The following is a 72,089-nucleotide window of genomic DNA, read 5'->3' on the forward strand; positions in this document are numbered from 1 at the left end:
CCTGTTTGGAATATTTATGCGTGTGGGATTCCCTAAGGAGGTCGAGTCTTACAGGGGCACAAACTTCATGTCTGCATACATGAAGTCCATGTGGGATGAGTGTGGGGTGACCTACCGGTTTACCACCACTTATCATCCTCAATCGAATGGGTTTGTTGAGAGATTCAACCAGACCCTGAAAGGCATGATTGGTGGCCTGACTGATGCCATGAGGCGTAAGTGGGACGTCCTCTTACCCTGCCTGTTGTTTGCTTACAGAGAGGTGCCCCAGAAAGGGGTGGGGTTCAGCCCCTTTGTGTTTCTCTATGGTCACCCTGTCAGGGGACCCCTAAGAATTGTTAAGGAGGGCTGGGAGAAAGCTCCCAAGTCACCTCCCCAGGATGTGGTCAGCTACATGCTGGCCCTCCGCAACCAAACCCAACGCTTCTGGAAGCAGGCCCAGAGTAACCTCGAGGCCAGTCAAGAGGTGTTGAAGGAGTGGTATGACCAGAAGGCAACTCTGGTTGAGTTCTCAGCTGGAGACAAAGTTTGGGTGATGGAGCCAGTAGAGCCCAGGGCTCTCCAGGACCGCTGGACTGGTCCCTTTGAGATCAAGGAGCGTAAAGGGGAGGCCACTTACCTAGTGGACCTCAAGACCCCTAGGCACCCCCTAAGGGTCCTCCATCACAACCGGCTCAAACCTCACTTTGAAAGGTCTGAGGTCAGTATGCTCCTGGTCACGGATGAGGGCATGGAAGAGGAGAGTGAACCTCTCCACTACCTCCTCTCTGTCAAAGAAGGGGATGGGTCAGTGGGGAGTGTCATTCTCTCTGACTCCCTGACTCTAACCCAGAGAGGAGACTTCTATGAGCTGTTAGAGCAGTTCTCCCCCCTGTTCTCCCTTACTCCTGGACAGTCCCCCTGTGGCGAACAAAATTTACAGGTTGTTGGATAAGTTGAAGGCCAGCATCAAGGAGGAGGTCTCCAAGATGTTGACTTTAGGGGTTATTGAGAAATCCAGTAGTCCCTGGGCCAGCCCTGTGGTATTGGTTCCTAAGGCTGCTGCCCCAGGTGCGAAGCCAGAACTCCGGTCCTGTGTGGAGTACCGGGGTCTCAACTCAGTCACCCGGACTGATGCTCACCCCATCCCCGAGCTGATGAGCTCGTTGACAGACTAGCCGCTGCCAATTTCCTGAGTACATTCGATCTTACTTCAGGGTACTGGCATATCGGCCTGACTGATGGGGCTAAAGAAAGATCAGCATTTTCCACCCCTGATGGTCATTACAAATTCCGGGTAATGCCATTTGGGCTGAAAAATGCCCCCATAACCTTCCAACGGTTGGTTAACGGGGTCCTAGCTGGTAAAGATGTCTACTGTGCAGCTTACCTGGACGACATAGCTGTCTACAGTTCCAGCTGGGAGGAACACCTGCTCTACCTCAAGGAGGTGCTTCAGGCTCTGCAACAGGCAGGCCTGACTATCAAGGCTAGTAAGTGCCAGATTGGGCAGGGTTCCGTGGTGTACTTGGGACACCTAGTAGGTGGTGGCAAGGTGCAGCCACTCCAGGCCAAGATTGAGACTATCAAGGCCTGGCAACCACCTAGAACACAGACTGAGGTGAGAGCCTTTTTGGGCCTCACTGGATATTACCGCAGATTCGTCAAGGGCTATGGTACCATTGTGTCCCCCTTGACAGAACTCACTTCCAAGAAACAACCTATGTTGTTGAATTGGACAGAGGCTTGTCAGAAAGCCTTTGATTCTCTGAAGGAAGCCATGTGCACGGCCCCCGTGCTCAAGGCCCCTGACTACTCTCAGGAATTTATTGTGCAGACAGACGCTTCACAGCATGGCATAGGGGCTGTTCTAGCACAGCTAAATGAGGAGGGCTCAGACCAACCAGTAGTCTTTATTAGCAGAAGACTATTACCACGGGAACAGTGGTGGAGTGCTATTGAGAGAGAAGCATTTGCTGTGGTCTGGGCACTGAAGAAGCTAAGACCCTACCTGTTTGGGACTCACTTCCGGGTTCAGACAGACCACAGGCCCCTCAGATGGCTCCTGCAGATGAGGGGTGAGAATCCAAAACTCTTGAGGTGGTCCATTTCCCTACAGGGGATGGACTTTACAGTGGAGCATCGCCCAGGGGTTGACCATGCAAATGCTGATGGTCTCTCCAGATACTTCCGCCTTAGCGATGAGAGCTCCCAGGAGGTCGGTTAGCTCTCCCCACTTTCAGCTGGGGAGGACACATGTTAGACCTGACATGCCTTAGGGTGGTCACCCCTAACTTTTTGCTTGCCTCCCTCCACTTTTTGGACTCTGTTTTTGCTGGCTTTTAGATTCTGCGCACTTTACCACTGCTAACCAGTGCTAAAGTGCATATGCTCTCTCCCTTTAAACATGGTAACTTTGGATCATACCCAATTGGACTATTTAATCTACTTATAAGTCCCTAGTAATGTGCACTGTATGCGCCTAGGACCTGTAGATTAAATGCTACTAGTGGGCCTGCAGCACTGGTTGTGCTACCCACTCAAGTAGCCCCTTTACATTGTCCCAGGCCTGCCATTGCAAGGCCTGTGTGTGCAGTTTCACTGCCACTTCGACTTGGCATTTAAAAGTACTTGCCAAGCCTAAAGCTCCCCTTTTTCTACACATAAGTCACCTCTAATATGTGCCCTAGGTAACCCCTAGAGCAGGGTGCTGTGTGGGTAAAAGGCAGGACATGTACCTGGATAGTTTACATGTCCTGGTAGTGTAAAACTCCTAAATTCATTTTTACACTACTGTGAGGCCTGCTCCCTTCATAGGCTAACATTGGGGCTGCCCTCATACATTGTTGAAGTGGCAGCTGCTGATCTGAAGGGAGTAGGAAGGTCATATTTAATATGGCCAGAATGGTAATACAAAATCCTGCTGACTGGTGAAGTTGGATTTAATATTACTATTTTAGAAATGCCACTTTTAGAAAGTGAGCATTTCTCTGCACTTAAATCTTTCTGTGTCTTACAATCCACTTCTGGCTAGGTTTAGTTGACAGCTCCTTGTGAATTCACTCAGACACACCCAAAACACAGGGTACTCAGCCTCACTTGCATGCATCTGCATTTTGAATGGGTCTTCCTGGGCTGGGAGGGTGGAGGGCCTGCTCTGACACAAAGGACTGCCACACCCCCTACTGGGACCCTGGCAGACAGGATTGAAATGAAAGGGGACCTGGTGCACTTCTAAGCCACTCTTTGAAGTCTCCCCCACTTCAAAGGCACATTTGGGTATAAAACAGGGCCTCTGCCCTACCACCTCAGACACTTGCTGGAGAAGAAACCTGAACCAGAACCTACATCCTGCCAAGAAGAACTGCCTGGCTGCTCAAAGGACTCACCTGTCTGCTTTCTAAAAAGGACTGCTGCCTTGCTGTTGGCCTGCTGCCTTGCTAAACTCTTGTCTGGCTGTAAAAGTGCTCTCCAAGGGCTTGGATAGAGCTTGCCTCCTGTTTCCTGAAGTCTCAGGACCAAAAAGACTTATTTCTTTCAACTGGACGCCGTGTGCGCCGAAAAATTAGACGCACAGCTTGTTCCGCGGTGAGAAATTCACTGCACGCCGATCCGGAAAGACGCCGCTCGACGTGACGCCTACGGTGCGACTGGAATTTCGACGCACGGCCTCGCCTGGACAACGCCGCCCGACTTCCAGAGAGGAAATCGACACGACACCTGCCGTGAGGAAGAAAATTCCACGCACAGCTCCCCGGAACGACGCGCAGCTGGTTAACAAGTCTAGGATTCCACGCGCAGACCCTGGGACATCTGGTAATACCACGAACCATAGAAGGAGTCGGCCCGCATGCCGGAAAAAGACGCACGTCTTCCCCGAGTGAAAAAGAACGTCGCAAGTCCGTGTGTGAAGGGGCGAAACCGACGCACACACCATTTTTCTTCCCGCAGAATGATGCACGTCTCCCCGCGTGAAAACTAACGACGCAAGTCCGTGTGTGAAGGGGCGAAACCGACGCACACACCATTTTTCTTCCCGCAGAACGGCGCACGTCTCCCAGCGTGAAAAATAACGATGCAAGTCCGTGTGTGAAGGGGCGAAACCGACGCACACACCATTTTTCCACGCATCTCTTCCTCTGCGGCCCTCTGCAGAGATTTTCCACTCCAAACCAGGTACTTTGTGCTTGAAAGAGACTTTGGGCCATATTTATACTTTTTGACGCACAACTGCGCCAACGCAGTTGTGCGTCAAAAATTTTAACGCCGGCTAACGCCATTCCAAAGCGCCATGCGGGCGCCTTATTTATGGAATGACGTTAGCCGGCGCAGCTGACTGGTGTGCGTAAAAAAAAATGACCCACACCAGGCAGCGCCGGCGTAGGGGAAAATGGAGCTTGGGCGTCAAAAAATGGGGCAAGTCAGGTCTGAGGCAAAATATTGGCCTCATCCCGATTTGCGCCATTTTTTTTGACTCCCAACCCCCATTGAAATGACTCCTGTCTTAGCACAGACAGGAGTCATGCCCCCTTGCCCAATGGCCATGCCCAGGGGACTTATGTCCCCTGGGCATGGTCATTGGGCATAGTGGCATGTAGGGGGGCACAAATCAGGCTCTCCTATGCCACAAAAAAAAAAAAAATACTTACCTGAACTTACCTTTAGTTCCCTGGGATGGGTCCCTCCATCCTGGGGCGTCCTCCTGGGGTGGGCAAGGGTGGCAGGGGGTGTCCCTGGGGGCATGGGAGGGCACCTCTGGGCTCCTTCCGAGCCCACAGGTCCCTTAACGCCTGCCCTGACCAGGTGTTAAAAAATGACGCAAAAGCGGCTGGACGTAATTTTTTTTTACCCGCCCACTCCCGTGCGTCATTTTTGCATGGGAGTTTAAATAAGGCGCACATGCCTTGGAGTCATTTTTTAGACGGGAACGCCTACCTTGCATATCATTAACGCAAGGTAGGTGTCCACGCTTAAAAATGACGCAAACTCCAATATCTTTGGCGCTAGACAGGTCTAACGCCAAAGTATAAATATGGAGTTAGCTTTGCGTCGGATTTGCGTAAAAAAAAACGACTCAATTCCGGCGCAAACAGAGTATAGATATGCCCCTTTGTTTGCTTTTTAAAGACTTAAGACACTTTGGTGGTCATTCTGACCTCGGCGGTAAAAGGCGCCTACCGCTGGTCAGAAATCCTCCATAATTCCGCCGCGGTCGCGGTAACCCGCCACGGTCATTCTGACCCGCAGCAGCCAAACCTCCGAAAATCCGACAGCCACAACAGACCGCCAGACCAGCGGTCGGCGGAAAAGTGGAGGTGACCAAACCTCCACCGTCACGCCAACAGAAATACGCCCATGCCATTACGACCCACGAATCCACGCGGCGGTCATTCAAACGCGGTTTTCCATTGGCGGTACACACCGCCGCGGTCAGAATACACACAAACGAACAAAACTCAGCCACATTGGCCGATTTGAATTCCACACACCTGATACACATACACACACCACTCCCACACACACACACAATACAATATAAAACACACACCCACATCACCCACAAACCCCTACGACAAAAAATTCCGAAAGAAGCACTGAGAGACACATCAGCGATCACAGAATACCATCACACAGAGGCACACTACACCATCACCCACACAATATCCACACACAAAACAACACACACCACCACACTCAACACATTTAACTACACATACTCCACCCCACACATCATACACACCACTCCATGGCACCCCAAAGACAACCCCGCTTCTCAGACGAAGAACTCAGGGTCATGGTGGAGGAAATCGTTCGGGTAGAGCCCCAGCTCTTCGGCACACAGGTCCAATACACCAGCATTGCCCGGAGGACGGAGCTATGGCAGAGGATTGTCGACAGGGTCAACGCTGTGGGACAGCACCCCAGAAATCGGGAAGACATCAGGAAGCGATGGAACGACCTACGGGGGAAGGTGCGTTCCATGGTATCCAGGCACAACATCGCCGTGCAGAAGACTGGCGGAGGACCCCCACCTCAACCCCCACAATTTACAACATGGGAGGAGGAAGTCTTGAACATCCTGCATCCTGACGGCCTCGCAGGAGTCGGCGGAAGAATGGACACTGGTAAGTTGAAGCTTCACTACTGCTTCCCCCCCACCTGCATGCCAAATCATACCCCAACCCTCACCCCCATCCTCGAACCCCACCCTCACCCCCACCCCCATCCTCACCCCCACCCTCACCCTCACCCCCACCACCATCCTCACCCCCACCCCCAGCACACCTATTCCCTGCCAATGTCTCACCATCACAACCCACACATCCCAAAACCTAGGCCTGCATGCGTCCACTAAGCATGGACACCCATCACCAAAGAATGCCCAATGCATATACACATCCCCCCCACAAGCCACCCTCACCAAAGCCCCCACACACGAATGCCAGCACTTGGGGACAAGGGAACCCACAGATACACCCATATGGCACACATTGAAACTATAACCATACCTCTATACCCCTGCAGGACCCGACCGCCAACACACCGCCACGGAGGGCCCAGAATTCTCCACACCCCCCACCCAAGAGGCCGTCAGCGATGACAGCAGCTCTGTCGACCTGGACACCGATGACCAGCCCGGACCATCGGGGACCTCTGGACAGTCGGTTCCCCTCAGACAGCCACAGGCCACTACAGACCCAAACCCCTCTGGGAACACCAGCACAGCTCCCACCCAGCAGGCCCATGCCTCTGTCTCCAGGGCGCGTCAATCTGCGGTGTGTCTACCACTACAGGGCACCCAGGATAACCCACCACCCCAACAACAACAGGGACCTGGGGGCAGTGGTAGTGGGCACACCGGCCAGGGGGCAGAGGCCCAGGGAAACAGGGCAACTCGGAGGGCAGCTGTGCGACAGGGGGGGGACGGGCCCAGGGAACCCACTCTCCACGAGGCCCTCACCACCATCATGGGAGCATACAACCGCTCCCAGGAGACGATGGCGACGGTACTGGCCCGGTTCCAGGAGATCCAGGTACTGCAGGAGGAACACTATCGGGGGTACAGGGAGGACATCAGAGCCCTCACCTCCACCCTGGTTACCATGGTCGGGCTGCTGCAGGACCTCATCAACACCAGGACGGACACTCAACAACAACAAAGGGCCCCTGCCACTAGCCTGGACCAAGAACAGCCAACCACCTCCGCCGGCGCTAGTGGTCAGGAGGCCCCCGCACAACAGCAGCCCACCAGACCCCCACCTCCTGCAGGAGAAGAACCACCCCGCAAGAGGGCCCTGAGATCTCGCAAGAAGACAGAGTAGGATGTCAAGACCCCCGCCAGCAAAAGATACCACCTGATGTCATCCCACTGTCCCACATTGTCACCCTGTCCATCCTTGAACTGCCCATGCTCCATCTCTCCACAGGCCTCTGGACAATGCACCTGTGTGACTGTTACTCTGGACTCTGCCATGGACATTCCTTCACCATAGCCCCCACCCACTTGAAACCACCCATCCCATTTTGAGCACTGAAATAAACACCCATTTAGCACAAAACTATCTGGAGTCTGGCTGTGATTTCAAAATATTGTAATTGACATGACAGTGCAAATATGTCCTTGTACATAGTGAAGTTAACAAACAGCTGCCACAAAGCTGTAGTCCATGGGGAAACGAAGCACAGGACTCGTAGTGGGGACCCCAGATCTGAAATAGGGAGGGAAAAGCCACAACTCAGTCATCATACACTGGGGCAAATAGACAGGCAGCAGAGATGCAGGAGAGTAGTTCACATTCACTAAATTATGTTTGAATTGTTACCTGTGTCCTATTGGAAGTACTGTTCAATGATTCTGTCCCTGTTGTCTGTTTCAGCCCCGTCGTCTTCCTCCTCGTCATTTTCCACAGGTTCCACAGCTGCCACTACACCACCGTCTCGACCATCCTCCTGCAGGAAAGGCACCTGGCGGCGCAAAGCCAGGTTGTGAAGCATGCAGCAGGCCACGATGATGTGACACACCTTCTTAGGTGAGTACATTAGGGATCCACCTGTCATATGCAGGCACCTAAACCTGGCCTTTAGGAGGCCAAAGGTGCGTTCGATCACCCTCCTAGTACGCCCATGGGCCTCATTGTACCGTTCCTCTGCCCTGGTCCGGGGATTCCTTACTGGGGTCAGTAGCCACGACAGGTTGGGGTACCCAGAGTCCCCCAATAGCCATACACGGTTTCTCTCTAGCTGTTCCATCACGTAAGGGATGCTGCTATTCCTCAGGATGTAGGCGTCATGCACTGACCCAGGGAACTTGGCATTTACATGCGAGATGTACTGGTCAGCCAAACACACCACCTGGATGTTCATGGAATGGTAACTTTTTCTGTTCCTGTACACCTGCTCCCTGTCTCTTGGGGGAACCAAAGCCACATGGGTCCCATCAATGGCACCAATGACGTTGGGAATATGTCCAAGGGCGTAGAAATCACCCTTCACTGTAGCCAATTCGCCCACCTCAGGGAAAATGATGTAGCTCCTCACGTATTTCATCAGGGCAGACAACACTCTGGATAACACCTTCGAAAACATGGGCTGAGACATCCCAGAAGCAATTCCCACTGTTGTCTGAAATGACCCACTTGCCAGGAAATGGAGTACTGACAGGACCTGCACCAGAGGGGGAATCCCTGTGGGTTGGCGGATGGGGGACATCAGGTCGGGCTCCAGCTGGGCACACAGTTCATGTATAGTGGCACGGTCAAGCCGGTAGGTCAGGATAATGTGGCGTTCTTCCATTGTCGACAGGTCCACCAGCGGTCGGTACACGCGAGGATTCATCCGTCTCCTCGCCAAACCCAGCGGACGGTGCCTAGGAAGGACAACATGGAGCACACTGTCAAGCAACCCACAGGTACGTACTCACAGCTTGCACAGTAAACGATTCTCTATGCAGTGAATGGCGTGTCTGAGTGGCTATGCAAGGCCTAGGCCTGTGTGACACAGTTGAAATTGAGCCATGTGGACCCTCGAAATGGCGGCTGCCTGACCTGTGAAGTGTGACAATGGGATGTGAGGTCAATGCGCTGGCGTGGCACACCGCGGCGGTCGGCGGGCGAAGACCGCGGCGCGAAGCCGCATTGGTTAACATTGAAGCCTATGGGTTTCAGGAGCCAATGGCGAAGGGCGCCGGCGGTGGCGGTACGCCCCGCCGCGGTACGCACCGCCGCGGACGTGACCGCCATTTCCTATCTACTTATCCACTTGCGACTTGAACTTTCACAGGAGAGGACCTATACTGCAAGTGTTGCTGTGACCTCGGTCTGGAAGGGACAATGGCTGCTGCGACTGGGGAAAGGGCCCCTGCCTTCACTGGAGAGGAGTTGGAGAAACTTGTGGATGGGGTCCTCCCCCAGTATGCGCTACTCTACGGTCCTCCAGACCAACAAGTGAGTTTAATTCAATATGGATTTGGGGCCACTGGCTGGCTTGGGGGCCTGGCCGGGGGCCTGGCGGGGATGGGGGGCATGTTGGGGCTGGCGGGGGGCCTGGTGGGGGGCCTGGCGGGGATGGGGGGCATGTTGGGGCTGGCGGGGGGCCTGGCGGGGGGCCTGGCGGGGATGGGGGGCATGTTGGGGCTGGCGGGGGGCCTGGCGGGGGGCCTGGCGGGGATGGGGGGCATGTTGGGGCTGGCGGGGGGCCTGGCGGGGGGCCTGGCGGGGATGGGGGGCATGTTGGGCCTGGCGGGGGGCCTGGCGGGGGCCTGGCGGGGATGGGGGGCATGTTGGGCCTGGCGGGGGGCCTGGCGGGGATGGGGGGCATGTTGGGCCTGGCGGGGGGCCTGGCGGGGATGGGGGCCATGTTGGGCCTGGCGGGGGGCCTGGCGGGGGGCCTGGCGGGGATGGGGGGCATGTTGGGCCTGGCGGGGGGCCTGGCGGTGGGCCTGGCGGGGGGCCTGGCGGAGATGGGGGGCATGTTGGGCCTGGCGGGGGGCCTGGCGGGGATGGGGGGCATGTTGGGCCTGGCGGGGGGCCTGGCGGGGATGGGGGGCGTTGGGCCACTGGCAACGAAAATGCAGACAAACTTGAACGTGGTATTTCTCCCTCCCTGTACGTGTCACATAGGTCCGCGCCCATGAGAAGATCGGGATTTGGCGTGCCATCGCCAAGGAAGTCCGGACCCTGGGGGTCCACCATCGACGGGGCACCCACTGCCGCAAGAGGTGGGAGGACATCCTCCGCGGGACCAAGAAGACCGCCGAGTCTCTGCTGGGGATGGCCTCCCAACGTAGGCGGGGTGCCTGCCGTCAACTGACCCCCCTGATGTTCCGGATCCTGGCGGTGGCCTACCCTGATTTGGATGGGCGCGTGAGGGCAGCACAGCAGATACAAGGGGGTGAGTACAAGCATCATCTACTCTGTTGTCGCGCAGTGGAGGTGTCTGGGTGGGGGAGGAGGGCTGTGGGTCCCCCTAGGCCAGGGCGATATCTGTAGGCTGGGCACCCCCGTAAGCCCCTGTGTCCCCAGCCACCACCCTCAGTAGTGTGTCAGTACAGCCATCCCTGGGCCGTGTCATCCAGGGGTGCAGTTGTCAACTCTAGGCGTGTAGGGCATGTTCCACGGAATGCGTAGCGGACCCCAAGTGCGCAACTTAGTGCAGGGGGCATCTGTGTCTGTCATGTCCGCTAACTGTACCGGTGATCCATGTACTCAAAATCTCTTTATTTCTCTCTCCCCCCCCTTTTTGTTTGTCTTTCTGTGCTTGTGTGCATCAGCATCATCAGGCGGAGGAGAAGTGGCATCGGGGCAGGAGGGAGCTGCCCCTGTTACCCCCGCTGCCCTCAGTGAGGAGGTCATTGACCTCCTCCGAACGCTCATTGTTGGGCAGACTACCCTTTTGAATGCCATCCAGGGGGTGGAGAGGGAGGTTCATCGCAGCAATGCGTACCTGGAGGGCATTCATTCGGGTCAGGCTGCCCATCAGCGATCGTTCCAGGCTCTGGCCTCAGCACTGACGGCAGCCATTGTCCCTGTCTCCTGCCTCCCTCTACTAACTCCCTCCTCCCAGTCTCCTGTTCCTCTGCCTGTCCCACCCACACCATCAGACCAGCCTGCACACACCTCAACACCCAAGAGCAGCTCATCCAAACATAAGCACCACAGATCACGCAGACATTCACACAAGCAACATTCCGATGCAGACATGCCAACAGTCACTACCACCTCTGTGACCCCCACCTCCTCGTCTCCCTCCTCCCTCCCTGTGACGTCTACACTCACACCTTCATTCACCTCACCATCAGCCAGTGTTTCCATCACCAGCATACCCTCCACTCCAGTCCGCACACGTGCAGTCACCACCCCCACTGCCATTTACACGTCCCCTGTGTCCTCTCCCACTGTGTCTGTCACCCCCTCTTCCACACCACACAAACGCAGCCACCCACCCACCCAACAGCCATCCACCTCACGACAGCCTCCCGCTCCTGCACCTGCACCCAAAGACAGCAAACTTGTCTCGCCTACAACCACATCCTCTCCCTCCACTCCCATACCCACTGTACCTACCACTCTCCATTGTCCCAAGAAAATCTATCTCTCTACTGCTACCTTCTTTCCTGACCCTGAGCCCCCCCTCCTTCTCGTCGGGGTAAAAAGAGCACCTCAGCCACCACCAGCCCTGCAGCCCCCTTGACAAGGGTGCAGGGGTATTGGAGCCCACCAGCCCGCAGGTCTGGATCTTCGCCCAGCAGCAAGGGGACAGCCAGCCCACCCCCTGGGAAGAGGAGCAGAAGGCGGAAGGGCCGCCGCCGGAGCCCGGATTCGATATCCCCCCAGGACACTAGCCAGCCACCGTCAACAGCCACAACTCCAAAGGGAGGAAAGGGCCACAGACTCCCGACTAAGGAGGGCAAGGGCAGCAAGGCGGAGAAGTCAGGCAGCAGGCCTGCTGCCCATGGAGGACCCGTCACAGCTGCCCAGGAGGAGCCCGCAACCCCCATAGCCGCTGCCCCGGGAGGAACCGGCACAGCTGCCCCGGGAGAGCCCACCACCCCCATAGCCGCTGCCCAGGGAGGACCCAGCCCAGCTGGCCAGGAGGGCCCCACCACCCACAGCCCAGGTGGGCATTGAAGGAGCACCATCCCCGCTGCCCAGGAGGGCACCACCAGGCAATGAGCAGTTGGCCATAGAATGGCCGCCGTCTCCAGCACCGCTCCGCTGGGGCCCGCCGTCTCAAGAACCGCTGAACTGGGCCCTTCAAGGCAAGAACCGCTGAACTGGGCCCTTCAAGGCAAGAACCACTGAACTGGGCCCTTCAAGGCAAGAACCGCTGAACTGGGCCCTTCAAGGCAAGAACCGCTGAACTGGGCCCCACCGTCTCCAGCACAGCTCCGCTGGGGCCCGCCGTCTCAAGAACCGCTGAACTGGGCCCTTCAAGGCAAGAACCGCTGAACTGGGCCCTTCAAGGCAAGAACCGCTGAACTGGGCCCCGCCGTCTCCAGCACCGCTCCGCTGGGGCCCACCGTCTCAAGAACCGCTGAACTGGGCCCTTCAAGGCAAGAACCGCTGAACTGGGCCCTTCAAGGCAAGAACCACTGAACTGGGCCCTTCAAGGCAAGAACCACTGAACTGGGCCCTTCAAGGCAAGAACCGCTGAACTGGGCCCTTCAAGGCAAGAACCGCTGAACTGGGCCCCGCCGTCTCCAGCACCGCTCCGCTGGGGACCGCCGTCTCAAGAACCGCTGAACTGGGCCCTTCAAGGCAAGAACCGCTGAACTGGGCCCTTCAAGGCAAGAACCGCTGAACTGGGCCCCGCCGTCTCCAGCACCGCTCCGCTGGGGACCGCCGTCTCAAGAACCGCTGAACTGGGCCCTTCAAGGCAAGAACCGCTGAACTGGGCCCTTCAAGGCAAGAACCACTGAACTGGGCCCTTCAAGGCAAGAACCGCTGAACTGGGCCCCGCCGTCTCCAGCACCGCTCCGCTGGGGCCCGCCGTCTCAAGAACCGCTGAACTGGGCCCTTCAAGGCAAGAACCGCTGAACTGGGCCCTTCAAGGCAAGAACCACTGAACTGGGCCCTTCAAGGCAAGAACCGCTGAACTGGGCCCTTCAAGGCAAGAACCGCTGAACTGGGCCCCGCCGTCTCCAGCACCGCTCCGCTGGGGACCGCCGTCTCAAGAACCGCTGAACTGGGCCCTTCAAGGCAAGAACCGCTGAACTGGGCCCTTCCAGGCAGGAACCGCTGGCCCTTTGGCAGACGTGGCAGGGCAGGATCTGTCTCGGGCAGGGCTGCAGGATGTCCTCTGGCCAACATGCCTCCTCCAGTGGCAGTGGAGTCTGTTATGGACTGTTTGGACTGTGGCTTTGCTCTCCCCAGGATGGCCCAGTGGGCAGGCCACCCACTGTATGGACTGTATGGACTGTGGCTTTGCTCTCCCCAGGATGGCCCAGTGGGCAGGCCACCCACTGTATGGACTGTTTGGACTGTGGCTTTGCTCTCCCCAGGATGGCCCAGTGGGCAGGCCACCCACTGTATGGACTGTTTGGACTGTGGCTTGGCTCTCCCCAGGATGGCCCAGTGGGCAGGCCACCCACTGTATGGACTGTTTGGACTGTGGCTTGGCTCTCCCCAGGATGGCCCAGTGGGCAGGCCACCCACTGTATGGACTGTTTGGACTGTGGCTTTGCTCTCCCCAGGATGGGCCAGTGGTCATGGAGTCCCCTCGTGGATCTGGCGTCGTGTACTCAAGTGGCTGAGGTGCCCCCCCTTCCCTTCCCCCTGAGGTGCCTGACCTTTTTTCTTTCTGATGCCCCTGCAGTGTTCTCTCCGTGGAGTTCTTGTCGTGGGACTGGGCCTTGCCCCTTTGCTCAGGACCTCTGTGGTCCACGGACAGTGGTTGGACTACATTTAGTAGCTGTATATATTTTGTACATAGTTTATTTATTTATTTGGATTACTGCTGTCCATTTTTCAATATATCTGCCCGTTTGAGATCTCTTCTTTTGGTCTTTGCATTATTTCGGAAGGGGGGGGTTTGTGGGTTGTGACAGTGATCTGTGGGAATGCATTGATGTGTGTGTTGTAGTGGGTGTGGGTGGGTGGGTGTGTGCCGGTAATCTTTTCCCTCCCCTGTGTCGTAGGTGCAGTACTCACCGATGTCTTCCGCGCCGCCGGGCGTGCTCCTGGTACAGGAGCAGGTATAGGAGTGCGGGGATGACCTGCAACTCGGGTTCCATACTGCCGGACTCTCGCGTGGTGTATGTGGAGGTGAGCGTTTTCCCGTTCGTAGTCTGTTTCCGCCGTGTTTTTATCGGCGGTGCTCCCGCCCCGGAAAAGGTGGCGGATTGGTGGGTCGTGATAGGGTGGGCGGTACATTGTCTGCCGCCTGGCTGTTGGCGGGGACCGCCGCGCTGTTTGTTTGTTCCGCCGTGGCGGGCGGAGTGTTAATGCGGCGGGCTGTGTTGGCGGTTCCCGCCAGGGTCAGAATTGCATATTTTGGACCGCCGGCCTGTTGGCGGGTTGGCCGCCGCTTTATCACCGACCGCCAGGGTCAGAATGAGGGCCTTTATATCATCTTTCAGTGATATTTCTACAAATTCTTATTGCATCTTTTATTGTGTTGATCTACAAATATCCAGATAAATATTATATATTTTTCTAAATACCGTGTGGTGTATTTTTGTGTTGCTATATTGTGTTATTGTATGATTTATTGCACAAATACTTTACACATTGCCTTCTAGGTTAAGCCTGACTGCTCGTGCCAAGCTACCAGAGGGTGGGCACAGGATAAGTTGGATTGTGTGTGACTTACCCTGACTAGAGTGAGGGTTCTTGCTTGGACAGAGGGTAACCTGACTGCCAACCAAAAACCCCATTTCTAACACTGACAATGATGGGTGAGCAGGTGGCTTCTTCCACTAAGTTCTGGAGGATGCCCTGTGATGCAGCACTTGGGGAGTGCAAGATCACAGTCTCTCACCTGGGTGTCATACCCACAGGATGTGCAGGGTCCAGGACGCACTACAGTCCATGGAGGCAGGACTACACACTGCCCGTCGGCGGTGATGGCTGCTCAGTGGTGGCAGTGCTGGTGTCGGGGCTGACAGTGGTGGTGGGAGGCTCCAGCCTTTTTCCTGCAGCCTCCGATGGCTGCCCAATGGGGCTGCTGCTGCTGGCAGTGTTTCTGGCAGTGGTTCTGATGGCGGTGCTGGTGGCGGTGCTGGTGTTCGGAATGTCAGCGGTGGTGGGAGGCTCCAGCCCATCCTCTGCAGCCTCGGACAGCTGTCCACTTGGGCTGCTGCTGCTGGCAGTGGTGCTGGCAGTTGTGCTGGCAGTGGTGCTGGCAGTGGTGCTGGCAGTGGTTCTGGTGGCGGTGCTGGTGGCAGTGCTGGTGTTGGGAATGCCAGCGGTGGTGGGAGGCTCCAGCCCATCCTCTGCAGCCTCGGACAGCTGTCCACTTGGGCTGCTGCTGCTGGCAGTGGTGCTGGTGGCAGTGCTGGTGGAGATGCTAGTGGCCGTGCTGATGTCGGGAATGCCATTGGTTGGGGGAGGCTCCAGCCCATCTCCTGCAGCCTCAGATGGCTGGCCACTCGGGCTGCTGCTGGTGGAAGTGGTGCTGGTGGCGGTGCTGGTGTCGGGAATGCTAGTGGTGGGGGGAGGCTCCAGCCCATCCCCTGCAGCCTCGGACGGCTGCCCACTCGGGCTGCTGCTGCTGGCAGTGGTGCTGGCAGTGGTGTTGGTGGCGGTGCTGGTGTCGGGAATGGCAGTGGTGGGGGGAGGCTCCATCCCTTCCCCTGCAGCCTCAGACAGCTGAACAGCCATGGTTGGTGTTGGTGGCTCAGAATCAGTCCCAGCACCAGGCTTCCTGTCATTCCTGCCTGCAGGGGCAGGCCCCTTGTCCTTGGCAGCTGGTGGTGCCTCTTTGTCCTTGTCCTTGGCAGCTAGTGGTGCCTCCTTGCCTTTCCCCTTGGCAGCTGGTGGTGCCTCCTTGCCCTTGGCAGCTGGTGGTGCCTCCTTGCCCTTGCCCCTGGCAGCTGGTGGTGCCTCCTTGCCTTTCCCCTTGGCAGCTGGTGGTGCATCCTTGCCCTTGGCAGCTGGTGGTGCCTCCTTGCCTTTGCCCTTGGCAGCTGGTGGTGCCTCCTTGCCCTTGGCAGCTGGTGGAGCCTCCTTGCCCTTGCCCTTGACAGCTGGTGGTGCCTCCTTGCCTTTCCCCTTGGCAGCTGGTGCAGGCATACTGTCAGTGCTGATGGCTGGTTCCCTGGAGCCTCTCCCACCTGCAGTAGCTGCCAACACTACTGTGGCCGTGGACTGGGTGGCTGAGGTGCTTACCTGGGTTCTGACCACCCAGGCCCGATGTGAGGGAAGGGGGGGAGGGGTAAGGAAGAGGTCAGCGGCGGAGAGGAAAAGCTTCTTGGGGACACTTGGGCGGGAAGAGGGTGAAGGTTTGGGAGTGGAGGAAAAGGGAGTGGTTGTAGGAGGGATCTGTCTGCTGTGTTTGGGTGCAGGTGCATGGGCTGGATGCTGTTGTGAGGTGGATGGCTGTTAGCTGTCTGAGTGCTTGCGTTTGTGTACTTTGGGAGGAGGGGGCACAGACACAGTGGGAGAGGACACAGGGGACGTGTGCATGGATGTGAGGGTGATGACTGCCAGTGAGGGGTGTGTAGTGATAGGCGTGATGGTGATGGGGTAGCGGATGAGGATGTAGTGCATGCAGGTGTTAGTGGAGACGCTACGGGAGGGTGGTGGATGAGGAGGAGGAGGGGGACACAGTGGAGACAGTGGATGTTGATGTGTCTGCATCTGGATGGTGTTTGTGTGAGTGCCTGTGGGATGATGTGTGGTGCTTATGTTTGCCTGAGCCACTCCTGTGTGTTGTCTTGGGTGCATGCTGGTCTGAATGTGTGTTTGGGATAGGTTGGGGTTGAGGGGAAAGGGACTGGGTAGAGGAAGTTGGAGGGGGGAGGCTTGAGACAGGGACAATGGCTGCCATCAGGGAGGAGGACAGAGGCTGGATTGATCTCTGTTGGGCCGCCATACCAGAGTGAATGCCCTCCAGGCATGCATTTGTTTGTTGCAAATGGCCTGCCAGCTCCTGGATGGCATTCACTATGGTTCTACTGCCCAAAAGAAATGGATCGCAGGAGGTCAATAGCCCCCTCACTCAGGGCAGCAGGGCTGACTGGGACAGGGCCTGAGGTGTCTGGGGCGAAGGAGATGCCCACTCTCCTGGGTGAGCGGGCACGGGAAACTCACTGAGGGGCTGGTGGGAGGGCGGTGCTGGTACGGGGAGTGGCGGTTGTACCTGTAGTTGGGGTGGGCACAGAGGTGTCCGCCACCAGCAGGGAGCTTCCATCAGAGGAGGTATCACTGTCAGAACTGTCCCCTCCTGTCTCCGGCGTGGTGCTCCCCTCTCCTTCGTCCCACTGGTGCCCTCACCGTTGGTGGATTTGGCCTCATGGGCCATGTGGGATGCAGCTCCCTCCGTCGCCGGTGCCACTGCTCCTCCGCCAGATGATGCTAATGCACACAAGGACAGGGTGGCAAAACAAAAGGGGGGGAAGACAAATGATACACTTGGTCAATGGCTGCCCCAACAACACCGTTGGCGTACACAGCACCCTCACACAGGGAACAAGCCTACGCACTATGCAATGCACTATCAGTCACAATGCTAGTCACCAACCCAAGGACAGGAATACCTAATGCCAATAGCAGTATACCTGACACCCACAGGCTCCTGCCCAGTAGTGGATGCCTACTGGATTTGTAGGAGGTGGTGTTCATCAGCCCCTGCCCAACATGGGACCTACCCTGAAATGTCCGACCTGGAAAAGGGGCACCCACAGGCCCACATCACCCCACCGGTAGACCACCTCACCACGCGCAAGTTGTATATTGGGGCACTGTACTCACCCCCTTGTGGCTGCTTTGGTGCCCTCAAGCACCCACCCAGCTCTGGATAGGCCATTGCAAGTATGCAGAACATCAGGGGGATCATGGTTCGACCGGCACCCCTTCCTTGTTGGGAGTCCATTCCCAGCTGGGCCTCTGCCGTCTTCCGTGGCCAGCGTCTCAGGTCCTCCCACCATTTGCGACAGTGGGTGCTCCGCCTGCCGTAGACCACCCAGGGTCCGCACATCCTTGGGGATGGCATGCCATATACCCTTTTTCTGATGGGCGCTGACCTGCAGAAAAATACACATAGAAAAAGGTATCAGCCATACCGTCAGGCTTGTTACACTCATGTCCCACCATAGCCCTCCCATCCCCTTATGCACAGACATTGCCCACCAGACATGCAGCACGCTGCCCAGGACCCTTTCACCAATCCCCCCCTTACACGAGGTCCTCACACACAGCACTACATTCATTCATTTCACATGCATCGTGCTCACAGTGTACTCACCTGTTGGTCTGGAGGCCCATACAGCATTTGGTACTGGGGTAGGGCCCCATCAACCAGTCTCTCCATCTCCGCAGCAGTGAAGGCAGGGCCCTTCCCCCAGTGACTCGAGCCATGGTCGGTTCCAGACACAGGTCACAGCAGCAGTTGCAGTGTAGGTCCTCTCCTGTTGAATGTCAGGTAGCAACTGAGAGAACAAATAAAAAATGGCAGTCACGTCGACGGCGGTGCGTACCATCACCACCGGCGTACTTCACCATTGGCCACTGTAACCCATAGGGCACAATGACAACCAATGAGGAGTTGCACAGCGGTACTTGACCGCCTCCTGCAACAGCGCAGAATGTCAGCAGCAATACCTAATTTCCACATGTCCATCCACACAGGAACGGCAGGCGCCATTTCACGGGGGGCAGGCCATGGTACCTAACTGCGTCACAGTACACATAGACACTATTTGGGCCTTTCAAAAAAACATACTGTTACTGTCACAATATGCAAAACAGTGTACAGTTTGGAAATGTGGAATACTGACCAGCTGCTCATTCTTTTGTCCTCTAAGGTATAACCACTGCAGATGAATAGGAGATGGAGACATCCCCCTGTGTACAGAACCCTGGTGGACTTGGCAACAATGGAGTACAGGCACATTATCCTCACCTATAGGCTGGACAGGGCCACAATCACAGAGCTGTGTACCCAATTGGAGCCATACCTGATATCTGCTATCCGTCACCCCACTGGGATCCCCCCATCTTGTGCAAGTCCTATCTGTGCTCCATTTTTTGGTAACTGGTTCTTTCCAAGTGACAGTGGGCTTGGCAGCAGGAATGTCTCAGCCAATGTTCTCAATAGTGCTGACCAGAGTGTTGTCTGCCCTGATTAAACAGATGCACAGCTACATCGCCCCCAGGTGGAGGATTTGGCCACAGTGAAAGCTGGTTTCTATGCAATGGGACATATCCCCAACACTATTGGGGCTATTGATGGTATGCATATTGCATCTGTCCCGCCCTGGAGAAATGAACAGGTGTTCAGAAATCAAAAGAACTTTCACTCCATGAATGTGCAGATAGTGTGCCTGGCGGACCAGTACATCTCCCATGTCAATGCTAAGTATCCTGGCTCTGTGCATGATGCCTTTATCCTGAGGAATAGCAGCATCCCATATTTGATGGCTCAACTCCAGAGGCACCGGGTGTGGCTAATAGGTGAGCTCAAGGTTCCAACCCAGTATATGTTGGTGTATGGGTAGGGTGTTGGCCCTAAGGGTTAGTGCTTGGCTAACAGATATCCATCGATATTTGCAGGTGCCTCTGGTTACCCCAACCTCTCATGGCTACTCACCCCAGTGAGGAATCCAAGGACAAGGGCAGAGGAACATTACAATGAGGCACATGGGTGAACAAGAAGAAGAATCGAGAGGACATTCGGCCTCCTGAAGTCCAGGTTTCGTTGCCTCTATCTACCAGGTGGTTCCCTGTGCTACTCACCCAAAAAGGTGTGCCAGATCATTGTGGCATGCTGTATGTTGCATAAACTTGCCTTGAGACACCAGGTGCCTTTTCTGCAGGAGGATGAGGCTGGAGATGGGAGGGTGGCAGCAGTGGACCCTGTGGACAGTGACGAAGAGGAGGCAGTGGATGAGGATGAGGACAACAGAACATCAATCATACAGCAGTACTTCCAGTGACACACAGGTAAGACACTGTAACTTCACCTTCCATTGACAGTTTTGTGATGGACATTGTACATGGCAGGCTGATTTTCCCACTACTATGGCCACTTACTGTACCTTTTGGCATCTCTATTTTCAGATATCTCTGCCCCACTCTGGCTCCTGGTGTGTTGACTGCTGCCAACTACAGGTCATACTTAAGTATACATTATTGTATAGTTGAATTGCAATGTTTACAGCTTGTTAAACAAATATATATTTCAATCAATTGACAGACTCCATACTTGTATTTGTCCCAAGGGTGTTTATTTAGGTGCTAATAAGTGGAGGGGGTATTACAATGGGCTGGGTTGCTGAAGGAGGAAAGACGAGGGTAGAGTCCAGTCTATTGGTATCACAGGTGCATTGTCCAAGGGTGCATAGGAATGGCAGTCCAAGGTGGACAGGGTGATTGAGTGGGACACAAGGGTGGTATTCAAGAGAGTCATATTTCCTACCTGGATTGCAGGGACCGTTTGCTGGGTGGTTCTTTTTCTGCGGGGGGAGGCGTGCTGGTGGCCTGTTGTTCCTGTGGTGGGGGCTCCTGTCCACTAGCGGCAGCGGAGGTGGAAGACTTTTCATTGTTTTGGCTAGTGTGAGGGGCCCGTTGGTGTGCCACTGCCTCCCTCATGGTGTTGGCCATGTCTGCCATCACCCCTGCAATGGGGACCAGGGTGGTGTGGATGTCCTTCAAGCACTCCCTGAACCCCAGGTATTGTGCCTCCTGCAGCCTCTGGGTCTCCTGCAACTTGTCCAGTATCTGACCAATCGTCTCCTGGGACTGGTGGTATGCTCCCAGGAGTGCGTTCTGGAGAATCGGTTTCCTTGGCCTGTCCTCCCCCTGTCGCACATCAGTCCTCCCAGCTTCCCTGTTGGCCTGTGCCTTTGTGCCTCTGTCCCCTTAACCGTGTGCCCACTGCCACTGGCCCCAGGTCCCTGATTGTCCTGTGTTTGTGGGTTTGCCTGGGGTCCCTGTAGTGGTGGACACACTGCTGATTGACGTGTCCTGGGGACAGTGGTATGGGCCCACTGGGTGGGTGCTGTGGTGTGGTGTGGTTTCCAGCGGGGGAGGCTCTGTGATGGTATGGGACTGTGCCTGGGTTATTGACTGTCCAGAGGTCCCTGATGGGCCAGGTTGATCACCCAGATCCAGGTGTCGAGAGCTGCTGTCATCACTGTGGGCCTCTTCTGGGGGGGACTGGATGTTGCTGGCACCTCCTCTCCGGTGACGTTGGATGGGGGACCTGTGGGGATGTAAATGCAGTGTTATTGTTTCTGTGTGTGCCATCTTGTGCATGGGAGTGTTGCCCTCGATGGTTGTTATTGCCCTGGCAGCTTAGCCTTGTGTGAGTAGTGATTTGGTGGGCTAGGTGATTGTCTCTAGTGTGCATCCTTTAGTGATGTGTGTCCATGCAGGTCTGTGATGGGGGGCCTTGCATTGGTATTACATGCAGGGCTTGGCATTGGGATGAGTGGGTTGTGATGGTGGGGTGTATGTGAGGTGGTGGGGTGATGGGGGTGAGGGCAGGGGTAGAGGCATGTGATGGCATGCAGGTATGGGAGTGATAGTAATAGAGATTTGACTTACCAGAGTTCAGTCCTCCTGCTACTCCTGTCAGGCCCTCAGGATGCATGATTGCCAAGACTTGCACCTCCCATGTTGTTATTTGTGGGGGAGGAGGTGGGGGTCTACCGCCAGTCCTCTGTACTGCTATCTGGTGTCTTGCTGCCGCAGAACGCACCTTCCCCCGTAGGTCATTCCACCTCTTCCTGATGTCATCCCTTGTTCTTGGGTGCTGTCCCACGGCGTTGACCCTGTCCACGATCCCCCGGCATACCTCCATCTTCCTTGCAATGGATGTCTGCTGCACCTGTGATCCGAATAGCTGTGGCTGTACCCGAATGATTTCTTCCACCGTGACCCTTAGCTCCTCCTCAGAAAACCTGGGGTGTCTTTGTGGTGCCATGGGTGTAGTGTGTGTGCTGTGTGTGTGGGTGTGTGGGTTGATGTGTTGGGGTGTGTGCTGTAAGGTGCGTGGATGGTGTATGGGTGATGGTGCTTTGTGGCTCTGGTTCTGTGGGTGCTCTTTGACTGTCTCTCTCAGTTGGCAATATTTTTTCATTGTGGGTGGTTGTGGGTAGTGTGTGTCTGTGTTTTATATTGGTGTGGTGTGTGTATGTGTGTCAGGTGTGTGTAGTTTGAATTGTCTAACGTGGTGTTGTTTTGTTAGGTTGTGTGTATTTTGAGTGCAGCGATACGTACCGCCAATGGTTTACCGCGGTCGAATGTCCACCGCTGTGATTCATGGGTCATAATGCTGTGGGCGTAGTTCTGTTGGCGTAAAGGTGTGGGATTTGGTAAACGGGACTTACCGCCAATGTCATAATGAGGGCCTGTGTTATAAAATGAGTTGTTTAATCTGCATGTAGTTGTAAGTAAAAGAGGCAGGGTTTCTGAAATTATAAAACAGAGAATATATAACCTGTGAATACAGGGCCTAATGTTTTTATGAATCTTACTGTACATATATGATATCCCTATTAGCTGTTTGAGTGGAGGTACTGCTATTTTTAGAGTAAAACACTGTGCCCGTGGTAGGAAAGGTGTGTCTACAGGAATGTGTGACTTTATAAACTGTTATGGAACAAAGTTTGATGGCATGTTATAATTTTACTGTGGAAAAATGCACTGGTTGAGGGTGTTGAATTCTTAAAGAGAAATTAATATGAAGTTAGTGGTAAAGTACATGTAACTATGTGTAGGTGAAAAATGTAAAAAACAGTAGAGTGTGTAGTGATGAATCACTGTTATCACTTTTATCACCTATTGATCAACATGTAACTTTCATTTTTTTAGTTGTCTTATCTCTGTTTACATGGAAAATGGAAAACAGAAGTTTTGAAATACAGAAATATCATGTCATAAAATATATGCAGGAGGAAAACAAAAATTGTTCACTTTGGAAGAAAGAGGGAACAATAACTGTGTTGAAATTCAGGGAAAGAAAAATAATTGCACAGCTGGGGGGACCAAGAAATTAGCCAAAATATATCTAATTTATTTTTTTAGGTTAGTGACTGGGAAAAAGTACTGCGGAAGAAGGTTTTTCATGCAAATGGCATCATGAAAGGTATGTGTGCTAAAATTACCATCTTCCCAGCTTTCAGGAGTAGACAGACACGAATCAAGTACCAGCTTTTAACACAACTTTGACATTTTACCTGGAGAAAGACAATTTTTCCTATATTTCAGGCTTTCAACCTTCTTCCAGTATGTGGTGGAAACAGATGTGAAACCCATGGTGGATGCCAGAAAGCTAAACATTTCTGAAAACTAAACAAAATTCCGAATTCAGCAAGGGGGCATTTGTGTAGATCCTTCAAGGTTTTCCAAAAATTCCTAATGAAGTGATTTAGAGTTTGGCAAACAGGTTATTCTATCCCATCTGCCATATTATAATTCTCATAGGCTGACCGGATATCTGTCATGTTTGTGATGGAGCAACCCCACCCACCAAACTCTAAATCTGGCCCTAAGTGTTGAAATAGAAAAAATACTAGGAACAAAAGTCCACTTATGAAAACAATATATCTTTACATCTGCAGGATCATTCTGGTTGCAGGGATATATAGGGTTTGTAGGCTTTCCAAGAACTGTAGCTACCTAGAGCCAATAACTGAGCTGCACCCTGCAATGATTTTTCATTTTGTACCGGGTATAGAGCAATTCATACGGTAAAATAAAAACAATCACAAAGATATCAAGGAAACCTGTGTATTTCTGAAATGGGCACAAGATATAGAGTTTAGAAGCAGTGTTTATTTGAACATCTCCAAATTTGTGGGTACCCATACTAGCACATGAATTAGAAGGCACTTCTCAAAAAGTCTTCTTTCTTCCACACTTGCTTACATTTGGAAGGTGCAGATACAGAGGAACACAATTGATAATAACAACTGTTCTACTATTCTATGTTCCTCTGGGTCTTCCATAAAAATGGTATTTTACTTGTGTGGATAGGACTAGTACCCATGACAACAAAGGACCCAAAATGCAACATGGACACATCATATTTTCCACTGAAAACTTACTTTTTTTTTGCAATGTGCCCAGCTGTAGATTTTGGGCCCCAGCTCAGCAAACACCTTGGAAAACCCATCACACCTGTACATTTGTTAAAACTAGACACATGAGAATCCAGGGAGGGTGACTTGTGAGGCTCCCACCAGGTGTATCTGCTGAGAAGCCCTTGCAAACTTCAATCCTTGACTAAAAAACACACTTTCCTCATATTTCTGTGATGGAAAGTTCTACAATCTGTGGGGAGTCACAAACCTTCTTTCACCAAGCAAAACCCTCAGCCTTCTGCTAAAAATGGTACTTCACTTGTGTAGATAGGTTTAGGGCTAGTGACAGGAAAAAGCCCAAAAAGCAAATGGATACCTCACATTTTTTCACTTAAAACTGACCCTTTTTTGCATTGTGGCTTGCTATGGATTTTGGGCCTTAGCTCAGCCGGCACTTATGGACACCTAGCAAACCTGTACATTTTTAAGAACTAGACACCTAGGGGAATCTAGGATGGGGTGACTAATATGGCTCTCACCAGGTTTTTAACCAATACTCCAATGCAAAATGCAAACTTTGCCTAACAACCCATTTTTCTTCCATTTCTGTGAGGAAAAGCCATGGAATCTGCAGGCAGAGACACATTTCCTACTACCTACCTTTCCCCCAAGTCTCCTGATAAAAATGGTGCCCCACTTGCGTGGGTAGGAAAAGTGCCTGTGACACAAAAGGGCACCAAACCTAACGTAGACACATCATATATCTCCACTGAAAACTGACCGTTTTTTTGCAATGTGCCTAGCCATGGATTAACTCAGTTAGCACCTAAGGAAACCTAGCAAGCCTGTATATTTTTGAAAACTAGACACCTAGTGGAATCCAGGATGTGGCGACTTGTGTGGCTTCCACCAGGTTTTCCTGCCCAGAAGCCTTTGGAAACCCTAAGCTTTGACTATAAAAACAAATTTAGTCAACGTTCTGTGATGGAAACTTCTGGAATCTGTGAGAAGACACAAACCTCCTTCCACCCAGCATTCCTCCTAAATTTTCTGATAAAAATGGTGCCTCACTTGTGTGGGTAAACCTATTGCCCGTGACGGGAAATGGCCCAAAACACAACATGGATACATCACATTTTCTCTAGTGATAACTGGTCCTTTATTGCATTGTGACTAGCTGTGTATTTTGGGCCCTAGCCCAGCTAGCACCTAATGAAACCTAGCTAATCTGTAGATTTTTTTAAACTAGACATCTAGGGAAACCCAGAATGGGGTGACTAGTGTGGCTTTTTACCCAGAATCCTTTGGAAATTTTAGACTTTGCCTAAAAACACATTTTCCTTGCATTTCTGTGAGGAAAAGCCCTGAAATCTACAGGCAGTTACAAACATCCTACCTCCCAGCATTCCCCTAAGTCGCCTGAAAGAAAACAGTGCTTCTCTTGTGTGGATAGGTCAAGTTCCTGGAAAGGACTCGGAAGCAACGTAGACACACCACTAGGGGTGGGCAGCGTTTGCGGAGTCCCACCAAGTAGAATACTGAATTCTGTCAGTGGGTGAAGTTGCTCAGCGCGCCTGTTCATGCTATTTTTTTCACATTCAGGGGCGCGATTTACATTCTCACATAGCAAATATTGCATGAGCAACAACGTGCGGTTTACATTAGTGCGACCATTTTATTTTCTCTGTGCATGGTGCTGTGCCTAAATTTAATTCACCCTTAATCTTTTCAATCCCACTCTTTCCTGAATTATCCATCCCTGTTTGTCCTTTATTTCATCAGTGTATGTCTTTGTGCTTGTCTTTTTTACAATTCAGTCATTATTTTTGCCATTTTTTGTGACTTTTTGATTACTTTATATTTGTGTGATTTTCCCTTTACTTTTTTATATTTGTTTCTTTCTTCCTTCCATTTCTTCTTCTTTCTTTTTCACACCTAGCTCCATGGCAGAGGAAGTGGCGCCACCGATGCAGCTGCTTACCTTATGAGCATCGGCACCACCAGCAGAGCAGCTCTGTCACATTTTTATTGAGGCAGAGGTGGCAGCATCTGTCTTTTTTGTAGAGTGGCACCTCTTCTCCATGCTGGCAGAAGGCAGCTGGCCTGGGAGCGATTATGCCCTTCGGGAGTGTCGGCTATGGCGGGGAAGGGTGCGCAGGTTGGTTTGTCTGCACACCTTGGGCCAGTGAACTCAGCACCACTTGATGCATTGTTTGGCAGACATAATTGACCATTAACAGGACCTTCTCAAACCCGCTGGGCATCAAGGGTTTCAGGACTCGTGAGTAATAGTTATTTATTTGTTGTGTGTGTTACATAATAATCATTTTTTTACTAATAGCAGTGGTGATTCTCAGAGATGTTAAGTTTACATTACAATTAATATTTATTGTGTGATCCAGTTTGAGCTAGCCAAGTGCTCAGTCACCGCTTTCTAATTGTACTCATTGGCGTGCGTTTGGGCTGATTATTTAAGAAGCCATGAAGACAGAGGCTCCTCCTGTCACCAAGGATAATATAGTGGTAGTAATAATAAGCAATACCAGTGAATTAGCATTTCCTTCTTTTCCCTTTATTTATGTAGCTTATGCAGTCCTTCCCAATCGCAATCTCCCAGTGATGTGTAGTATGAAATCATCTTAATATGTTTGCATCTCTGCTTTGAAAAAAAAATGGAGGCTGGGTCATCTCATCAAAAGTGATTGAGAAGCAAGAATCATTCCTTGCAATATGAATACAGGCTATTATCTTTTCGCAGGAGTGAAATGGACACAAAGTAATTCCCTACTTCCCTGCAAGGCAAGCAGACTAAAAAGGTCAAGCCTGGCTCACTGGGCTGAAAGGACTAAACTTGATCGAGGCAGACACCAAACTCCCACCTGATGATGTCAGGGTTGTCTTTCCAGCTTCTAAAAATAGATATCAGGACTTTAGAGCCTAGAACATCTACAAATTTGAATTTCTAGAACAATGTGACCCACTCCGCCTTACCTAATGTCCCTTCCTCCACAGTTAAGTAAGAGGTTCCTTTTGGCTGGTATTCACTATAGCCATAAAAACAGAACTTAGAACTGTTAATTAATGTGAACCATTACAAAAAAGATGGATATACAATATATATATATGTGTTTACAGAACATTAGCCTTCTAACACCTACCTTGGTTGTATAGAATCTGTAGTTTTAAATCATTTTCTACTAATTCAGACAACTGTCCTTCTGGATAATGTATAACAAGTTTATGATTTAGTTCCAAATAATTCATTACTTTAAGTCAATAATAAACTTTTCATATAATCAGTGTTCATAAGTTCATCAAACCTTGTACAAATAAAAATATGTTTATTTTCCTTTTTAGAAAACCAAAAATGGTTGACTTTACCAGTTCCTTCATCCAACAACAGTTCTTTTAAAAAATAATCCATCAGATAAGTATTCTTCTACATTTAGCAGAAAGTCTTAATTGTGTTAAAGAGTATGAAGGGATTGCCTCTTTACATGTTGTCCATTTTTGTTTTGCAGGTCGCTGTGTAGTTCATCATGCACTCCACAAGGGAAAGGGAAGCTTGGTAAACCTGATGCCAGAAGATGCACCTGCTGTGATTCTGGAAGAACAGAGAACACCAAGCACTCGAGACAAAGGGCTGAAGTAAAAAGGCAGGAGGATGCTGACTGGAGCAGTGAGAAAACTCTGACACAGACACCAAATTGTAAGCAGGATAGTAGAATAGGTAGGTACAGGGCCTAGAGCCTCACAGACGATGAGCTGTCATCTCAGTGGAGTGCTCAGCTTTAAAGACAATGCGCTCTAACTCCTTGAAGGGACCACACAATCGGGATGCCGCACACGCAATATGCCTTACAGCACACCCCCACCAAGATTCTCCAAACAGGCTTTGGTTTTTCAGGATATTGACTATGAAAGTGGTGTATATGGTGGCGACTGTACATTACATGCATGCTCCCTAGTGCGGTATTCTGATCCATACCCTATCCAATGAATCAAATAAAATATCTGTGACATACTCGATTAGAGTACAAGATCACTTCAAGTTTAAATTCTAGTTCATTGTCAACCAATATAGCTGGGTTTTTTTTAGGGAGTAGAGTTCCACTGGCAACTGGTTTTAACAAAGACACATGAAAAATATTGGGTACTCGTATTTGTGGAGGCAAGTCCAGTTTCAAGGCAACTTCATTGATCTTCTTCATAATGGTTGACAATTCCGTGAGCCCTTCAAATTAAGGTGTCATGTCGATAGGCATACTTTGTCTCCAACTTGATATCCAGGACTCACTCTCCGATGTTCATCTGCATTTTGTTTATACATCAGCTTTGCCTGATCCAGATTGGTTTGTACTGTTTGTTGAAAAACCTTTATTTGTTCTACATAATTCTGAACTTCCAGGACCTCAATAGTAGGAGTGGATGAAAGCAACAGAAAATGCAAACCATAATTGCATTGAAATGGGATAACCTTGGTAGAACTATGTTGTGCATCATTGTAGGCAAACTCTACGGCCCAAAGGAACTTATTCCAACCTGCATTATCACTCAATATCTAGCACCTGATGTATTGCTCTAACACTTATTTATCCTTTCTGTCTGACTGTCAATTTGCTGATGGTAACCAGTGGACGGATGGCCTTCTATCTGTAAAACCCCACACAAGGCTTTGAGATACCCAGAACTTTTAAATAAACTGAGGATCCCAATCAGACACAATTAGTGATGGTAGACCATGCAAATCTACTATGGACTCTACAAAGATGTCTGCAAGTGCCTTAAAAGTGGGCAAGCCTGGCAATGGTACAAAATGGGCCACTTTGGAAAACATATCTACTGTAACCATGATTGCAGTATAACTGTGGTCTGTTTTGGGTATTTCTGATATGAAATCTAGGGATATAGTATACCATTTGTGTATAGGGTGTAATAATCTGCTTGAGGTAGGTTTTTATTTTGAGCACAAATGGCACATCTCTGTATGAACTGCTTAGTGTCAGTAGCAAATCCAGGCCACCAAAAATGAGGCCTAACCTATTCTATCATCTTCTTTTCTCCATGATGCCCTGCCAGTATATGGTTATCACACCAACACAATGCCTGTTTCTGTAAAGCTGGAGAGGGAACAAATGGACCATTCTCTCCATAGTAAGCATTGCTTGTAATCTTATTAGCCTGTTTATGTAGGCTCTCTTGTGGCTCTCTGGTCTTCTGTGCTGCAGCTACATGTGCCAAGAAGGTTTTTCGGACATTATAGCCCGTAGGATAAGGTCTGAGGGTATGACAGGAGGACATTTGGGGGCTTATTTATACTTTCTTTGCGCTGAAAAAGCATCATTTATTTTGATGCTAATTCATCGCAAACCCAATGTCATTTTTATATTTTGACGCTGGACCCATCTAGCATCTGAATTTTGGTGTTAACGTCATTTTTAGTATGCATGAAACATCCTTGCATCAATGAGATACAGGGTAGGCGTTCCCATTCAAAAAATGACTCAAACACCCAGTGCGATATTTAACCACCTGGTCAAAAATGGCACATGGGTGGGAGGCGGACCCAAAAAATGACGTTAACTCCGATTTGCGCCAAAATGTAACTCATGGGTCAGGGCAGGCATTAAAATGAGGCAAACACACCACTACTAAAGGAAACACACAGAAGCAACATTACAATCCACAGAAGAAGATGGAGGTGATACTGATACAGCTTGCTAGAAGACACAGAGGTCAGGAACAACTCCTTCACACACCACCACGACCACGCGGCCCATAAAGGCAACACAGAAGGCAGGTGAGGATCTTCAGAACCAGGACAACCCTCCTTGGCCTCAGGGACCTGGACATTATTAGGACCTACAGACTCAACCAGCAAGCCATACTACACCTGCTGCACCACATTGAGCCACAAATTGCAGCCAGCCTGCAGACCCCACACAACATGCCACCTATGACAAAGCTGCTCGCTGTCCTGCACATGCTGGCAAGTTGCTCATTCCAAACAACAGGTGCACTGGTTGCTGGTGTCTAACAGCCGTCGTTCTTTGCATTCCTGCCAAAGGTGTTAGACGCCATCATCTCCCTGAGATCCCGCCACATCAGCTTCCCCAATACCCAGCAAAAGCAGCGGGAGAACAAATACGGGTTCTATCAAATCTATGGCTTTCTGCATGTGCTAGGTGCAATTGACTGCACCCATGTCCGTCTCGAACCACCTGCAGCCACAGAGCACTTATACCGGAATTGCAAGCACATGTATTCCATTAATGTGCAGGGCATAGTGGATCACCGCGGAATATTCATAAACATTTTGGGCAAGTATTCTGGGAGTGACCATGACGCCTTCATATTCTGGCACAGCAGGATCAATGAACAATTCAAGGATGGACAATTTGGAAATGGCCTACTTGTGGGTAAGTCAACAAATCTAGTAATGTACACACAACACACCAACCCTGTCGGACACACAAGACATACACTACTACAGTAACATATGGCCAGGGAAACACACATGTGCAGGTGATAACACATATGCACCATGCTGCAGTACAGCACAATCAGTGCACAACACTAATACATACACCCACATGTATGTAACACACCCACAACTTGACAGGCACACAATGGAAAGGACAGGTGCAGAGATGTACCCTTAGACAACAGCAGAACTACACAGACCACTACAAGTGCCCTCAGGTTGCCCACTACATACATAGCACACATGCTACACCAAACAAAGAGTAGCACAGAAATGTCAAAGGCATACACCATTCCCATGTCATGTAACTTCCAAATAGGCACAGATGCCTCAAGTCATGCCGCGCAAATCACTACCAGAACAAATATCAAACACCACACAACTTGCGTCTATAACAACTGCTTCTTATGGAGTGCCAGATGTGTCAGAAGTGGTACCACACCTACTGTAGTGCAACCTCCCATGCAACACTCACTGACTCACAACACCATCATGTCTGTACCAGATACAATAAATGGTCTAATAGGGGACAGAGACACAGTCAGACTGTGCAGATCATGGATGCCATAGTGGGACACAGTAGGAGAAAACAGGACATCACTGACTTCACATGCACTGTGCCAAGGGACACATTTGCCAAGTTGCTGAGCCCCATCCCAGAGCCTGCACTGTGCATGTGTCAACAGAATAAATGCACATTAATGTTTAGGAAGATAGGAGAGATACAGCTAGTTAGTTTGATCATCCTGTGACAATGGGATACGCACCCTTGGACACCTCATGGCTGACACAAACATTAGCTGCCACTCAGGAACGCCAAGGAAACAATGTAATAGCCCACAGTTCCATATTCATGGCCTGCATTGTATGTGCATCTTGGCAGATGACCATTTCATAATGACTTCAAGCCACTTTGTAAAGTGGCCACCCTCCCATGCTGTATGTAGCGTGGAAGATGTGTGCAATGTTTATCGCTGCAGGTCTGTCACCACAAGATACATAGCATGATGATGCAGACTCACATGTAGCTGTCCCCTAAAACATGAGGAAGTACCAACAACAAATGCCACCGCAGGGGGTGCAGTAGGCAGGTTGCAAAAAGGAAGTAGATTGTGCTAAGAACTCAGATGAATGTGGCACAAATGCATGCTGCACACTGCTGCACAGACAGAAAAAGCCCATTGGCCATCCAAGAAGTATATGTACAGGGTGTTGTGTAAACAATGGCACTGGAACACACCTTCATTCCCACAACACAGTGATGCACATTTTGTAGACAAATTGATGCATCCATATATTGTTATGTACATGTAGGATTGGGTGGCCAATTGTCCCCCAGCATGGTGCAACTATTTTTTTACTCCACTTGTGTGAAACTTATATATTGAATGTAATAGGTGTGCATGCAGATCAAGTCCTATCGTGTGCTGGCATGTTAATGGGTGTGTGAGGAATGGTATTGGATGATGAGGTATTGATGGGTGTCTACACCTGGACACATGAATGTAGAAGTGATAGACCTATGGATACCAGCTTCATTTTTGTCATCACCTAACATATGGTCCACTCCCTGACTCCATGTATGAGTGGGTATGCATTGGTGGATGACCTGGACAGTTGAGATGTTCATCTGCATGGCCATACCCCCTGAGGCACAGGGGGTAGGAATAACAAATTTGGAGGTAGATGTGATGCTCACAGGGTGGTTGATAGTCACATTGATCAGGCTTGCATGTGTACCTATCAACACTGAACTCTTACTGTTACTAACAGCATCCCATACTCCCAATAACAGATGCAAGTTTCTGGTGATGTAGTTTAGAAAATTTGACACAAATGATGAGGAATTTTGGCCCTGATCAATGTTAATTTGACGCTGCCTTAGCATTGTCACACATGGTACAAAATCTAAGCAGATCTCACTTGGTTTGATTCATTATCTTGTGGGTGGCTATGGTGTCAAGGAAAAGGTGCTAAGGCAGCATTGTCGTTTCATCCATCAAGGCCAAGGCATTATCCAGAATGTGAGCATGAGTGCATGTGCAAATCGATGTAGATAGTAAGCTAATATACTGTACATACTCCACACAATGTTGACACTGATGGTTACCTGTCTCATTTTAACAGCTGCCAACATGAATAACGACCAACTCCCAACTCCGTGCCCTCAGAAGAGGGCAGTGCGCTATAGGCACATATTGGCAATGGAATCTGGGTTCAGGAGGATGGCATGCTGCTATCGCTCAGAGCGATCCACTGGTGAGTGGCGGGCGTTCAGCCAAGGGGGACCCACACTGCCCACACAGGCTGGACCAAGCACCACAGCTGTGCAGGGGCCTACAGCTACCAATATAATTATTGCTCCAGCTGCTGCACCCTCTACGACCATTCCATAGCCAACCACACCTGCTGCCATGGACATGAGTGCCATCACAGATTTACAGAGGGATGTACAACAGGTCCTCAAAAAGTTGAACTCCATTGAAAAGGAGGTAGCAAAAAATATTAAGACCCTCAAGAGCATTAAGAGGAGGCTGAAAAGGGCCAACCTCTAAATGGCATGATGTCACTCCTCCCAAGTTCACTCCCGTCCTTCCTCTTTTTTCAAGGTTTTTAGTGGTTATAAGGGGGTTAGTTGTAGGTTAAAATAGGTTAGTTGGTTAGTTAGGATAAGTAGGGTTGGGTGTGGGTTTTCTACTTCTCATATTTTACTATGTGGGTGGGGAGTGATGTTGGGGCTTTTTCATGTGTTTATAAAAAAAAAAAACTGAAATACCCCCCAAAATATATTTGTTTAGTCATAGTTAGTAAATGTGTAGTTAGTAAATGTGAACTGTATGTGTCCTGTGATGTAAGGGGGGTGAATTTTTAGAGTGTGTCGTTAAATGTGTTAGGTAAGTGTAGCATAGAGTAGGTAGGGTCTGTTGTGGGTTATGTATATGTTGAGATAGGTTAGGTTAGGATAGGTGTTAATATTTTTTTTTTTACTTATATCATTATCATAATAAATTATGTTGGGTACTCCCTTACTTCATGTGTCATATGCTTAGGTCTCAGGGTCTTCCCATGGGTCTACAGTGAAAATTGTGGGTTGTCCTAGCATGCTGTCCTGCATCCAAATCCCTCTCTTGACATATTCAACACCTCCTTATGACTGAGCTGTCACATTGGCAGCTACAACACATCTACTTACCTGTGCATCTGCCAGTGTACCCACCACTCAAGGTGACTATGTTGACCATGTATAGGACAGAAGTATGTGTCAATTCAGCTGACATTGTATGGGTTTTGTTTTGGAATGTTGGGCACTGTGGGACATTTGACAACAGCCTACATTTCATTCCTATCCTGCTAAACTGACCAGTGGCAATAATAGATGAGGTTGAGTCCCTCTGTTTCACACCACTGTGTTCTACTGGTACTCCCAGCTGACGATATTACCTGATTACTGTTTCACACCCATTCCTGCAGTATGTAGTGGGTGTAGCATACAGGTGTCAACATGTTTCACATATCCAGTGAATTGCTTGTAAGGGACGAGACCAGCATCGACGTACAACATGTAGGTACCATGTGCATAGATATGTGCCCACATATTCATGCACTCTTGCAGTGACACTCTGTGACTTGGACATGATACACACATCACAAATCCTAGGCATAGTAGATGTGTCACAACACACATAAACATGCTGGTTGTGTAGGAGGTGTTTATTAACAAGTGTAATAGTGCTAAATATATACAATGATCACGTCTGTGACCCCATTCGTGGAATCCATCCAATTGGGACACATCACAAGTCCAGGGTTGAGGGACATGTTTGAGTAAAGTGTCCTTCAGTGCAGGGGAACATAAATTGCCAATTGAAAAGTTAGAGATAATTGCAGTCCATAGCAGAAAGGTCAACAGTGTGTTGAGGAAAAGTGCATATCTGTAACAGTGCTAACACTGGCATGATGTCAAGCACAGGACAAAGAAAAATACTGCCCATGTGGCATGGGATGGTGCTACCGGGAACTCCTATGGGTAAAGATGATCTGTTCCACATCTTCATCCTCCGATGTGTGTAGTAGTAGAGAAGAGGCCACACACACTTCAGTGGTTACAGATGTGGACTCCCAATTCCTGGCAGATGCCATTTCTGGCACTACATATGGCATCACTGCAGCAAGGAGGAGCTGCTGGTTTTTAAGTATAGCTGCAACATTCTTGTGGTAGGCCGCCATGTCTGCCCTGAGGGAGACCATTTCCAAGTCCATCTTGTCCTCAAGCACGCTGATGCCAGTTTGGGAGGGCAGTTGTTGTGACCTCTCTCTCATGGCAGCAGCTATGTCCCTCAGACACTCCTGGGACTCCACGCATTGGGGAGTGTGTGCGTCCATTGGCTCCAGTATGTTCTGTTGCCGTGACCATGCATGTCCGCATTCCCTCAAGGCTGGCTGCCATAGTTTGCATCCCCAACGCACCTCCTTGGCCAGCTCCCACTGGACTCCTACCACTGTCCTCTCAAAGCTGGTGCCTGAGTCCACAGAGTCCTCTGCTGTGTTGGTGCTGGCAGGTCGTAATATTGGGGTGCTGAGTGGGCCTGTGGGATGTCTGCTACTTCAGTACTCCTCCTTGTGACTGGAGGTGGTGTCTGCAGGTTTACAAGGACTTCTTGGAGGGTCTCTTGGCTGCTAGTTGCCAGCTGGTCATCCTGGTCATCAGGGTACTCCAGGACAGGCAGATCCGCAGGAGAGCCATCATCCTCTGCAATGAGATGGTGTAAAATCAGTCTATCTGTGTTGCAGCAGTTGACAGTTCATGTCACTGACTTGAAATTTGAGGCTTTTTGTCATATTAGGCCCATGTTTATGTAAATGTGGTGCAGCACGGTGCTGTGCAAAAATTATCAGCACCGTGCTGCGTCACTTTGGCAACACAAGGATGCACAGTATGTAAGTGAATACAGGGCACCCCTGTGTTGTCCCCCGCACAGGAGCAAAATCCAGCTGCCAGCATCAACACAGGCATCCTTGAACCATTGTGCCATGAGTTGAGGGGTTTGACTGTTTATGTATGTGAACGTGTCCCTTCCTGCACATTAACAATCAATAATGGCGCTCTGGCACTTCTGTGTGAGCTGTAGAATGCAGCACACACACAAGAGCCAAATCGTCATTTACATATGATTGTTTATATACATGAAGGAACACCTTCATGCTCATAAAGAATCATTTCTGGCATTTTGCTCTTCCTATGCATGCTTCAGAATGCAGCACACATTTGAAAAGCAGAAAAGGAGGACATATAAATGTATTCCTCCTCGTTATACCCTGCTAATGCCACCCATGAGGCTGGTGTTAGAGTTTTGTCCCTACCTCAAGTTGACAATATTCCATTTATCTGAGACAGCATCAAAATTTAATGGGTGTTGCTGTGGCAGGCCCACAGCAACACCCATTGCACCACCTCTCCCGCAGTCATGATCAGGATGGTACGTATTTACAAGGTGACATAAAGCCACAAAAAGTGGATTAACGCTACCTTGTCAATCTGGTGCAGTGCTTAGCACCACAGGAGCGTCACTTTCCTCCTCCTCCTCGCTCCTGTGGTACCAGGGGCCTATGATGCGCCCCTTAGCTCCAAAGGATTATTCCAGTATATCATAGCTGCTGTCTACGGCTCTATGCCCCACCTGCATGTCACATGAATGGAAGCCCAGTCGCCAATATTGCCTGAGTCATATCTTCTAAGTGTGTTGTCTATCCTTATTGTGGCTTGACGCCCTCTTATCTTGTTCTCCCCTCCCTTTGCATCCATTTGCATGGTGAGGCCTTGCAATGGGTGTTGCTGTGCTCATGCCACAGCACTACACATGGCTATTTTCACCTGTCACAGTCTTACATGTTTCATATACACCCATGGTGTGCTGAGACCTTGCACCACCCCAGGGATAGCATTGCCAGGACATTGTGCTCTTGTTGCCATTGATGGCTCCTCATGTTGTAATTTGTGTTTGTGTGCTACATTGCATAGCACTCATGGACCTGGCAGAGTTCAGTTTCAACTCCTGTCTGTGTAGGCTGTTTGCCTCACTAAATACCTATGTCCTCCCCCTGAATGCAGCCCTCTTTGCACTATGATGCATGAGTGCAGCATGGTGACAGTACAACTCGTGTGACAAAGGCACAGGGTTGAACCCAGGGATGGGCAGTATTGGTATGAACTTTCTGCTGTGTACATCATTCTGTATGTGACAGTGCCTGATGGTAAATGTGTCAAGGACATAGCCGATTCATTGGAGTTGTACTTAGGTCAGGGCCTGAGGTAAGTTCATATTTCATGTGCATCAGTCCAAGGGGCACCTGACTGCCACTGTGTAATTGACCACACCCAACAGCACAGGTGGTAATAGCAACTGTTGTCAATGTGGAATGCCCCATGGGCCAATGGCCTGGACATGGTAGGTTACCAGCAGCTTACAGACTGGCACCAGACCAGTGATACGTTCAACACTACCCTCCAGGTATGTTTCCACATTTCCACCAGCCTTTGCATGGTGGTGTAACGCCCATGAAATGGTTGTTGGTGATATGGTGTGATGTGCCCCTGGGTGCCCCTGCACAGCCTATGCACTTGGCATGGGCAGTGTGGTGTGTCCCATACCTTGGCCCTTTGTCCTCTGCCCTTTCCACTGCCTGATTTGCAGGGCTTAGTGCAGTGTGTCCTGTTTTACCCAATGCAGGCCAAAACTGGCACTGACTCTATTTGATTCATCAATAATGTTTAGTAAGTGCCCCACAGAGCTACCGTGTGCAGACAGATTCCCAGCCGCCATCTCAACATGTGACTCATACTGTCAAGTGGAAAGGGTACACTGCACTTACAAACACTAGGCTTGCCTATTCACCATACCCCGCCTGTTGATGTGGAATTATCCACCATTATGTGACAGCCATACCCCATGTGTTGTGTGTGTGTATTTATTTCCCCATTCCCATGTGTCTCACATGGTTGTGCCCAAATAGTTGTTGGCTCAGCCTGTGGCTGTTGTGACCTACTGTTTGCTATCTGTGGTACATATTTTCTGTAGTGGCACATTTCAGTTCAGCATCAATATGTGTGGTTGAACACAACTTCAGTTTAGTTGATCTGGGTAGTGGCATGTTACCAATGATACCGGTCCAGCCTGCTATTCCCCCAGCATCTGTTGAGTTAATTGTTCCATGCACCCAGGGCATACCCTGACTGCGTGATGTAGAGATGGCTGCCTCATGTGCATGTGTTGTATATGTGTGGTGTGGTGGTGCTACCAGCACATGCCTGGCTACTGTTGGGACAGTTGCAATGACATTTGTGCGGTGAGATGCAGCACACATGCATTTGGGCAATGAGGCAAGGCAGTTGCAAAGTGTTACTGCAAGGGACACCACTAGGAAGTAACCCCAGGAATTGTGTTGACTGACTACCTGGTCTCTGAGGTCTTGGTTGTGTTAGTGGTGTTGATGTGACTATATGCAAGAGTTATTGTGATGTCACAACCAGTGGCACAGTGATTATACATGCCATCCATCCCATGCGTTGCATTTGTACATGTGAGTATTTAGGCCTGGTGTTCTATATATGTCCAGGTTGTGTATGTGTCAATGGTGCATGGCACTCCCAAGGCGTAGATACATGTGCAGCTTACGTTGGCATGCTGCAACTTGCTTAATGTGCATTGTATCCCTTGAACTCCTTTGAAATGCATTGTGTGAGTCCTGTGTGCCTCCCCCTTCTTGCACTTGTCATTTAAGCATACTGTATATATATATATCTTTCCCCCATGCAACTTACCCTGCATTTGTGGTGTTTCCTGGTATTCTGCACTGTCCTGTCCTTGTATCCCTGTGATGATTTACTCCAGGATGACCGCTGAAACCATCTCCTCCATCTCGTCCAAGTCCTCTTGCGGTGCTGGTCTCCCCCCTCCAGTTTGCAGTGCTGCCTTCCTGTTCCGTGCCATTTGTTCCTTGGTCCTTCTCTTGCAGTCATGCCAGTGTTTCTTGCACTCAGTCACAGTTCTCCTGACCTCTGCCACACTGTTGATCTTATCCACAATATGCTGCCAGATTGCCTCTCTCCTTTCAATTGGCAATTTAGAGGTGACAAAGAGTTGATTTTGATTCTCTGTCACCTCTCTCACCAGTATTGCATTCTCCTCTGTGCTGAAATGACACCTCCTCTTTTTCTTCTCCCTCTCCTGGGTCTTGTCTTTGTCCTCCCGGTTGGTTCCTGGTTGAATGGGGTCTTTCTTGGGTCTCTCCCAGCTTCCTATATCCATTTTGCAGCTCCTTTGCACTGTTCTCTCTGTTAGTGTCTCTTTTTGATGCTATGGCATGCAAAAATGGTGCATTTCCATTTTGCGATGTGTTTACATGTTGTGAACTAGATTAGAGTCATTTTTCCTCCATTAGCGTCATTGTGCCTTACGACAAGGCGCAATGGTTAATGTCAGAAAAAATTACTTCAATAATTTTTTGCGCCATCCAGTGTGAAAGTATAAATATGACACCTGAGTGGCGTTAACAAATGGCGCTAGTAAGGGCTAACCTTTTTGATGCTAAACTGCGTTAGCGCAGTTTAACTTAAAAATATATAAATCTGGCCCTTGGTTTCTTGCTCTTCTACCTCTTGTCCAAGACATCACAATGCAACTGATTTCCCATGCTGTCTTCTGGCTTGGAAATGGATTATGAATCATAGGCAGTAAAGAAATGGGCCCAACATAGCTATCTCATAGATCGAGCCTTAGCGGACTTCAGGGATGTAAGATTTCAGTGATCAGTGATTACCCTGACAGTATCCAAGGTGTTCATGAAATAATGCCACTATTCCTCAAAGTCCTTCTTAATAGCTAAGAGCTCTTTGTCAGCTGCAGAATAATTTACTTTGGCTGCACTAAGTTTGTGAGAAAAATAGGCTACTGGGGGACGTTGACCATTTTCCTGTTTCTCTGTGATGAAACCCCTCCACCTGCCACATGAGACACATCTGCCTCCAGTATAAATGGCTGTGCAGTATCAAGATGTTGCAGAATGGGAGCATTGTGAAAAGCCCTTTTCAATTGCTGGAAAACCTGTTCTGCTGCCTTGGTCCACTTAAATGCTACCTCTTTCTTTAACAGCTGTGTTATGGGTGTTATCAAGGTGGAAAAATGATCTATAAATCACTAGTAAAGGTTGCCAAATCCAAGAAAACGTGCTTCTTTCACTGTTTTAGGAGACTTCCATTGCACAACAGACCCTTGTGAAGAGAGATTATGCCCTTAAAAAGAGACTTCATAAGTTTGAAACTCACATTTCTCTAATTTGACAAAGAGCTTATTATCTCATAGTTGCTGTAATACAGCTCTTACATGTTTCTCATGTTCTGTCATGGAAGGGGAGTACATAAAGATATCTACAAGGTAAGTCACCACACACACACTTAAAAAGCCCCTCAGTACTTCATTTATGAAGAACCAAAAGGCAACAGGGGTGTTGCATAACCCAAACAACATTACCAGATATTCATACAAACTAAAGTTAGTGTGAATTGTCATTTTCTACCCATCTCCCTTCTTCCCTCACATTAGATTATAGGCCACTCTCAGATCTAAGTTAGTGAAAACCTGTGCATCCTTTACTTGATCTAATAAATTGGAAATAAGAGGCAGAGGATAGTGATTCTTCACAGTGACATTATTCAGAGCTCTGTAATCTATACAGATGCATACCTCACCCCCCTTTTAGGTATGACAAATAAAGGGGATGAGGCTTGGGAATAAAATGGTCTGCTAAATCCTGTACTTAGCATTTCATCTAGAAATTCCTTAAGATGGTTGTTTTCTTTCTCAGTTAGTGCATAGATTCTACTACATGGTATGTGAGCATCCAGGATCAGATCGATCTGGCAATCATATGGGTGGTGTGGTGGGAGAATAGTAGCCCTTTGTTTGTCAAAGACGTCTGCTAGGTCTTAATAGCATGGAGGAATCTGAGGACCAGCTACTTCTGGAGATGATGCTGGAATTTGTTTCAGGATATGAACTAGAAGGTTTTCTGAAAGTGTTCTTTGCCATAGGAGGAACAAAAGGTGATCTTATGACTTTTCCAATCTTTGTCTGGATTATGAGTCTCCCACCATGGTATTCCCAAAATAACCTGAAACTGCACAGCTTATATCATATCAAATTTAATGTTCTCCATATGGGTTCCTTGAATGTCAAGACGTAAGGCAGTAGTTAGGTGTATTATGGGACCTGACTTCGGGGCACTACCATCAATAGTTTTTACTTCATCAGCCTGATCTTTCTGTTCACATGGGATACCATATAATGAAGCACAGGATTGATCCTTAAAATTCTTCATGGCTTCTGAGTGAACTACTAGAGGGAAGCAAGCTGAGCCCCCATCCCAAGACAAGTAAGCTGTTACATATAAATGGTGATACTGTTGCATGCACAACGTTTGAGGTAAGGTTGTTCAGGCTAGATTCAGCTGCACACCCGAAACACTCAGCTCTCTAGGTTCTGGGTGCCCTAGTTTCCTGTCTCTCCTTTTCTCCTATTTTCACTGGATGATTGTGTAAAAAAGATCCTTTTTCTACAATACAGACAAAGTTTTAATGTCCTACACCTTTGTCTTTCATCATCACTTAATGGTCCTCTAAGACTCCCTTTCAGCATGGCTTCTGGTTCATCTGTTTTGTCAGGGTCAGATCTTTTTTACTTATAAACCACTATCTTTGTTTCAGGTCGTCCTTTGGCTAGCCTTCGTTGTGCAAAGTGATAGTCCAGCTTCACTACGAGGGCAATGAACTCACTACAATTTTCTGAGGGGTCAACCACTTGAGCCAACAGATCTTTTAATTCATTTTGTAAACCTTTATAAAACAAGGAACTCCTTTTACTCTCCGACCACCCAGGTTCTGCCACTAATCTATTGAACATGGTGATATACGTCAGTAAATCTTTGTTACCTTGACTTAGGTTCAATCATTCGGTGTCCACGGATTGAATAAATGTGTGATGGTCAAACAACCCCTTTCAACTCAGCCTTAAAGCCCAGATAATTATATAACAGGAGGTCGTCTCTCTCCACTGTTGGTATTGACCATGTTGCAGCCGTACCATCACAAATAGGGCCATATGAAGGCCACCTTAGATTGATCATTAGGAAAGCAAGCTGGTGTGCATATAAAATGTAGTTGGCACTGGTTTATAAAGGTAGCAAATCTTGTGGGATCCCCAGAAAAATGTTCAACAGGGGCCAAAGGTTTAGAGGGTGGAGTGATGACTTGAATTACAGGGGTACCAACACCCTGACTAGATCCAGCTGCGCCATAGTGCACCAAATTCCCTTCTGAGGGCTCTCCCTTGGTCCAAACTTCACACAGTAGGAGTTGCATTGGTTGCCCCTTGTAAAGTATTGACTCTCTGTGTGAACGCCTGAGTCTCCTTTTGCAAATTGTTTATCATGTGAGATAGGTCAGCCAGGGTGACCTCACGTGTCTCCATTTCGCTCGGGTAAAACTCCATGTGGGCTTGTCATTGTGTCAGTCCGTCAGGCTATTACCCTTTCACAGGAGTGAAATGGACACAAAGTAATTCCCTACATCACTGCAAGCCAAGAAGACCACTAAAATGGTCAAGCCTGACCCACCAGGATGAAGGAGCAAAACTTGATTGAGGCTGACACTAGACTCCCACCTGATGAGGTTGGGGTTATCTTTCCAGCTTCTAAAAATAGATATTAAGACTTTAGAGTCGAGAACATCTACAAATGTTAATTTCTAGAACAATGTGACTCACTCCTGCCTTACCGAACATCCCTTCCTCCTTAGTTAAGTAAGAGGTACCTTTGGACTGGTATTCACTATATCTATGGAAACAGATCTTAGAGCTGGTAATTTATGTGAACCATTACAAAAAGGTGTATATACAATATATGTATATATTACTGTGGAATATTAATCTTCCAACTTCTACCTAGGTTGTCTAGAATCTGAGGTTCTGAGTACTTTTCTACTAATTCATACAACTGTCCTTCTGGAAAATGTACAACAAGTTTGTGATTCAGTTCCAAATACCATTCATGAATTTAAGTCAATAATAAACTCTTCATATTATTAGTGTTCATAAGTTCATCAGACCTTGCACAACTAATGATACGTTTATTTTTATTTTTTGAAATCTAAAAATGGTTGAATTTACCAGTTCATTCATGCAACAACAGTTCTTGTCAACAATAATCCATCAGATAAGTATTCTTTTATATTTATTAGAAAGTGATAATCATGTTACCCAGCGTGAAGGGATTGCTACTTTACATGTTGTTCCTTTGTGTTTTGCAGGTCGGTGTGAAGTCCATCATATACTCCATAAGGGAAAGGGAAGCTTGACAAACCTGACACCAGAAGATGAACCTGTCGCAATTCTGGAAGAACAGAGAACACTGAGAGCTTGGGACAAAGAGCTGAAGTAAAAAGGAAGGAGGACGATGACTGGAGCAGCAAGAAAACGGAGAGGGATATATCTGTTCATCTACTTTGCTTGGTTTGATTGGTTACCAAAGCTTTGGTTTAAAGTGGGGGTATTTAAATTTTCAGCCTTCTCCCTTAACTCACTGTAGTTGAAGCTAGGCAAATATGTATCCTCCCACCCACCATCATACCTCCCTCCCCATTAGTCACCTCTGCTACTCTGATGTAACTACAGTGTGGTTTAATTGGGCAGTACAATTTACAATGTTGTCAATGCTCTGCAGACTTAAAAGGTGTGTTTCCCTTCCTTTCCAGTGCCCACTCTGTCACCTCCTAGTACTTCAGTCCTTTATTCTTTCCAAAGTTCTGTCCCAGCCACCCAAACAAAAAAAATACCTTTAGGAATGTGCCACATTTATGTACAAGTTCTTAATATTTTGAGGCATCATAACAGATTCATGCCAATTCAAATTCTACCCTTTTGACATTTGTCATCTACAGTGAGGCATGTGTGGTGAAAATAATGGCCGTGTGACTACTCATAATCAGCCACATCAAATTCCAATGGCCATGGGGGACCAGCAATTTATTGCTAGTGTGCCACTTTACTTTTTTAAAAATTGTTTGAACAGACCACTGTTTATAATTTGCAATTTTCCTTTTTCTTTCCTGCTATAGCTACTTCTGGTGGACATCCAACTCACCAGTAGATAGCATTCCGGCTGTGATGGCATAGTCTGGAGAGTATCCACAATGAATATCGGTGTCTGGTGGCCCTTGAGTAGGAGCAGGATGAGGCCAAGGCAGCAGCCAACATGCCCGCCACTCCTAGTTCCTCCAACCGGCTGCCAGCATCTCCAGTCTCCTCCGAGCACTGCCATCCCTGCTACCAGCTGGCATCAGCCCATCCATGTCCTACCACTGCTGCCCCACTCACACTTAGGCAGCAATTTCTAAATGGCACGTCCTGCCACACTTTGCACACCCGGACCACCAGGTACCACACATCGAGGCAACCCTGGACGATCTCTGGACCCACATGGAGAATGCTCTCTTCTGAAGCTTTTTTACAAATTTTGTTCTGGTTGGAGGGACACTTGTTGTGGGTGAAAAGGGTAAGAATGGAAGTCTGGAGCGTTTTTTTACTTTGGACTTTCGTTATGGACTTTTGTTTCTTTTGATGTGGACTTTTGTTGGACTTTTAGGGATGGAGCCATTTGTTTGGGTAGAGTGGTGGGTCTGTTATGGGTGTGTTTTCTATTTGTAAAAAATCAAAGGAGATCATTTATTTTATTTAATTTATACCTCAAATCTTTATTTTGGTGTTTTAGTTTCACTACTGTCTTTTAGAGTAGACTGTTTTTTAAATCTGCTCAAAAATCTATGGTATTTACTTATACCTTTTGCTCCACTGCCCTCTGTAACTATATTGACCACTAGGGGATGATTGCATTGCCTATTTTCCCTACAAAAACCTAGATACACACAAACATCTTCTTCAGTAGAAGTTAGTTGCAAATTAAACACGTTCACTTCAATCCATAGTTTTTGTTTCACCTGACTAGATGAAGCAAGAGCTGATACCTCATTCTTATTGCAGGGTTTTCCTAAAGTGGCATCTTATTTTCACTTAAGGGGTTGTAGTAGTAGCAGGCCAGCACACTAACAGAGAAGACGCAAGGTGACACATCCACCTAATGTGATCTCCAACTGCAGGATTAATCAGAGGATTACCCGCTACTGCCAACTACATTGAAAGAAAACAGAGTTAGTGGGTTATATATTATATCAGAATTTAAAAAGACTGAGTCAAGTCTACCACGATGACAGTATTTGACAAACAACAAAGAAGACCTGATATGATAATACAAAATAGCAATATCAACTTCTTCTGAGCAATGGGGAGATAGTATTATATGAAAACTAAACTTAGAAAATTAAATCCTTGAGTCAGGAGAAGTGGGCTCAGAGTCAGGAGGGGGTGCACAAGGTTAAGCCTTTATGCAACACTGAACACAAGGCCTGAATGATGATGTTGATGGGGCCAGTGTGGAATATTGCTCAGGTTTAGAAGGTCATGCAGTGAGTTGGTGTCACATTCACCACATCAACCCAAGCAAGTGTGTGATCCATTTACTGTGTAAATTTAAGTCACACCTCAATAAGTCATGCAGCCTGGGAGAAGATGGTTAGGGTGCTTGATGGATGGATGGGAAAGGGGATTTGGGAAAGTGTGTGACAAAGGCAAACACTACATAAATGAAACTAGGTCAAAATTCATTAGACGCTAAGAAGCACCCCATCATCAATCTGTTGTGGAAGGAAATGATGAAAGAATAAGTTGACACTGTTCAGTTACATACATTGCAAACAGTCCTTTAGCCCCAGTGAGACCCAAGATAGTATATCTCTAAATGTTCTATCTTTTAGGTATGAAAAATACAAATTATGGAGGATTTAAGTTAATCCAGCCAGTTCTAAAAATTATGACTGTTAAAATAAAGGAAAATTATACTGTATTGCCAAATTGGGGGGTGCATCTCCGTTCTTGTCAGAATGTCCTTCACTCATGGGCGTCTGGCTGAACCTGTCCGATAGGTAAGCTGGAGTGTTAAGCTTTCACCAAGTTTTGTTCATGCAGGAGACAACTAGGAGAAGACCTGCATATTGAAAAATAGTAACTGTATTATAGAGGAAAGGAGAAAGAAAAAAGAAAGCAAGGTAAGCTTCATGAGGAGCCAGAAGTGTACAAAGAAGACTCAGGGGCAGAGCAAGAACATAGAGGAGTTCATGTTTGAGCCAGCAATGCAGCAAACACACAATCAGCAGCAGTTCCCAAATCAATGCACCTCTCTCCTTTCCACAGAGCGGAGTGACTATTAGGCCTCAGAGTCTTCATCATTATCATGGTTTCTCTTTAAAGTCAATAACTTTCTCAATTTAGCCTTTGAGGTAGTCCTTCCCTGAGTCCTTCAATCCTCCTCCTCCTCGTGACTGAGTACTCCGTCCCAGTCCCAAACCGAGCGAGGTAGACCTGTGTAGTGCACTGCTCTTGAAGAACAAACAGAGAAGCAGGATTGGAGTATTTTGTGTAGTTTTGTGTTTAGTAACTAAAAGGACTTGTCGGGTTTCTGAGGAACTAGAAAAAAGAGTGGATCTCTAAGTTTGAAAGGCCAATCACACATCAGCCCCTAAACATTGCAAATCATTGAAATCAAGTTTACACATTTGTTGAACTCCCTCCCTCCCTCACTCTCAGCCACCACTTACATCTTGAATCATCACTAACAATCACTCAATATATCACCACTCATTGGTGCAATGGTTAGTAGTTACCTGTTCCAATCCTAGCACAGTGGTAAATACAACATATTATTTCCTCTCTGATGGCAGCAGCACATTGGAATTTGTAATTTCTGGGGAAGCCCTGCAGGGTGACGTAAAAAAGGGATTGGTAATGCCATGTGAGGGAAGCAGGCATCTTCTTAAATGTCCTGAAGGGAATGTGGGGGCTTCTTCACTACACACTGGTCCAACTCCAATCAGGCCATGTATGTGATTATTATGAATGGTGGGACAGCATAAATCCGACATGAACAATTTCCACTAGTGATTATTTTTTTTAAAAAGAAAGAAACAAAGGAGTTCAATAAGAAATAATTAAAAAATGATGTGGTGGCACTGGCAAAGTCAGTATGGGAAGTAGAGTTTGTCCTCAAACTCAGGTGATTCACCCAGAAGTTGGTCAGCAAACACACTTAATTCTGACCAATCAGACTCTTTCGCTCCCTGGGGTGTTTCAGGAACCGTGTAATCAGGTGATATAAAATGCTGGTTCATTTTGATCATGGTTAATCTCTCCAGCTGCACTGAACACATGTTCAGCAGATACACTGGCTACAGGACAAGCCAGATGCTAAATTGCCAGCCTGCTGAGCTCTAGCCATTGGCGCATCTTCCCATACCAATACACCAATGGGTTTTGATCCAGATATACCTCTTTTGCGTCATCTAGATACTCCTGGAACATCCTCTGAAGAGTCATTGGTGCTACCACTTGCTCGACCTCTTGTGCCTTTTTCTCTGCATTGGACTTAACACCTGCAATTTGAAACAAAGCCAAATCAGAGGTTGGGTCTGCTTCTTCTGATGCTGTTGTTGCCGGTGATGGCTGCTGTGAGACAAGAACTTTGGAGTGGGACTCTAAGTTTCAGCCAGTCTTCCTCAGTTCTTCGGCATGCTCAACAATCCATCTCTTATATTTTGAAACATACCGTCAGAAAAAGGAATGAAAGTGGGAAGAATTTTTGTAGCGTGAATCAAGAAGGGTGGCACAGTTGTACTCTTTGGATGAGATAATGCCATTTTGCAACCTTGCATTACAAGTCAAGCACTAGCTTAGGCTCTCAACCAAGGTAAGCACTTCTGAGTTTTCATTCACACCTCCAAGTGTGAACCTTTCAGACACCTTCTTTAGCAGTTGCTGTAGCAGCTGCAACAGTGGGATAGCTTTTCACATTGCACAGTCCTCCTAGCTAAATAAAAATTTCACAACAACCGTACATGCTCTCCTGTGCCATCTATTATTAAGCCACAACATATACACTTTTTGAAAAAAAAAAATGAAATGTAAACAATAGCCAACATTTTTTATTTAATCCAATGCCATCCAGGCCATAAATGATGTTTTAAACACATATATCACTAAAACATTTATTTCATGCACTGATGACTACTAGTACTGTGCCTGCTGCCTAGATGACCCTTTGGAAATCTAGGCCACATAGTAAAATAATATTGCAAATTATACAAACATGTAGAAAAGATAATGAGCTGTGAAACAATTTTTTTTTACACAATATGAAAAACTCCAGTAAATGCATAACAAATATTAACAGGCACTTACTTAAATTCCAGGCCACCCACCACTATAACATTTTTAAAATCAAATTAAAGTACAAAGAAATACTGGTGCCTACCCAAGCAAACAAACCACACCCTTATTCAATAGTTGTTTTTAACTTACTTATGTGATTTCACAAAAGCGAAGTCATTAAATACAAAGGTATACACAGGAGACAAAGAGAGTGATTCTTTCACTTCGAAATTCAAGTGAAAAGTGACCAGAAGATGAACAAAGGACTGGAAGGAGCCTGCTGGACAGGAACTGGGAGGCTTGTATGGCTTCCACCAGGTTTTCCGACCAAGAAGTCCTTGCAAACCTCAAACTTTGACTTTAAAAACACATTTTCCTTGTAGTTCAGTGATGGAACCTTCTGGAATATGCAGAGAGCCATAAACCTCATTCCACCAGAATTCCCCTAAATCTTCTGATAAAAGTGATATCTCACTGCTGTGGTTAAGCCTAGTACCCACAACAGGAAATGGGCAAAAACACAACATCGATACATCACATTTTTCCATTGAACACTGGCATTTTTTTACAATGTGCCTAGCTGTGGAGTTTGGGCCCTAGCTGAACAGGCACTTAGGGAAACTTAGCAATCCTGTACAATTTTTAAAACCTGCAATATGCAGACAGTCACAAATTTCCTGCAACGAGCATTCTCCCAAGTCTCCTGAGAAAACAGTGACTTACTTGTGTGGGTAGGTCAGGTGCCAGCAACATAAAGGGGTGTCGAATGCAACATAGGCACATCACATTTTTCTGGTGAAAAACAATGGCCCTCATTACAACATTGGCGGTAAAAGCCGCTTACCGCCGTGCAGAAGACCGCCAACACACTGCCGCGGAATTCCACCACAGCTATTACGACCCACTGCTCGGAATCTGCCAAAATTGAGACACCCACACAAGTCAGCCACACAAAAGGTCAGTGATAAACTGGCGAAAACAAATCCTCCACCGTCACGCCAACAGAAATACGCCCACACTATCACGACCCACGAATCCATGCAGTGGTCTTTCAACCGCGGTATTCCATTGGTGGTACACACCGCCGCGCTCAAAATACACACACATTGACAAAACACTGCCACATTGGACAATTTGAAATACACACACCTGATACACATACACACACCACTCCCACACACCCATTACAATATAAAACTCACACCCACATCACCCACAAACCCCTATGACCAAAATACTGAAAGAAGGCCAGAGAGAGACACTACAAACTACTACCAAGCATCCACAGGCACACAATACCATCACCCACATAACTTCCATGCACTTCACACAACACACCACTAAATATCACCCCACTTATCACTACACACACCACCCCACACATCATCCACACCACCCCATGGCACGGCAAAGACACCCCAGGTTCTCTGAGGAGGAGCTCAGGGTCATGGTGGAGGAAATCGTCCGGGTAGAGCCACAGCTAATCAGATCACAGGTGCAGCACACCTCCATAGCTAGGAATATGGAGCTATGGCGAAGAATAGTGGACAGGGTTAATGCAGTGGGACAGCACCCAAGAAATAGGGATGACATCAGGAAGAGGTGGAACGACCTACGGGGGAAGGTGCATTCCGTGGTCTCACGACACCTCCTTGTGGTTCAGCGGACTGGCGGCGGACCCCCACCTCCTCCCCCACAACTAACAACATGGGTGGAGCAAGTATTGGCGATTCTGCATCCTAAGGGCCTTGCAGGAGTAGATGGAGGAATGGACTCTGGTAAGGCAATGCGTTACTACTATATCCCCCACCCTACCTGCATGCCATCACATACCCCCACCCTCGCCCTTACCCCCATCACCAAAACTCCTCACAAATGTTCCAATATCCCAAACCACACATCCCAACAGCAAGCCCTGCATACAACAACAAAGCATGGACACCCATCACCAAAGCATGGCCATTGCACATACCCATACACCCCCCTAAACCACCATCACACAAGGTCCCACACAGGAATGCAAGCACTGGGGTACACAGTCACCCACCCATTGCACACCATGGCACACACAGATGCAATAAACATCCTTTTATACCCCTGCAGGACCCCTACCCAACGTCACCAGACAGGAGGGTCCACACATGTCCACACCAAGGGGCCCCTGACACTAGCCTGGATGATGAACTGCCCACCATGTCTGCCGGCGCTAGTGGACAGGAGGCACCGCCACAGGACCACCACACCAGCACCCCACCCCCAGGGGAGGGAGAACCACCCCGCAAATGGTCCCTGAGATCCAGGACAAAGACAGAGAACAATGCCAGGACCCCCGCCAAGAAATGAGACCGCCCTGATTGTCATCCTTCTGTCCCACCTTGTCACTCTGTCCATCCTCAAACTGCCCCAGCTCCACTTCCAATGCCCATTTGGGCAATGCACCTGTGAGACTAATAGACTGGACTCTGCCATGGACATTCCTCCACCATCACCCCTCACCATTTTACAGCACCCTCCAATATTGAGCACTTAAATAAACACCCTTAAAGCACAAAACAATATGTAGTTTGTCTGTGATTTCGAAATAGTGTATTAGCAATTACAGTGTCAAAATGCTCTTTCAATTGTAATGTCAACATACCTATGTCACACAGCTCTAGCCCACGAGGAAACAAAGCAGATGTCACACAGTAGGACCCACATCTGTGAAATCGTAAGGGAAAGTGACAACTCAGTGACCATACACTGGGTGAAAACGACAGATAGTAGAGAGGTAGTAGTGTTAAAGTACATGTAGTAGGAAGGTTTGTATTCTTACCTGTGTCTCACTGGAAGTATTGCAGGATCACTGAGTTCCTGTTGTCGATGTCCTCTTCTTTTGCTTCCTCATCTTCACTGTCCACAGGCTCCACAGCTGCCACAACACCTCCATCTGGACCATCCTCCTGCAGAAAAGGCACCTGTCGTCGCAAAGCTAAGTTGTGAAGCATACAGCAGGCCACGATGATCTGGCACACCTTCTATGGTGAGTAGAATAGGGATCCACCTGTCATATGGAGGCACCTGAACCTGGCCTTCAGGAGGTCGAAGGTCCGCTCTATTATCCTCCGAGTTCACCCATGGGCCTCATTGTAGCGTTTCTCTGCCCCTGTCCTGGGATTCCACACTGGGGTCAGTAGCCATGACAGGTTGGGGTAACCAGAGTCACCTGCAAATGGTGAGGGACAACTGTTAGACAAACACAAACCTGTAGGGATATCCCCAGACCCAGACAACCATTCCCACTGACTTGCTTCCAGGTGCTCACCTAATAGCCACACACGGTACCTCTGGAGTTGCCCCATCACATAAGGGATGCTGCTATTCCGCAGGATGTAAGCGTCATGCACTGAGCCAGGGAAATTGGCATTAACATGGGAGATGTACTGGTCGGCCAAACACACCATCTGCACATTCATCAAATGATAATTCTTCCGGTTTCTGTACACCTGTTGACTCCTGCGGGGGGACCAAAGCCACATGTGTCCCATCAATGGCACCTATGATATTGGGGATATGTCCCAGGGCATAGAAATCACCTTTCACTGTAGGTAAATCCTCCACCTGAGGGAAAACGATGTAGCTCCGCATGTGTGTCAGCAGGACAGACAACACTCTGGACAACACGTTGGAAAAAATAGGCTGGGACATCCCTGATGCTATGGCCACTGTTGTTTGAAATGACCCACTTGCAAGTAAAATGGAGTACTGACAGCACCTGCACTAGAGGGGGGATTCCTGTGGGATGGCGGATAGCTGACATCAGGTCTGGATCCAACTGGGCACACAGTTCCAGGATTGTGGCACGATCAAGCCTGTAGGTGATGATCACATGTCTTTCCTCCATTGTCGACAGGTCCACCAGCAGTCTGTACACCAGAGGATGCCGCCATCTCCTCACATGTCCCAGCGGACGGTGGCTCTGAAGGACAACAGCGAGCACAGAGTCAACCAACTCAGAGGTACTGAAGAACCAGAACCTTATGGGCCTGGCGGCGCAGGGTACGCCTGAAATCTCCTTGGATTCACCTGCCTCAACTAACAGAGACACGGGACACTCTGTCAGGCGTAAAAGATCAGATTTTATTAGCTGCAGCTAGTACAGTTGTCCAAGAAGTACACAAGGTATGTTCTCAGGAGACTGCCACTTTACTTTGTGGCGCACAATCTTATATACCGTATAAAAACCATTTATTAACTACATACACTCCCAGAACACATAGAAAGGAGCCAGTAAGAATAATGTAAAGATAGAACAGAGCCAATAGAAATGTCGGAAAACAAGACAGCACCAATAGAAGGAATTGGAAAACAAAGTATCAAGTGACTTAAGGTTGCCTCCCCTCCAGCTGTGTTTGTCACCCCTCCCTTGAACTAATTCATTAACCGATCCACAACGAAGTTGCATGCGGTGCGATAAGTTTGTGTGCGTTTGGAGGACAGTTGTGAAATGAGAGAATACTAGCAAAGGACAGCGAAGGCCAGACGATAAGATAAGATCGGCGGAGAATAGTGTGAGCCTACAGATAGTTGAAACAAGGATTAGAAAACCAGACAGGGATTAGTGTACTCGGTCAGACCTTAATACCAGCCTTGTAAAGATAGAGGCAGAAGGCTGTTTTGAACACCATGTTGCAGAATAAGCAGAAAAGGCAGAATGGACTTCGTTCGCTGTGCTGCCTGAGTGAAGGCAACATAAAATGGCGGCGGGCCACAAAATGGCGGGTCGATACGATCGTATTAAAAATCGAATTTCCTCAGACCCTCCTTTTGCCAGAACTCAGGCAAGATACACAAACTCATGTTAATCTGAGTCGATGTCTATGGCCATGAGGTCATCAAGCTGTTGCTGTACCATCATTTTGATATTCTCTGCTCTTTGTGACTTGGGTTTGGGAATACATGCAGTAGCACATAGGTTGCAGATGGCAGGACCGCAGTGCATACAAAGACAACAAGAGAATATAAAAGCTAAAATTACTCCAAAGAATGTCAATACCTTCCAACCCCATTTGGACAGTAATTCCCAAAACCACTCTGAAAAGGACCAATCTCCTTCGTCCTGATGAATCGACTCGGAGATTATGTGTAACTTAGAGATAGCTTGGTATACTGTCGGAGCGTCATTAGGTATGAAAATACAGCAACTTGATCCGATCAATTTGCATACTCCACCACGGTCCGCAAGAACAAAGTCTAAGGCAACACGGTTCTGCAAGGTCATAAGACGATCAGCCTGTAGTTCAGCTGTAATGTTACTTAAAGCTCCTACAGTGATGTCTATGGTGGTTTCTACGACACGAACCAATTGCCTTATATTTCTGCTGTTGGCCATTGGACCCCAGAAGGGAAGAAATCCTTTGAGGAAATCTCCTCCCTCTTGTCCTGCTGTGTCTTTCGAATCCACAATCCCTCTGCCATATCTATTTTTATGATGGTTCGCAGGAGCGGTGTATGTAGGGGGAAGAAGAAAGGCTATATAACAAGTACCAGAGAAATCAGCTGGCAACCATGTATAAGCCCTATCGTAGCAAACAAAGTATGTACCTTGAGATGGTACTAACGGCGGTGAATTCAGGGCTGAATAAACATATGTATGGGAACATAAACTTTCTCTTTGTCCGGTGTTTGGAGTTCTACCATTTATTTGCAGACAGAAATTTCCTTGTTGGGGTATGACCCGTATCGGAGGAGATTTTCCTTGCTCAACCTTATCATTGAGGCTGGAAATGTAATTAGTTATGTTCCAATTGGTATATGCTTTTCTTTCATCTATGGAAGCTTCACTTTTTTCCATGATTTTAGCCATAGCTACCATTCCCTTTATCAATAAACTATGACTGAAATCTGAACCAACACTATGTGAACTGACAGGTTGTTTAATTTTACTTTGATATGCATTATTGAAAATGACAAAATAAGCCCAAGCGGAACCTTCATAGGAGAATGGAAGAACTAAATATGGCATTCCTTTTTCTACCGTATGTGGTATGAGTCCACACACCCAACAGTCAGTTGTATTGATCACTAACTGATGTTGATGTAACAACTGGACGAAGGAATTGTTAAAGTATTCAGTTCTTCTGATGAGTTCATGCTGGGGAAGAGTGTGAAATAGGTGCGGAGAGATAGTAGAAGAAGATGTAGAGGTAGGAGAAGAGACAACTTTTTGCTGCAGAGTAATAATGATCCAGTTTACAGATGCCAAAAGAATACACGACAATATAATGACGCATAGAGCAATACTACAACGACTATATATTTCTTTACAATTATTCTTTACATTTTTACTTTCTCTTTTATCTAATGTAGCCTCCATCTTTCTAAGTGGATGCTCACGGCAATCTTCCTCAATCACTGTAGTCACGATTATCTACCGTCCTATGACACTGTGAGGTCCTGCAGGCCTATTGCCACTTACTCAGGTCGTAACTAAGACTCCTACCGTGACCCTGCAACCGGGATAGAGTACTACATAGGAGAGAAATTTACAAGTTCTTTGGTCTTGGTCTCAAATTATAGCGTTCCTGTCCAGAGGCAGTCTGGTTTTGAAACAATGTTCCTGGATTTGTCGTGTTCAAGCGACGATGCGATGGTATTGCTTCTTGAAGGATGTCGTCGTCCTCTTTCTCAGAAAGTGTTCCAATTAGACGCGCATCACTGAATGGTACAAATTGCGGAACTTTCTCACTTTCAGAGTCACTGATGCCTCTACGGACCCACTGATCGAAAGGCAAGGGCAAAGGCACTTTCTTGCAGTGCACGGCATGCACCCAGTTTTTCTTTCCTTCGACTTTAACTGCTGTTCTTGTGGTCAAAAGAACCAGGCGTGGCTCTCTCCATCTGGGCTCCAAATTTCTCTGTCGTTGGAAATTTTTCGTGCAGACCCAGTCACCTGGTCGGATGGAATGACCTGGGTATGTGGAAGCCTCTGGTAGAGCACTCTGAACCTGTTGATGAAGAACACGCAATTTAGTTGTAAGGTCATGCAAGTAGTCAATCAACATCGGGTATGGCAAGTCTGAGTATTTCTTAGGGCGAGGAACTCCCCATACATTAGCTGGGCGACCAAATATCACTTCGTAAGGGCTAAGCCCCAAACGAGAGTGTACTGCTGTTCTGGTGGACAGAAGAGCCAATGGTAAAGCATCAGGCCAATTAAGTCCTGTGCTAGCTTGCACCTTAGCAATTTTAAGCTTCAAGGTTCCATTGTAGCATTCTACTAAACCAGCCGACTGTGGGTGATTCGCCGCGTGGAACTTCTGTTTTATGCCAAGACCTGCACAAACTTTTTGCATGACTTGACCCACAAATTCGCTCCCATTGTCACTCCAGACAATGCGCGGCAAACCAAACCTAGGGAAGAATTCTTTCAAAAGTATTTTGGCAGTTGATAAAGCAGTATTGTCCTTCAGAGGGTAGGCTTCTACCCATCTAGAAAAAGCACATACTACCACCAGAACATATTTGAGGTTGTTGCATCGTTCCATGTGAATATAATCGATCTGCAACACCTCAAATGGATATGTTGGAGGAGCAAAATGACCTGCTGGAGTTGGGGTTCCCTTTCCCGGATTGTACATCAAGCAAACAATACAATGTTTTACTACATTATTTGCACACTTTGGGATCCCCTCATTTTGCCACACTGGAGCCAGAAGTTTACATATTCCTTTTGCACTTAGGTGAGCTGGACCATGTGCCATAGTAACTACAGGTAGTACATAAGCATCTGGTAACAGCCAACGTTGATGTTCTGATAATTCAACCCAACATCCCATCTCATCTAACATTCCTGTACTTTCCTTCCACTTTCTCAACTCATTCTCCGTAGCCTCTCCTTGAATTGATTTCACACTCTCTACTGTATCTTCACACATTCCCTTTTCTCTTACGCAGTTTGCGGGACCTGCAACATACATTCGACTTGTGTTGTCTCTGGCTGTCTTTTTTGCTATCTCATCTGCAAATGCATTTCCTCGACCAACATCTTCCACAATCTTTTTGTGTGCACTACACTTCACGATCGCTATCTGAGTAGGCATTGTAAGTGACTCAAGAAGTTCAGTCACTAATTGACCATGTTGTATCTTAGTACCATGGGAAGTAAAGAATCCTCTTTCCTTCCATAAACGCCCAAAGTTAAACGCTACACCAAAAGCGTATTGGCTATCAGTGTACACGTTTACTCTTTTTCCTTTGGATAACACACACGCTCTAGTTAAGGCTATCAATTCAGCTGCCTGAGCTGAATTATGTCTAATGCGTGCTGTCTCCACAATCGTATGCAAAGTAGTAATAGCGTAGGCTGAAACTGTATCTCCATTCGGGAGCTTGAAACAAGAACCATCTACCCATAGTGTTCCATCTGGATTCACTAATGGCGTGTCTTTTAGGTCAATTCTACCCTTAGTCTCTTCTTCAGTACGGAGAAAACAATCATGCTGTTCAGAGACATCTCTCTCTTCTGGAAGAGGCAACAAAGTAGCTGGATTCAGGGTATTACATCGTTTGATGTGTATGTGACTAGCCAAAAGCGTCAGCTCATATCCGGACAACCGAGCACTCGTAAGATGCTGCGTTTTTGTCCTATTTAGTAAAATATCCACTGCATGTGGCACCATAACAATGAGAGTATTATCTAGCACTACTCCAGCAGACTGTCGAATAGAAATTGCTGCTGCCGCTGTCGCCTTAAGACAACTAGGCAATGCTTTAGCTACTGGATCTAACGTAGCTGAGAAATATGCGCATGGTCGCTGTTGATCTCCAAAACGCTGCGTTAAGACTGACAATGCACAACCCTCTCTTTCGTGGACATAGAGCGTAAAGGGCTTACTGTAATCAGGAGTACCCAATACAGGAGCAGAACACAAAGCAATACGCAAATCAGTAAAACTCTTCTGACATTCGTCAGTCCACGGAAGAGGCTGAGGCGTATCTTTTAAAGTTAGCGCCAACAGCGGTTTAGCCAATAAAGAGAAACTCGGAATCCACTGTCTACAATAAGAAGTAATGCCCAAAAAGGCACGTACCTCTCTTTGTGTGGATGGCACTGACATTTGTGCAATTGCCTGAATTCGTTCGGGGGTCAATCGTCGTCCCTCCTTTGACAAGAGATGACCCAAATAAGTCACCTCGCGACAGACATATTGTAATTTAGAAGGAGAAACCTTGTGATTTAGATCAAACAAATGACGCAACAGTGCAACGGTCACGTTTTTGCAAATCTCCTCTGAATCAGCGGCAACTAATAAGTCATCCATGTACTGAATGAGAGCGGCACCGGACGGTAAGGAAAAGGCATCAAGATGACATTTTAGAGCTTGACTGTAAACAGAGGGACTTTCACAATAACCTTGAGGTGCGCGTTTAAACCGGAAGCTTCGGCCTCCGAGGGAAAAAACTCAAATATCTCTACTCTCTTCGGCGATGGGAATACTAAAGAAAGCATTCTTTAAATCAATAACTGAAAACCAAGTCGCTGTAGAAGGTATCATCGTCAACAGAGCAGTGATATCTGGGACTACAGGAAACTGCAGTACGACAATCTTGTTTACCTCCCGAAGATCAATTACAAAACGATAAACAGGAGGCTGAGAAGGATCAGTGCGTTTAAGAACCGGAAGAACAGGACTGTTACATGTATTTCCTCTCGTTTCCTCAACCACACCCTTCTGAATCAAATCATGGACAATTTCCAGAAGTGCTTTCTCACCTTCAGTAGAGATTCTGTATTGCGGAATACGTGGCATTTCAGCATTGGGCTTAAGAGTAACAACATAAGGTGGGATCTCAAGACAACCAACGTCATTCGGACCCGTAGCCCAAAGCGTTTCGGGAAGAGAAAGCAATTCAGGTGGAAATTGATCTTTTGATAAGTACATTGGACTAGTCATTTTCTGTCCTAGAGTGAGGTATACACCAGAAGGTGAACAATATATCGTAGCATGCATTCTTTTTAATAGATCTAAACCCAACAGATTTTCACCACAACCATTCGTCAGAAGAAGCGGAGCTTCTAAATCATAAGGGCCTATTGAAACAGGCAAAGGGCAAGAAACTGGATTGCGAACAGGGGCGCCAGAAAATCCTACAGATACATTCGTTAAGCCAGACAAAGGTGCGCCAGGGAGTTTAGAATGAATGATAGAGCTTCTCATGGCACCAGTATCTAAAAGAAATGGCTCTGAAACACCCATTGTAGTGACATTAACATAAGGTCCATTCTGATCCACTGGAATTGACGTAACCCCCTTACTTTGTCCATGGCTGTCCTATTCAAAATGAAGACTTTCATTCCCTCCTTCAATATACTGATCCTCACTGTAATACTGTGTAGACCTAACATTTTGCTGGTCAAAGTAATTTCCGGAATTTGGAGGAACAAAAGAACGCTGCCCTTGGGTTAACACACCTCGACCTCTACCTCTACCTCTATTTGCTGACTGAAGACCACCACGACCTCGTGAAGCAGATGTTGCTCCATTACGCTGCAACAATGCCGGACAACTGTTCTTAAAATGACCTTCCTCCCTACAATAAGCACATTGATTGGGACCTAGCAAAGGTCTTGGAATGAATGGTTCAGGCTTTTGATACAACCTCTGAAACTGCGGAGGCTGTTGAAACTGAGGCTGAACATAACGAGGAGGATAAGCCTGTTGCAAGAGAACTTTAGTTTTTAATTCTTTCGTCTTTTTCTCTTGTTTTTCCCTTTCTTCTTTGTCTCTATTTTCATAATATTGTGCAGTAGCCAATATCTGGGCGGAAGAAGAAACTGCCCATGAACTCTCGGAGTCTTTTAGCTTGTGTGATAGTTCAGGAAGCAAGTTATATACGAACTTATCCACAAATAATCGCTGTCCCCCTTCTGTAGCCATATCTTGACCACTGTGATCAATGAATGTCTCCTCAAATCGGGTAAAGAAATCGGAAACACTTTCATCTTTCTTTTGTTTACATGCTGCTAGCTTATCCCAATTAACTCTCAAAGCAGGCATCATTGTTTTCATTAATGTAATAATCCTACCAGGGAGTTCTGAGATCAAAGCGTCGGGCTTTGCACCACCTACTTGACCTCTATCTGCGGCAATAATAGCGTTCCAATCGCCGCCTAATTCTTGAGCGTGATCCTCTCTACGAATTTTGGGCCGTATTTATACTCCGTTTGCGCCGAATTTGCGTCATTTTTTTCGACGCAAATTCGACGCTAAACTAACGCCAACTAACGCCATATTTATACTATGGCGTTAGAGGCGAATAGCGCCAAAGTTCCCGGAATGTGCGTCATTTTTTAGCGTGAACCCCTTCCTTGCGTTAATGATATGCAAGGGAGGCGTTCCCGTCTAAAAAATGACTCCCAGGCCTTTACGTGGTATTTATACTCCCGGGCAAAAGAGACGCCCGGGAGTGGGCGTGGCTAAAAACGGCGCATTTGCGCCGCTTTTTAACGCCTGGGTCAGGCATGGCGTTAAGGGACAAGTGGGCTCAAAATGAGCCCAGAGTGCCCTCCCCTGCCCCCAGGGACCCCCCCTGCCACCCTTGCCCACCCCAGGAGGACACCCAAGGCTGGAGGGACCCACCCCAGGGACATTCAGGTAAGTATTTTTTTATTTTTTTTTAATAATTTTTTTTGGCATAGGGGGGCCTGATTTGTGCCCCCCTACATGCCACTATGCCCAATGACCATGCCCAGGGGACAGAAGTCCCCTGGGCATGGCCATTGGGCAAGGGGGCATGACTCCTATCTTTACAATGATAGGAGTCATGTTGATGGGGGATGGGCGTCGAAAATAAATGGCGCAAGTCGGGTTACGATGATTTTTTCGACGTAACCTGACTTGCCCCATTTTAAGACGCCCATGCGCCATTTTCCCCCTACGCCGGCGCTGCCTGGTGTACGTGGTTTTTCTCGCGCACACCAGGCAGCGCCGGTCTGCTTGCGCCGGCTAACGCCATTCAATAAATACGGCGCCCGCATGGCGCTTCAGAATGGCGTTAGCCGGCGCAAAACTTTTTGACGCTAAACTGCGTTAGCGCAGTTTAGCGTCAAAAAGTATAAATATGGGCCTTTAGCCCATATTGTCTGTGGAACTACATTTCCCATCAACATGTCAATATCTGCTAGATTCATAGTACATGCATCAACTGTTTGCGACAACTCTTTATAGTAACCAGCAGGATTTTTGCGTGGATCTGGTAGTGACTGTTTAAGTGCTAAAACTTCAGACCTTTTCCAGGGGACATGTATCCATATGCGCTGAAAATGCGCAGGAATAGCTGGATTAGCACCTGCTGCTGCAACTTCTTCCTTCCATATTGGAGAAACCTCTCTCATGGGATAGTTTTTCAGTGCTGTCCTAACTGAAGGATCAGAATCAGGAAAAGTCTGTGAGAACAATAGGGATCTGAAAGAAATAAGTGTTCTGACAGCGTTTTCAACCTTAGGACCCACAATAAGTCCTTTGTCAAAGTCAGCCTGAACATCTAACAGATCCTGTGGGACCGAACCCAAATTCATATCCTCCCATTCTTTAGCGAGAGTATCGCACATAACTTTAAAAACATATCTCTGCGTAGGTGCATTCCATTGCAGAAAGGTGGACATAATATCAGACGTACTATATTGGGGACCCTTCTTGATCCATCTACAAGCAAGTGAGTCCAATTTTTCTCGCTCTTCGGAGTCTGGGAATTGACTACGAGACTGTCTTCGAGAAAAAGCTGGAGACACGTTTAAAGCTTCAAAGAAAGGTGATAAGAGACCAGAGACAGTATCTGCAAATCGCTTACGCATAGATGGAGAATTTGACATAAGGATAGGGGACAAGGTATTAGGTGAATTAACTAAAGGAGCATTAGGAATTGCCAAAGGAGCAGAAGGCAAAGGAGTTAAAGGCAAAGCTGGCATAGGCAATACTTGAGGAGGCAAATGTGGAAAAGCTGGAGCAGGCGGAAGCACAACTGGCGGCCGAACAGGCTGTAACATCGGGGGTGCATTAGCACCTTGTACATAGGGCGGAGGCAATTTCAATAAGTGGGACATTAAGGAATCTTCCTCAAAATCTTTTCTCTTATCAAGGGAAGAGATAGGCAACGTCGGATAGCATTTATCTATTGCCATTCGATGCTGTCTGTCTGAAATTTCCATTGCATTATCTATTTCATCATCTTTGAATTGCTGAGCAGCCTGTATAATCGTCATTCCCTGTGTTTTCCTATCTCGTTTCGCTTGTTTAATTTCTCTCTGTTTGGCTTCCTTACGCCAAAGGCGAAAAGAGTCAAACATTGCCGGCCGGGCTTTTCTTTTAAATAACGTTGCTTCTAAATTATCTAGCACATCAGTTTCGAAACTACCATTTTCTGGCCATTTTAAAACACCATCTTTCTTTGTATATCGGGTCCATGTCTTATTAAAGGCAATAGGACCAACACCATGTTTAGAATAGAGCTCATATGTGGGAGTTCCAACCGAAGGAATCGGACAGGAGTCCTCAAGCTGGGAGTCCCTATTACAACCAAAGCAACAAAGTTTTCCAAACTTAGTCAGACCAGACATCTCACGATTTTTACTGGCTGTTCACAAACATCAAGGGGGTAAAACTTTCAGTTTACACAGCACAAATGCACTTACCCCTCGGCTTTGGCCACTGCAATGGCCAAATCTAAGGACCTAAGGACAAAACAAAGACCAAAATTTGTGGGCGCGACCCACCAAATACTTAACTAAGGATGTCTTCTTACACCAACAGAGGCCCGTCTATCGTCTCGCTTTACCATACATCATCAAAGAAAGGGCCAAGGCAGGGCGGCAGTCAGGGCAGCAGTCGTCAGTAGCCGTCAGGAAGGAGTAACCGCGCTGAAAAAGACCTTCGGACCACTTCGACATACAGGGGTCGCTTGACGTGGCTCGCGATTCCTCCAGAATTTTCTTGCGGGGTTCCTCACGACCTTCAGGCAGAACCGGTACCGCCGAAGCCGCCCCACGTTGGGCGCCAGTTGAAGAACCAGAACCTTATGGGCCTGGCGGCGCAGGGTACGCCTGAAATCTCCTTGGATTCACCTGCCTCAACTAACAGAGACACGGGACACTCTGTCAGGCGTAAAAGATCAGATTTTATTAGCTGCAGCTAGTACAGTTGTCCAAGAAGTACACAAGGTATGTTCTCAGGAGACTGCCACTTTACTTTGTGGCGCACAATCTTATATACCGTATAAAAACCATTTATTAACTACATACACTCCCAGAACACATAGAAAGGAGCCAGTAAAAATAATGTAAAGATAGAACAGAGCCAATAGAAATGTCGGAAAACAAGACAGCACCAATAGAAGGAATTGGAAAACAAAGTATCAAGTGACTTAAGGTTGCCTCCCCTCCAGCTGTGTTTGTCACCCCTCCCTTGAACTAATTCATTAACCGATCCACAACGAAGTTGCATGCGGTGCGATAAGTTTGTGTGCGTTTGGAGGACAGTTGTGAAATGAGAGAATACTAGCAAAGGACAGCGAAGGCCAGACGATAAGATAAGATCGGCGGAGAATAGTGTGAGCCTACAGATAGTTGAAACAAGGATTAGAAAACCAGACAGGGATTAGTGTACTCGGTCAGACCTTAATACCAGCCTTGTAAAGATAGAGGCAGAAGGCTGTTTTGAACACCATGTTACAGAATAAGCAGAAAAGGCAGAATGGACTTCGTTCGCTGTGCTGCCTGAGTGAAGGCAACATAAAATGGCGGCGGGCCACAAAATGGCGGGTCGATACGATCGTATTAAAAATCGAATTTCCTCAGTACGTACCCACAGCTTACACAGAACATGATTCATAATCCGAAATTTGCATGTATGAGTGTTGAGGCAAGGCCTAGGTATGTGTGACGCAGTTAAAAATTAAGCCATGTGGGCCCCTGAAATGGCGGCTGCCTGACCTGTAACGTGGGACAATGGGATGTGAGGTAACTGCGCTGGCGTTGTACACCGTCGCGGTAGGCGGTCGAAGACCGCGGCGCAATTCTGCATTGGTTAACATTGGAACCTATGGGTCCCAGGAGCCAATGACGATGTACGCCCGCGGTGACGGTATGCACTGCCGCGGACGTGACCGCCATTTTCTATCTGTTCAATCACTCAATACCTGATCTTCGACAGGAGAGGACCTACACTGCAAGTGCTGCTGTGACCTCAGTCTGGAAGAGACAATGGCTTGAGCGTCTGGGGAAAGGGCCCCTGCCTTCACATTGGAGGAGTTGGAGAAACTCATGGATGGGGTCCTCCCCCAGTACACACTACTCTACGGTCCTCCAGACAAACAGGTAAGTACACTGGGAGCATGCTGTATGGGTTATGCCTGTGTGGAGTGGGGTGGATGAAAGATGGGGGGGGGAGATTGAGGCGTGCATGAAATGACTGTGAGGGCATGTGCCACATGGCAAGGGTAGGGATGGGGGCCAATGACTGTGGATGGGGTCCTCCCCCAGTACACACTACTCTACGGTCCTCCAGACAAACAGGTAAGTACACTGGGAGCATGCTGTATGGGTTATGCCTGTGTGGAGTGGGGTGGATGAAAGATGGGGGGGGGAGATTGAGGCGTGCATGAAATGACTGTGAGGGCATGTGCCACATGGCAAGGGTAGGGATGGGGGCCAATGACTGTGACGGTGCAGTTGGTAATAACTTTTCTTTTTCCCCAGTACAATTCCTGTAGGTCAGCGCCCACCAGAAGAAGGATGTTTGGCGTGCCATCGCCAAGGACGTCCGGACCCTGGGGGTCTATCACAGACGGAGCACCCACTGCCATAAGAGATGGGAGGGAGGGCATTCGCAGCTGGAGCAAGAAAACTGCGGAGGCCCAGCTGAGGATGGCCTCCCAACATGGGAGGGGTGCCCGTCGCACCATGCCCCCCTGATGTTCAGGATCATGGCGGTGGCGTACTCGGAGTTGGATGGGCGCTTGAGGGTATCACAGCAGCCACAAGGGGGTGAGTACACTCTCATTCAGCTGATTCAGCACGCAGTGGAGGTGTCTGGGTGGGGGACATGGGCTGTGGGTTTCCCTAGGCCAGGGCGAGCGTGCTAGTTAGGTCCCCTTCTTCTGGCAGACCCTGTGCCACCCCACCTCACCCCACCTGTGTACAATGCCAACTACACCTAGTCAGGCTCCTGTGACATCCATGTGTGCAGATGTCGGCAGTAGCCTTGTTGGCCATGTCCCAGGGATGGAATAGTGGACCCCAAGTGTGTGGCGTAGTGCAGGGGGCTTCTGTGTCTGTCGTGTCCGCCAACGGTAGCGGTAATGCATGCACTCAACATGTCTTTCTTCTGTCGCCCCCCCCCCTTTTTGTGGTCTCCCTGTTCTTGTGTGCATTAGCATCATCAGGTGGAGGAGCAGTGGCACCGGACCAGGAGGGAGCTGCATCCCACATGGCCTTGGAGGGCGAGACTATGGACTCCGAATTCACCAGTGGGATGGAGGGCGAGGGGAGCTCCACGGCGGGGACAGGAGCTGAGACCAGTGATACGGACTCATCCTCTGATGGGAGCTCCCTTGTGGTGGCAGCCACATCTGTGCCCCCCCTCAGCCTTTGACCCGTGCCCACTCACCCAGGAGGGTGGGCATCACCTTCGTGCCAGGCACCTCAGGCCCTGCCCCAGTCACCCCTGCTGCCCTCAGTGAGGAGGCCATTGACCTCCTCAGGTCCCTCACTGTTAGGCAGTCTACCATTTTGAATGCCATCCAGGGTGTAGAGAGGCAGTTGCAACAAACAAATGCATTCCTGGAGGGCATTCATTCTGGTCAGGCAGCCCTTCAGCGAGCTTTTCAGACTCTGGCCTCAGCGCTGATGGCAGCTATTGTCCCTGTCTCTAGCCTCCCCCCTCCAACTTCTTCCACCCAGACCCACACCCCTGTACCTCAGCCTACCCCAAGCACACCATCAGACCAGCATGCACACACGTCAACACACAAGGGAAGCTCTGGAAAACATAAGCACCACACATCCCACAGGCACTCATGCAAGCATCACACACATGCAGACACACCATCATCCAATGCCTCCACTGTGTCCCCCTCCTCCTCGTCTCCCTCCTCCCTCCCAGTCTCATCTCCACTCACACCTGCATGCACTACATCTACAGCCACTACTTCCATCATCAGCACACACACCACCACACCCCGCTCATGTGCAGTCACCACCCCCACTGCCATTCACACGTCCCCTGTGTCCTCTCCCAGTGTGTCTGTGACGCCAGCTCCCAAGATACACAAAGGCAGGCACACATCCACCCAACAGCCATCCACCTCACGACAGCCCCCAGCACATGCACCTTCACCCAAAGTCACCAAATGAACACCTCCTACAACTACAACCTTTTCCTCCACTCCCAAACCCCCTCCAGCTACCCTTCCCAGTGTTCCCAAGAAACTTTTCCTGTCCACCCTTGACCTCTTTCCCTCACCTCCCCCACCCCGTCAGTCTCCTAGGGGTCGACTCTCCAGGTCCCAACCTAGCACCTCAGCCACAACATCTCCGGGACCAGTGGTGCCAGTAGTCACCGGATTCTGGAGTGCACCAGGCATCAAAAGTTGGCCAGTGCCCGGCGGGAGAGGGGGAAGACTCCAGCCACCAAAGCCGCTCCCAGGGGTATAGGAGGGAGTGTGGAGTCAGCTGTGACACCTTCCAAGGTGGGGAAGGGGCACAAGAAACTCAGCAAGTCTGGGAAGAGCAGCACGGCGGAGAAGACCGCATCAGCCCCGCTGCCCAGGAGGCAACCGCCATCATCCTCGCTGCTTAGGAGGCCACCGCCATCATCTGTGCTGCCCAGGAGGCCACCGCCATCAACCCCGCTGCCCAAGAGGCCACCGCCATCAGCCCGCTGCCCAGGAGGCCACCGCCATCAGCCCCGCTGGGCCAAAAAGGACCGCCATCAGCCCCACTGGGCCAGAAAGGACCGCCAGCACCAGCCCCGCTGGGCCAGAAAGGACCGCCAGCACCAGCCCCGCTGGGCCAGACAGGATCGCCAGCACCAGCCCCGCTGTGCCAGAAAGGACTGCCAGCACCTGCCCCGCTGGGCCAGAAAGGACCGCCAGCACCAGCCCCGCTGGTCCAGACAGGGCCGCCAGCACCAGCCCCGCAGGGCCAGACAGGACCACCAGCATCAGCCCTGCTGGGCCAGACAGGATCACCAGCACCGCTGGGCCAGAAAGGACCGCCAGCACCAGCCCCGCTGGGCCAGAAAGGACCGCCAGCACCGCAGGGCCACACAGGACCGCCAGCAGCTGAGTCGCTGCCAAGGACCCCGCCGCAACAAGCACCGCTGAACAGGACACTGCCGTCACAAGCACTGCTGAACAGGACACCGCCGCCACAAGTACCGCTGTTCCATGAGCGCCAAGGGCACTGACGCTACTGTGTCCGCCACGAGCAGGATGAAGCACTCTGGGCACAAAGCCCCCTCCAGAACCAGTGGAGATTTACATCCACTACCTCTGTCCTTGGCAGGATAAAGCACTCTGGGCACAAAGCCCCCTCCAGAACCACTGGAGAAAGGCATCCACTACCTCTGTCCTTGGCAGGATGAAGCACTCTGGGCACAAAGCTCCCTCCAGAACCAGTGGACATTTACATCCACTACCTCTGTCCTTGGCAGGATGAAGCACTCTGGGCACAAAGCCCCCTCCAGAACCAGTGGAGAAAGGCATCCACTGCCTCTGTCCTTGGCAGGATGAAGCACTCTGGGCACAAAGCCCCCTCCAGAACCAGTGGAGAAAGGCATCCACTACCTCTGTCCTTGGCAGGATGAAGCACTTTGGGCACAAAGCCCCCTCCAGAACCTGTGAAGAAAGGCATCCACTGCCTCTGTCCTTGGCGGGATGAAGCACTCTGGGCACAAAGCCCCCTCCAGAACCAGTGGAGAAAGGCATCCACTACCTGTGTCCTTGACAGGATGAAGCACTCTGGGTACAAAGCCCCCTCCAGAACCAGTGGAGACTGTTATCCACTTGAGAGACTGTGGCTTTGCACTCCCCAGGATTGAACAGTGGGCAAACCACCCACTGTAGAGACTTGAGAGACTGTGGCTTTGCACTCCCCAGGATTGAACAGTGGGGAAACCACCCACTGTAGAGACTTGAAAGACTGTGACTTTTCACTCCCCAGGATTGAACAGTGGGCAACCCACCCACTGTAGAGACTTGAGAGACTGTGGCTTTGCACTCCCCAGGATTGAACAGTGGGCAACCCACCCACTGTAGAGACTTGAGAGACTGTGGCTTTGCACTCTCCAGGATTGAACAGTGGACAAACCACCCACTGTAGAGACTTGAGAGACTGTGGCTTTGCACTCCCCAGGATTGAGCAGTGCTTTTGTAATAGAAAAGGTCTTCACAATAGGTTTTGAATGGGCAGCTGGCCCATCCACACAAGTGAGGTAGCATTTTTATTAGGAGACCTGGGGGAACACTGGGAGCAAGGGAATTTGTGCTGGGCCAGTCACCCACAACTTTCCCACATAAAAACGTGAGAAAAAAATATGTTTTTGTCATTTTATCAAGTTTACAAGGACTTCTTTGTAAGTAAACCTTGTGGGATCCACCTAAAACATACAACATATTATTCCTTTAGTGACCAGTTTCCAAAAAGATATGAGGGCAGAAAGTGTCCACTACATAGAGAGTAAGCACTGACAGTAAAAAGCAAATAAACTCCAAAACATAATTACACACCTATCCTCAAGTGAATCACTTGCATATTGGTTGGATTTGGCATGAGGGTAAGTAAATGGTCCATAATGATTCTTCATTCACCAATGAATTTACCAAATAAAATCCACAAAAACCATTGTTAATAATTTTGAAATCAAAAAAGAGAACCACTGACTTGCAGCTGTAAAGCCATGTTATGGCACCAACTGCTTTATAGTCCATTCACATGCCTTTCATACGTCAGGCACCCAAAACCATTCATACTGCCAGCTGTGGGCCCAACACAATACAACACTTGCATTTACAAGCAGTGCCATTCAAGGGCCCATCATTCTCATACTCCAAGAGAACTAACACACCAATCACAGCACCATACACCCAAACCTCAGACCTCTTGCAAACATACCTCGGGCAAATCAATACACATAGTAGCTACCAGCTCCCAACACACCACCAGCCAGATGGCAGTTCAGACACAACAATCACACCACCTGGAAACTGTGGACTGTGTGGACTGGTAACCTGGAAACTGGTGAAATGTGTGGACTGGTGTTTTGATGGTAAGGTGTATTTGTAGTGACTTCTTGCTGGTCACAACACACACACACATTGGCAGCCAAGCACCAGTCCATGCACATCACCAGCCGAGTACCAATCCACACACCCCACCCCCCAAGCCCTAGTACACACAGACTATCAGCCAAACTCCAGTTCACACACAGAAAAACATATTCACTAGTGTCTAGTGGATTTCAGACCCCCTTGGGGTATTTGTCCCGGGGGGGGGCAGAAAACAGCCAAAACACTTCCCTAAAAATGGGGTGTGGCCCTTGCCCAGGGGGCTGCTCCCTTACATTTAAATAAAATAATCCCTGGTTTATAGTGATCGTCTGCTTTTCTGCTCCCCCTAGGGACAGATGGGCCTGGCAATGTGGGCCATCTGCCCTCAGGGGGGAGAAACTGACAAAATAATGCCCCAATAATTGCTGGCGACCCTTCCCCAAGCGCATGCTCCCTGACATCTAAAACAGTAATCCTTGGGTTTTCTGTCCCCGTGGCGACAGATGGGCCTTGAAATATTGCCGATCTGCCACCAGGGGGCAGAGAATGCCCAAACTAATACCCAAATAATGGGAAGCGACCATTTCCCAAGTGGGCACTCCCAGACATATATTCTGTTCATGGTGTCTAGTGGTGTTCTGACCCCATTGTGAGCAGATTAGCTTATAAATATGGCCACTCTGTACCAGGGGTGGGCAGGGAACATCTAGAATAATTCCCCCATAAAGTGGAGCAAACCTTACCCAACAGTACGCTCTCCAATATGCAATTTATGTAAATCCTTGGTGTCTAGTGGTTTTCTGCCCCTTGGGGGGCAGATGGGCCTCAAAATATGGCCAATCTGTCTCTGGGGACAGAAAACAGCCAAATAATGCCTCAATAATGGGAATCGACCCTTACCCAAGGGGCCACTCCCCGACATGTATTCCTTCTTAATCCTTGATATCTAGTGCTTCGAGGCTCCCCTTGGGCCTAGATCAGCCTATAAATAGGGAAAATAGAAAATGGCCAAAATGGCCAAAATATAGCCACAATAATTGGGAGTGACCATAGCCCAAGTGTCCGCTCCCTGCAAACAAATATATATCTCTGGTGGCTCGTGGAGTGGATCCCAGCCTGGGGCTCTCCATTCTTCAGAAATCACCAAACAGAGATCCACTGCGAAATGCCCATTAGAAAGGGGAGATTCTCCCCTTTCCAACGATACCTCTCCCATGTGCTTCGTTCTCACGGGGGGCTGAGATATGCCCCTGAGCACCACTTTCTTTTTCCCTTCTCCCGAGTCTATTGCACCAGAGGGATTGCTTGCCTGAGTTATGAGGACAGCCTAGTGCCATCCTCAGCACAAGAGAACCTGTGTAGAGAATAGTTTTAAGCCGTCCTCCAAACCGATTGAGTTAATGTAATTGTTGTTTGTAATGTCATCAAATTGTGTTCTTTAAATAAAATATTTATATGTTACTCCTGATTTCTTTCCTTGATAGCTTTTAAAGATTTAAAATTATTACAGTCTTGCAAGGTTGACTCAAAGTGGCAGTCTCATCTTCAAGAACTGTAACTGTGATGCTTGAGGTATAAGGTACTATAGAAAGATTACTGTTTCTTCCCACTGTAGTATAAAGATTTTTCTACAAGAGAGAGGTTTTGACACAGAGATAACTGTATCCTCATAGTATACTAAGCTCTACTGTTAGGTGGTAGAGAATTGCAGTTCTTTTCACATTTTAGATGATATTCTTGTCACTCTGGAGAGGTGTTTCAGCGCAGAGGTCTGTCTCTGTGCAGACATTACTATACATGCCTGTCTCCATAAAAAGGTGTCTGAGAGAGGTGAGTGTGTTCTTACATCCAGCTATGAACGCTGATTGTCCAAGACACAGTTGTCAACAGGGAAGATACTCCATTTGATACTCTACAAATGATATTCATAATCATGAAGAGAGGTGTGACCAGAGAGAGCACTCTCTACACACAGCCTGTTTTGTATGTCTTACTCTGGGGAGATATCTGAGCTGACCCAGCAGTCTTTTATCCAAGTCTGCATGCTTGTCATCTAGAAGAAACCTCTCAGTATAGATCTTAATTTCTCTCTGTACCACAGTTGCACATCTGTCATTCAATAGAGATGTCTCAGCAGAAATGTGTCAGCAGAGTGGCAAATCCCTCTCAACACACTAATACTTATACGCATCATCCAAGAGAGAGATCTAAGGATAGAAGCCAGTCTGTCCCTAGCCTACTTCATGCACCATTCATCCCAAAGAGAGCTCTCAAAGGAGAGGTCGGTACCTCTGAATACCTTACTATGCATGCCTGTGATCTGAGGGAGGTCTCAGTGTAGAGGCCAGTTTCTTCCTACACCCTAGTACACACATTCTTCATTCAAAAGAGAGATCTCAGTATTGAGACCAGTCCTTCCCCCACACTGTATATCACATCCTTGTCCTGGGAAGATGTCTTAGTGGAATGGCCAGTCCCTACCCTACTAGGTAGAGTGGCTATCCTGTGGAAAGGTCTATTTGATGAGTCCAGTCTCTCCTCACTCATTACTATATACTGCTGTTATGCATTGTAAAGCTGGATCTGGAGTTGTCACATTTTTTCATAAAATCCTAGGAGAAGGAAGTAAAAGTTGTAAGTACATTAATGAAGAAGAATATATATTATGTGACTTAAAATACCTTTACAATCTCACAAGAGTCTCAAAGATTGTGGAAAACAGAGCGTGGTAGAGAAAATTGTTTAAATTGGTTCTTTAGAAAGGTATCAGTGCCCAGACATATGGGTTTGAATACTCTGCTATCCACAATGAAGAATGCAGACCTGTTTTCCATGAGAAATACACTAAGGTGCTCATTACGACTTTGGCAGCATAAGCAAAAGACCACCATCTGTGTGTGGGCCAAAACAGTGTTGGCGGTCTCACGACCACCGTATGAGTCAAAAATGGGAACCCGGCCAAAATCAGCCAAAAATACAACACCGTCAGCCTGACAGAGGGCGGGAGAGAGGAGGTTTGACTGCCAGCAATGCCACCCCAGCAACATCCCACCCTCCAAATTGCGTCCCACAAATCAGCACAGTGGTCTTTGCACGGCAGTAATCCATTGGCGGACCGAACCGCCTCGGTCAAAAACTCAACTCCACCAGAACACAACACCACATTGGACAGTACGAATACCCCACACCTGACACACATACACACACCACACATACCTGATCACTGAACTATAAAACACCCCCCACACATAACCACAACCCCTTGCATCCCGAATTTATCAGAGAGAAATGGAAGAATGCACAATTAGAAGATGCTGCACTTGGATACCATAGGCACCACCACACCTAACACGCAGCAAACACTACACAACGGCACCCCTGCACACATCAAACACGTTGCCACTGCATACAACCACCACATACCACAAGCACACCGAACCACACAACCCCACCTCATCAAACAGCACACCTCGCACCCCTGAACATTACACACCCCACTACCCACAACACATCCACCATGTCACGACAGAAACATCCATGATTCACAGACGAGGAGTTGAGGGTCATGGTAGGCAAAATTGTCAGAGTGGAGCCACAACTTTTTGGAGCACAAGTACAGCATACATCCATAGACAGGAAAACTGAGTTATGGCAGAGGCTCGTTGACAGGGTGAAATCATTGGGAAACCATCCATGCACAAAGGCAGACCTCAGGACGAGGTGGAAGGACCTACGGGGGAAGGTCTGGTCCAGGGCGGCAAGGCACCAGAGAGCC

The sequence above is a fragment of the Pleurodeles waltl genome, chromosome 2_2, assembly GCF_031143425.1.
Source record: "Pleurodeles waltl isolate 20211129_DDA chromosome 2_2, aPleWal1.hap1.20221129, whole genome shotgun sequence".
Lineage (NCBI taxonomy): Eukaryota > Metazoa > Chordata > Amphibia > Caudata > Salamandridae > Pleurodeles > Pleurodeles waltl.